At 57.2% G+C, this 59,731-nt stretch overlaps 5 protein-coding genes across 16 annotated transcripts; 2 read left to right on the top strand and 3 right to left on the bottom strand.

The window, feature by feature from the left end:
- Positions 1-14,166: 14,166 nt before the first annotated feature.
- On the bottom strand, positions 14,167-21,823 carry STXBP2 (syntaxin binding protein 2). 3 transcript variants are annotated; one of them, XM_028528584.2, is made up of 19 exons: positions 21,721-21,823; positions 20,418-20,467; positions 20,084-20,165; positions 19,682-19,758; positions 19,446-19,524; positions 19,256-19,359; positions 18,837-18,985; positions 18,551-18,635; positions 18,328-18,458; positions 18,131-18,238; positions 17,772-17,829; positions 17,587-17,652; positions 17,419-17,499; positions 17,105-17,243; positions 16,605-16,714; positions 15,727-15,822; positions 14,877-14,962; positions 14,605-14,762; positions 14,167-14,319 (listed from the first exon to the last, which is right to left on the bottom strand). In XM_028528584.2, the coding sequence occupies exons 1-19, from the start codon at positions 21,755-21,757 to the stop codon at positions 14,234-14,236; spliced, it is 1,782 nt and encodes a 593-aa protein (XP_028384385.1). In that variant the 5' UTR covers positions 21,758-21,823; the 3' UTR covers positions 14,167-14,233. The 3 variants fall into 3 exon arrangements, with proteins under 3 accessions (XP_028384385.1, XP_035870116.1, XP_035870117.1); XM_036014223.1 differs by having other exon boundaries at positions 21,717-21,782; XM_036014224.1 differs by lacking the exon at positions 20,418-20,467 and having other exon boundaries at positions 21,721-21,805.
- Positions 21,824-24,943: 3,120 nt separating this feature from the next.
- On the top strand, positions 24,944-26,962 carry PCP2 (Purkinje cell protein 2). Its single transcript, XM_028528588.2, has 4 exons — positions 24,944-25,060; positions 25,601-25,715; positions 26,015-26,139; positions 26,766-26,962. Exons 1-4 carry the CDS (start codon positions 25,013-25,015, stop codon positions 26,883-26,885), a joined length of 408 nt encoding a protein of 135 aa, XP_028384389.1. The 5' UTR covers positions 24,944-25,012; the 3' UTR covers positions 26,886-26,962.
- On the bottom strand, positions 26,949-28,410 carry LOC114509960 (protein PET100 homolog, mitochondrial). The gene is made up of 4 exons (XM_028528590.2): positions 28,256-28,410; positions 27,557-27,643; positions 27,398-27,427; positions 26,949-27,090 (listed from the first exon to the last, which is right to left on the bottom strand). Exons 1-4 carry the CDS (start codon positions 28,280-28,282, stop codon positions 26,992-26,994), a joined length of 243 nt encoding a protein of 80 aa, XP_028384391.1. The 5' UTR covers positions 28,283-28,410; the 3' UTR covers positions 26,949-26,991.
- A 165-nt stretch (positions 28,411-28,575) lies between these two features.
- XAB2 (XPA binding protein 2) lies at positions 28,576-38,716 on the top strand. The gene is made up of 19 exons (XM_028528552.2): positions 28,576-28,626; positions 30,506-30,654; positions 30,942-31,065; positions 31,282-31,479; positions 32,189-32,323; positions 32,406-32,570; positions 34,617-34,761; positions 35,156-35,307; positions 35,403-35,522; positions 35,606-35,737; positions 35,824-35,955; positions 36,051-36,164; positions 36,948-37,110; positions 37,186-37,376; positions 37,518-37,640; positions 37,737-37,908; positions 38,156-38,285; positions 38,402-38,511; positions 38,601-38,716. The coding sequence occupies exons 1-19, from the start codon at positions 28,576-28,578 to the stop codon at positions 38,660-38,662; spliced, it is 2,568 nt and encodes an 855-aa protein (XP_028384353.1). The 3' UTR covers positions 38,663-38,716.
- Positions 38,717-39,948: 1,232 nt separating this feature from the next.
- On the bottom strand, positions 39,949-54,119 carry CAMSAP3 (calmodulin regulated spectrin associated protein family member 3). Of its 10 annotated transcripts, none has more exons than XM_036014215.1 (19): positions 53,861-54,119; positions 48,558-48,811; positions 48,073-48,210; positions 47,883-47,978; positions 47,680-47,712; positions 46,764-46,811; positions 46,373-46,511; positions 45,686-45,825; positions 45,508-45,601; positions 45,356-45,428; positions 45,156-45,229; positions 44,791-44,860; positions 43,232-44,672; positions 42,043-42,182; positions 41,692-41,963; positions 41,267-41,366; positions 40,781-40,893; positions 40,587-40,705; positions 39,949-40,502 (listed from the first exon to the last, which is right to left on the bottom strand). In XM_036014215.1, exons 1-19 carry the CDS (start codon positions 54,006-54,008, stop codon positions 40,197-40,199), a joined length of 3,798 nt encoding a protein of 1,265 aa, XP_035870108.1. In that variant the 5' UTR covers positions 54,009-54,119; the 3' UTR covers positions 39,949-40,196. The 10 variants fall into 10 exon arrangements, with proteins under 10 accessions (XP_035870108.1, XP_035870110.1, XP_035870109.1 ...); XM_036014217.1 differs by having other exon boundaries at positions 45,374-45,428; positions 53,861-54,118; XM_036014216.1 differs by having other exon boundaries at positions 48,073-48,195; positions 53,861-54,118.
- Positions 54,120-59,731: the final 5,612 nt, after the last annotated feature.

Raw genomic sequence — 59,731 nt, 5'->3', positions numbered from 1 at the left:
TGCTGGAAGCTCCGCCTGCAGGGGTGGAAACTGACCTTGGGGCGCGTGGCCTCGGACAACGTTCTCAGCAGGCCCTTCGAAGACTCTTTTCCGTCCACAACCCCGGCAGCCTGCGCCTGGTGGTTCCTTCGACAGGCGCGCGGGGGTCTGGGCTGAGAGGTGACCCAGGGATCCACACGGACCCTGGGGCCGCAGGAGCCCTGGGGCGTCTGTGCGGTGGAGGCGGGGACCTCTGTCTCCTCCAGAGCGGGAGGAAGCCTCGCTGTAGGATGTGAGGGAGGACGACCTAGCAGCTTCTTGGGAAGCCCAAGGCCGAGAGTGACCGTCCAGGTAGCCTCAGAGGTAGCACTCACTTCCCTTCCTGCAGAAGGCCCTGAGCCTCGGATATCGGATATCGGATATCGAAGTCGCGACTGGCAATTGAGGCCCCATTCTCAGAGCTAAACACCGGAGGAGGGGGGATGGGGCAGAAGAAAGTATCAGTGGTGACCCCCACCCCACCCCCGGCTCACGCCTCCCTCCAGAGTTGAAGCGCCCTCTTTTGGGGAAACAGGTTCAGTCCCCTGCGCGGCACGAAACTCAGCGCAATGCCCAGATCCTCTTCGTCACCTCCTCGGGGATTTTTCTCCAGTCCCACCCCTCCGAGGCCTGGACACGTCCCCTCAGGCACCTCATGTGCGGCAGGGGGCCGTACAGGACAGCGCCGTGCTCTTGTCCAATCCGTACCAGCGTGCAGGCAATGAGAAGGTGGTCTCCGCACGGCTGTCCCAGAGCCACAAGTGGAGTCACACGTGCAGCCCGTGGCCTTGAGCCCTGGCAGAGGGCGCTTGGACCCCAAGCCGGAGGCCTCCAAGAGGTGGAGGTCTAGCAGGCTGGACACTCCCACACCAGGGAATGGGAGCCAGATGTGTGGGCTGTGGAGAGGCTAGGGCCAAGACACCAGTTTCCTTCTTAAGAAAAGGGGGGTCCCACCACTGGGGCAGGGGGCAGGCTGGGAATGTGGACCAAAACGGTGGGGAAGAAGAGACAGAGATGCCATGGTCTTTGAGAAATAGAGGCAGGACAGGGGGAAGGGCTTACACGGCACTGGGAACAGTACTGAGCTCATGAAGAAGGACCTCTGTACCTACCTGGGGGGGCAGGTAACCAGGTCCCCCCAGGAGGTGACAGTCTCGCAGTCCAGATCAGTGTTTCGTTTTTTAAATTTTTTTTAATTGTTCAATTACAGTTGCCCCCATTTGCCCCCTAGATCAGTGTTTCTTATCACCTCAAGGACTGCAGGAGGAAGAAAGGGAGGTCAGTGAGACTGAGATTCCCCTCCCCCATGCGCCGGGCCCTGGGGGCTCGGAGACAAAAAACACTCCCCTGCAGAAGGCCCAGGTGGTCCAGGCCCTGGTGGAGAGGCCAGGTGATGGGGAACTCACCTGGAGTCCTTCTTGAGGTGGGTGTTTTAGAGGAAGGGGGGTTTGAGCTGAGGGGAAAGGTGGAACTGGCCAGGGTGGAGCTTGGGGTGGGTTTAGTGTTGTGGTTTGTTCAAAGGCTGGGTTTACTTGGGGTTGGGGTTGAGGTTTGAACTTTACATTGCATTTGGTTTAGGCTCGAGGTTGAGGTGTATTTGGGATCAGGGTTACGGTTGGGTTGGGTTAGGGTTGAGCATTGGTTTCGGGTTGGGGTGAGGCTGGCTTGATCTTCACTCCAGGTCCAAAGCAGAGAGGCTCCTGAGGCCTCTGCTGGGATTGGATGTCAAAGCCTTTACTTAGGGCTGCTAACATCCTGGATTTTCTCATTAACTCAGAGTGACTTGCCACATGCCAGCAGTTCTGGGAGGAGGAGAGGGAGGAGGGAGAGAGGTTTCAGCCTGCAGGGTCTGGATGAGGGAACCATGAGACCCACAGCTGGATCAGCCCCTGCCCATCCTGGGGAGGGCTGGGCCCATAGGCATGTGGGACCTGGACCCCTGGGCCCCTGTGGGGGACAGGGCTGCAGGGTCTGTGTTGCTCCCAGTTCCCCTGCTGGTGCTCTGGGCAGAAGCAGGAATAGCAGCCATCTCTTATCCTTTTGACAGACTCAGCAGGTCAAATCTTGGACAGGAATGTCACGCTGCCGCCATCTCTCTCTGTAAAGCCTCCAGGTATGGGGCTTCCTCTCTTGGGTAATATACCTCCCTGGGTCCCCAGCCCTCCCTGCTCACATCCGGGGCCAAGAGGAAGCCCCTGGGGCAGACCACAGAGGCCCAGGGTGGAAGCTCTGCACCCCCCTTGCCACAGCCTCCCCTTCAAGAACTGTCCCTTCCCACATCTGGTTGGGGCTTGTCCAGTATGTAGTTAGTGCCTGGAGCAGGACTCCAGAAGCTAGAGTCTGAGGGACAGGTAGAGAAACTGGTGAGCATATAGGGGCAGGGTTGCAAACGTGACCACAGCATTGGGCTGGGTGTGTGTGGCACGCGGTGTCCTCACCCAAAGGTCTCTCAGCCGCAGAAAGGACAAACACAGCCTGTCTTGTTCCTCAGTGGAATGAGCTGCAGCGCCACCTGCTTTCATGTGACCCACAAGCTAAGGAAGGTTTTTACTGTTTTGGTTTGTTTCCAATGTAAATGGATGTTTTAATTGTGGTAAAAGACATGTCCTGGCCAGGTGTCTTGGCTGGTTGGAGCATCGTCCCGTGCACCAAAAAGTTGGGGGTTCAATTCCTGGTTGGAGGGCATCTGGTAGGCAACTGATTGATGTTTCTCTCTCTCTTGATCTTGCTCTCTCCCCCTTCCTCTCTCTCAAATCAATAAACCTATCCCCAGGTGAGGAATAAAAAAATTGTGGCAAAAGACACATAATATTTACCATTTTAATCATTTTTATGTGTCCAGTCAATGGCATTAAGTACATTACAACGTTGTGCAACCATCACCCCTCTTTATTTCTAGAATTTTCTCATTTTCCCCGAAATGGAACTGTTCCCATTAAACACTAACTCCCCACCCCCGCCCTGGCCCCTGCCACCTACCATTCTGCTTTCTGCCTCTATGAATTTGTCCATTCATACCTCAAATCAGTGAAATCACACAATATTTGTCCTTTTGCGTCTGGCCTATTTCACTCAGCCTAATGTTTTTAAGATCCATCCATGGTGTGGCAAGTACCAGGACTTCATTTCCATTTCATGTCACATTTTGGTTAGCCATGTACGTGCTGATGGATGGTCTGGTTGTGTCCACTCTCAGCTATTACGAATAGTGCTGCTACGAACATTGGTATACAGATGTCTTTCGGTGTCCCTGCTCTTGGTTCTCTTGGGCACGTGCTGAGGAGTGGAATTGTTGGAATCCATGCAATTTTATGTTGAACTTTTTCAGGAACTGCTGAACAGCTTTTATATTTTTCAATCATTGAAAAAATATTTAATACTTAGTGATAGATGGAAAGCATATGATATCCATATCCTAGTCTTCAGAAGTGAAGTTTTTGGAGGACACAGCCATGCCCAGTCTTTAATATATCATCTGTGGCCGCTTCAGCATGTCAATGGCAGAGTTGAGTAGCTATGACAGAAACCATATGGCCACAGAACCAAACACATTTACTCTCTGCTTCTTTACATAAAGAAACATATGCCCCACCCTGGTCTGCAGCAGTGAGTGAGAGAGAGCAGCACGGGGACTGCAGCTCTGGGCGCCAACCCAGATGGCTCTCGACAACACAATGGAGGGCAGAACACCCAGGCACGAAAGAGAGAACACACCTCACAAATGCACTTGTAATATGTGCTCACTTTTCTGTATGTGAAACCAGAAAAGTCAGCATTCATGCTGTCACTACCAGACCCAATATGCAGAGACAAGGATCGAATCTGAAAGGGTGCTTTATTCAGATGGCCGGCAATCTGAGAAGACGGCGGGTTTGCACCCTCACAGACTGCCTTCCCTTCGCTTTCAAGCCAGCCTTCTTATGAGGGGGCAAAAGTGCAGGTGAAGGATTTGGAATTCAGGCAAGAGGTGAGTCAGATGAAAGCTTCAGTCCGGCATCTTCCCTGACATGTTTTCACCCAGTCACTGGTCATTTTCTTCATTTGTGTCCTGTGCCCTGAGTGGTGGATGGTCTCTCCCTGGAATACAGTGGCTGGGATCCCACTTTGATGGCTTTTGGTCTCTTCTGGAGCACAAAAGTCAATCGCTTGTGGTCTCCTGGAGTCAGGGGTGAGGGAAGCCATACCTGCAGCTCCTGAAACAATGGCTTTTCACATGTGTTAACTACTAGGCTTATTAAATTTACCTAAAACTAAAATTTTCCCCCTCTTCAGTCCCCCATCAATGGTAGTCCATGCCCATGGGGCAATGTAGAAAGAAAGCATATGGTCTCGGAGAAGAAGGATGTCAAACACCCAAAAGAGATTTTACAGTCGCTGGAGGCAGTGGATCTCCTAAACCAGGTCACCACAACCACTGCCCAGGACAGTGGAGGCGTGGTTCCCAAACTGAGCCAGGGAAACCAAACTGCGGGTACCTGAGGGCCACCACTCCTCAGGGCTTTGATTCCCCACCTGCACGTGTCAGAATTTAAACCCCATTACTCAGAGTGAGATGAGGAACACCTGTGAGTGGGGTTCTCTGAACTGACCCCGATTCTATGGGAAAGATCCACACCTGTGGTATGGTGTCACCCCCCCCCCCCCCCCCAGGCTCTGGTGTACCCCATCCTCAAACGCCTTCGTGGAGGGGCCCATTCTGGAAAGAATTTTTTTTTTTGCTTTAATGGACCTCATTAGACCACATTCAAAGGGCCCTCATTTACAAAGGACCATTCAGAAGATTATCCAAGCCTGTCGGAATGTGCCGGTAAACAGTCCTGAGAAAGAATGTGCTTCGACGGGAAAGGGAGTGCAACACAGCCAACTGCGGACTGGCGAGCTGACTTTACACAGATGCCTAAGCCAGAGAGAACTTTACGTTTTTATTAGTTTTTGTAAACACTTTTTCTGGATGGGTAGAAATATAACCATGCTAGAACTGAGAAGGCAACTGAGGCAGCAAAACTTCTACTCAAAGAAATAATCCCTAGGTTTGGGCTTCCTTGCGGCATTCAAGCAACAATGGATTGTCACTCACTTCAGAAATCTCCCAGAAGACAGGAGGGGCACCAGAGAATCAGTGGAGACTGCCTGAACCTGGGAGACTGCCATCTCCTGGGAAGATCCAGAAAATTACCCGCACAGTAAAGAAGACCCTGGCAAAATGTGCCAGGGAGCACACTTGAAACGGGACCAGCTGCTTCCTGTTGCCTTGCTCTGGATGCAGGCAGCACTCTGGAGTTGAGCTTAAGTTAAGCCCTTTTGAAACAGTTTGTAGGAGACCCATTCAAGTTTCTGTTTTAGGGACACACCCTTTATATTTAGAACACAAATCAAAAGGCAAACAGTATGTACGACATCTTGGGCAAACACTGGCAGTTTTGCACAAGTGTGTTCATCTACTCATGTGATGAGTCCTCACACCTGTTTCTGCAGGGAGACGGAGTCTCAGGAAAGACCTGGAGGACTTGAGGTTCTGACCAGCAGTGAGCTGAGCAATGGCCCGGTCCCTATGACATCCCGCTGACAATGCACTCTTCCCCGAAGCTCATGGGAATCAAGCCTTGGGTCCAGCACATGCAGGTAAAGCAGGTACCGCCTGGGGAAGACTTGGATCTTGCTGCTGCTGCTGCTGCTGCTGCTGCTGCTGCTGCTGCTGCACTGTGAGGGAAAGCTGCGCCTGCACTCTCGAAAGTGGTTTTAAATTCCTCTTTCGAAAAGAGACAGAGCCTCCCAAAGCTAAGTGACGGTGTCACTTTTTATTATTATTTTTGATGGCTGCTGTACTTTGTGCCCATACTTGGACTGAGAATGCCTTTGTCTGCATCTCCTGGACAGTGGAGCTTCCTCGGCAAACTTGTCCTGCTCCTGGGTAGCCACCCAGAGCCCCGCTCAGGGTCCCACCACGGGGATCCTCTAGTCTCTCCAACTCCCTACACTCCCTCTGCACTACCAGGCAGGCCCCTCACCACACACTCAACCGTTTGTCTGCACAGTAGGGCTCACTTTGAAAGCCCATCTGCAGCACCGTCTCTTGAAATATGAAGCAGCCTCCAGCATCACTTGTCCTACAGCACCATCCGCTGGACCCTATGGGGGGCCCCTCTGAAGACAGCAGTCCTTCTCCCTCGCAGGAAGGCTTGCCTCCATACTGGAGCCCTTTCTTCCTTTAATAGAGAGCTGGAACCTCTGGACCTGAGGATAGGTAAGATGACTTCCTCTTGACAGCTAGAAGAAAATGGAGAAGATTAGACCTCTATCCCTTTACCTTTACACGATTACAAAAGTCCAGAGTCTTGAAGGGGGGGATTGTTACTGTAGGCAGCTGCTGGTGGGAGCACAGGCTGGCTGGCCACTTCAGGAGCAGGCCACGCAGGGGCTGTGCAGAGAACGTGGGTGTGCCTGGCTGCAGGAGTGCCCCGCAGACTCCAATAAGCTACCCCAGCTGTGGGAGCACTGTGTCCCATGTCAGGAGACAAGCTGAGGGCCGAGGCACCTCCAAGCTTCCTGACGGCCCCCCTCCCACTGCCATGGACAGTCAGGGAGCACCGGGGAGTCCTTCCCATTGGCCAAGATGGTGCAGTTGGAGGTTCTTACACCAAGGAAGCCAGAAGCTAGAAAAATGAATGGACAGAGCCTGGGCATGCCGAAAGCTAAAAAGATGACAGATGAGGCCCAGGTGTGCTGAAAGCTAGAAGGATGAATGGATAGGGCCCAAGTACGCCAAAAGCTAGAGAGATGAATAGACAGGATCCAAAGGCGCCAAAAGCTAGCCAGATAATTGAATGGAAGAAAAAGCCCTCCCCTTTTTATTGCTGTAAGAACCACAGACTTGAGCAAGAAGAGGGGATGGTCTTTGAGACAGGAGTGTGCCATCCTCCCAGATCATGGCAACTGAATAGCCTCTTCCCCTTCCTACCAGCACCTGCCTCATGACTTTAGCTCTCATTGGGGCAGGTGCTGCACCTGCATGTTGTTACAAAATGGGGGCCGGTGTGACTATTGGTGACTACCTCACAAGGGGAGAAAAAAGATGAGTACTTTTCCTCCAGCTTTTTTTTCAATTGACATTCACTGTTACCCTGTATTAGCCTCAGGTGTGAACAGAGCGGTCCCCCAGTAAGTCCAGGCCCCACCTGGTCCTGTTACAGAACAAACAAGGGGGGCCTGGGACAATATAAAGAAGCCCCCAGGTCCATTATGTCCGCCACCAGAGGAAAGACATCTCTCAATGCCAGAGATTTGTGAAAAGGAAAGGAAACGTTTATTTAATGCTATACAAACTTAAAGTAGGGACCTAATGTCTTCACCAAAAATCCTAAAGTCCCTTAAAGCACCCACAAACAGACACAGTCCTTCCTTCCTTCCCCCTTTGCCCAGTCCAGAGTACCATATCTCCTAAAGCTGCGGGGGTCCCTACTCTGGCAAAGGCACGTGGTCCTCTCTCCCCGGACCACGGGAGTCCCCACTCTGCCAGAGACGCGTGGTTCTCCCTCAGGGCCGCGAGTCTTCACTCTACTAAAGCTGTGTGGTTCTCTCTTGCAGGGCTGCGCATGGTTCTCCCCCCTCAAATGGCTACCGCGTCTCAGTTTAAATCCCACCGCCAATCTTCCTCTGAAGCCCCATTTCCGGCTCCTCTCACAATTGGCTACAGCTGCCAGATTCTGGGCAGGTGTGGCCCTGTGGTATGGAGCCAATTATCTCCAGGCTCTTCTGGATCTTATTACAGATCCCTATTTGAGGCTCCCCTCTTGGCTGCACCCTGTTACAGTCCTGGGCCTGTGATGCTGCAGAGGCGAGTCCCTGGTGGGGACTCCTTCGCAACGATGCCAAGAGGGTTCTTGGCTTCATGCAATAAAGAATTCAAGAATGAGCCTTGGAGTGAAGTGAAAAGCTGGTTTTATGGAGGAGAGAGGAAAAGCAAGAAGAGCCACCCCACAGACAGCAGCAGAGACGAGAGGTGTCTGCAGAGGTGGGGCTTCTATGTGTTCGCAGTTTCTACGGAAAAATTATGGTGTGGGGGCTAGAAAGTGGGGGCAACGCTGGGATTAATTTTAGTCTCTACGAGACATATCCTGTGGTCTGCTTCTCCTTGGTGGTATGAGTGCGCGTCTGTGGTCTGGGCAAGCTATCAACAGTAACGTCGTCCACGGCCGATGGCCCAGCATCCAGGTCTGGCGGCACTCGGCAGGCTCCGAGTCTGAAACGGCTCCACCTCGGTCTGCTGGTTCAGTCTCTGCACTCCCCTCCCCATGTTGCATCGTCACCATGTCCTCTGACACGGCCCCTGGACTGTGCCTTAGGTCCCCATTGCTGTTCTGTCACTGCCCATCTGTGCTGCCAGCCCAGTCCCCCAGCCCCTGTCTCTGGCAGCTCTCAGTTTGTTCTCTGTGTGTTCAAGTCTGTTTCTGTTTGTTCATTCATTTTGTCCTTCAGATTCCACATGTAAGTGAAATGACAGGACATCTGTTTCTGTCTCACTGACTATTTCACCTAGCATAACGCCCTCTAGGTCCATCCATGTTGTCATGAACGGCAAGACTGCATTCTTTTTAACAGCCGATTTCCCAGTTTGGTCGACGTAGACTAACATGTGGCATCATGTAGGTTGAAGGAGGACAATGTGATGATGTGACCCATGTACAGACTGTGGAAGGACCGCCATACGAGGTCAGCAAAGCCTCCAGCACCTCCCAGAGCTGCCCATTCTTTTCTGTGGTGAGAGCATGGAGGTTCTGCTCCCCCAGAGCCTTCCCAGCACATTCACCATGACCTCGTGCTGTGTGCACACCTTGCTCACTTGGGAACTCAGAGGTGTCTCCCCGCTCCCCCAGCCTGGCCCCGGTAACTGCCAATCTCCTTTTTGTTTCTATGAGCTCCGCTTTTTTGGGGTCCACATAAAAATCTTAAAAAACCAAATCCATAGAAACAGAGCACAGATTGATGGTTGCCAGGGGCTGGGTGGGCGGGGGCGGCTCTCCAAAGGCACGAACTTCCCACTGCAAGGTGAACGAGTGGGGGGGTGTCTAGTGCACACACAGCAACCACAGTTAACAATTCTGCACTGCGTGTTTGAAAGTTGCTAAGAGTGGGTTTTAAAAGTTCCCACCACACATTAGAAAATGTGCCTGTATGCTGACCGGCCTTACCGCGGTGGCCACTTCACAATGTGAACAGGTACCAAACCACTGTGCTGCACACCTCAAAGGGAGGCTCACACCAAGTTGCCTGTGGGGTGCACCTCAGCCAAGCTGGAGGGCGAAGGTGGGCCCCTCACAGCAGTGGGGTCGCACAGCACGTGTCTCTCTCTGTGTTACTTCGTCAAGCCAGTGCTTCGTGGGAGTCTGGGTAGACTGTACAGAAGGGGCCCTGCACAGTAAATGCTTCAGAAAAGTTGCCTTTTTTAATCATCATTTTTGCAATGATGCCTTTTCGCAATGCGCTTGGCAGGAGCTGTCGGTTAACTTGTGCTTTAAGGTTTTGAGCAACTTTACAAAAAAACAAAAACAAAAACGGAAGCTTGCCCTGCTTCCTGGATGTCTGGGTTCCCCTGGCACTCGGGCCTCACCCACCCCCTTCACTTTTCTCACTTCCGCGAGCTTTCCTTGGTTCATTAAGTCACAGCCACTTCCTTTTCCTGCCCCAGGACCAGGAAGCCCCTTCCCCCACAGACCTCAGCAAATCTTACTCTGCTCCCTGCTGCCCCTCCTTCCCTGCTGGGTCCCTCCTGGTGTCCCCATCCCATCACCTGGCCCAGCGAGCAGCTCCATTGCACCCAGGACCCTCATGTTTTTCAACATGACCAAGTTCAAGACCACAGACTTTTTCAGTTGAACAAGTTCAAGACCACAGACTTTTTCCTTCCTGTGGTTTAGATGAGATATTCTAAAAGAAGTTCCTGCATAGCACAGGTGGCAAACTCCTGCCCTGGAATGTGTCCCAACCTCAAGAACGTGGGTGTTCACTTCACCCAACAAGCCCCATGGACCCCAACGCACGTGGACGTCAGCCTGGGCGCCTTTCTCCTCACTCGTGGGAACCACAGTCCAGCTCAGGGCTGTCCCCACTACAGTGCAAGTAATCACAATGGTATTATGTCAAGACTGTATTGTTATGATCTGTTCAATGAACTCCAATTCAAAAGAACCTATGCCCCCCCTATGTTCACAGCAGCGTTATTTACAATATCCAAGTGTGGGAAGCAGCCTCAGTGCCCATCAGTAAATGAGTGAATCAAAAAACTGTGGTACATTTGCACATGGAATACTACACAGAAGAAAGAAAGGAGCTCCCACCCTTTGCGACAGCATGGGTGGAGCTGGGGAGCATTATGCTGAGTGAAATAAGCCAGTCAGTGAGGGACAAATCCCATATGATCTCACCTATAAGTGGAACCTAAAGAACAAAACAAACACATGAGCAAAATAGAACCAAAGGCAAGGAAATAAGGAACAGACTGACAGCAACCAGGGCAGAGGAGAGGTGGACAAAGGTGGAAGGAAGGGGGACTAGTCAAGGAGCAGGTATGAATGACCCATGGGCATGGACAATGGTGTGGGGACTGACTGTGGGAGTGGGGGTGGGGCTGGGTGCAGGAGAGCAAAGGGAGAAAGATTGGGACAACTGTAATAGGACAACAATAAAATATTTAATTAAAAAATAAAAGTATACTACTATAATCTATATTATTATTATAGCTAGCGGTTCCTGGGTACTTCCTATGTGCTGGTAATGTGCCCACTGGAGACATGAGACTTGTCCCCACCCCAGGCCTCCCTAATGAGGTCACTCTGCTTCCTGGGGATCTTGAAGTAAGAAAATGTACGAGGCTGTTACTTTCCATGCAACCTACTAGTTGCTGAGGGGCAGTTCTTTCAAGAAGGTCCTCAATTAATTCCAGCAGAAGGACTGTAAGGTTGGAATCATCTTCAAGAGGTAATGGGTCTACCCTGGCCAGGCAGTTTAGTTGGTTAGAGAGCATCATCCCAATACACCAAGGTTGCAGGTTTGATCCCCAGTTGGGGCACATACAGGAATTAACCAATGAATGCATAAATAAGTGGAACAACATATCGATGTCTCTCTCTCAAAATAATAAAAAATATTTCAAAAAGAGATAATGGACCCAAGCAGTGAGGTCTGCTAGTTGCACTGTTTTGTGGAGGGTGGTGGGGACTAGAGGACCCCTCTGTTGGCTGGGATAGAGTTCTCAGAAACCAGTCAAATCCAGGTGGGGACCATTCCCCAGGATGGGCAGAGAACCCCCAAGAAAACACACCAAGCCGAGATAAATGCCCCTGAGGAAATAAAGCAGAGGCCTCTCGGAGGTGGTGATGTAGGTGTTAGATGGGAAGGAGGGAGGGTGCAGAAATGTGGGGGGCAGCCCTGCAGGCAAGGGGGAGGACACGGACAGGGCCCTGTGGCAGGAAGGGCCCAGTGCTGCCAGAGCAGCTGTGGGGAATGAATGGGCTTCCCAGGGTCCAGACAGAGGGAGGCTGGATTTCATTCTCATAGGAGGGCTTTGAGGACTCTGGGCCGAGCATGTGGAGGGCTTGGCATGATACTGGGACACTGTTGGGCCGGATACTGCTGACTGCTGTGGTCCATGAATATTCATAGCATCAGAATATCTTCAATAAGACCTAACCTTTTTTAAAAAAGATATTATTTTTAGAGAGAGGGGAAGGGAGGGAGAGAAACATCAATGTCTGGTTGCCTCTTGCACACCCTGTACTGGGGACCTGGCCCACAGCTGAGGTGTGTGCCTGACTGGGAAGGGAACTGGCGACCCTTTGGTTTCCAGGCCTGCTTGCAATCCACTGAGCCACACCAGCCAGAGTAAGGCCTAAACTTTTTTTTTTTAGTTGACTCTGGAGAGGAAGGGAGAAACATCCCTTTGTTGTGTACCCAGAGGAGGGATGGAACCCACAATCTTGGCCCACAGAAGGACGCCATAATCAGATGAGTACCCAGCCAGGACCCTGACCTTCTCCCCTGACCTTTCTAATTTGCAGTCCCCTGAGCTCCAGTTACAAATGCAAAAGGACAAAGAAACCAAGAAATTGAGCCACAGGGCCCCCTGGTGTTCATGGTATCTGCCTACACAGGCAGGTCCTAGAGGAAAACAGCCCCTGCCCAGAAGGGCGAGTTTACAGATTTTTTAACAACCTCTTCCCCATGGCCCTAGCTGCTCTGGCTCAATGGATTGAGAGCTGGCCTGAGAACCAAAATGGTTCAATTTTCAAGCAGGGCACATGCCCGGGTTGCAGGCCGGGTGCCCACTGGGGGTGAGGAAGAGGCAGCCACACATTGATTCCCCCCCGATTTCTCCCTCCTTTCCCCTCTCTAAAAATAAATAAAATCTTTAAAAAATAAAACCATCTCCCCCACAATCTCTCGTTAAATCACTTCCGTGAGAGAACCTCACAGGGAACCACACACACAGGGCAAGCAGTTTCAGGGCTTTGCACAGACCCACCATGTAACTTCCTACACCCACCTTTGTGGCCTGGTGGGAGTGTCAGGTAAATCCTAGAACTGTTGCATCAGTTTTGTGTCTCTCCGAGCCCCCGCCCACACACACTGTACATGCAGTTCTTCTAGGAAGCGTGTCCTTAGAGTTCCCTGAATTCTTAAAATAGTTGACCTGAAAATCAGAGGCAAGACCTCAGCACGCAGGGAAGGCGGGTCTCATCTGGCCTGTCTCAGCCCATGCCCTCCTGGTCCCAGCCTTGTATGGATGGGATACATTCCCAGAGGTGATGGAGTGCAATGAAAATCAGCAGCACTCCACTGGGGAGGGGGTGCTCTACCTACCTAACCCACCCACCCACACACCGAGGGCACTGTCCCACACAGGCATTCTCCCGGCCACCTGCCAGGCCCCTGAGTGGCTCTCAGATCTCTTCTTCCCTTAATACCTTCCCTCTGGCTTCATTCCACTCTCCTGTGTTTGCCTCCACTGGGCCCTCTCCTCTTCTCCAATTCTTCATTCGCAGCTCCAACTTCACCTCCTCCAGGAAGGCTTCCTGACTGCCCCCAGACTAGGCTGACTAGGGTGTCCTCTGGCCTCCCCCACACCCCCCTGCTTCAATGCTCTGCCTGGCTGTGCATCTGTGCCCCAGAGACCACCATGTCCGTCTCACTGCTATTGGGTTCACAGGTCATTTCAGGTGAGTGAGCTGCTTTGTCTTCCCCCAAATATTATACGTTGAAGCCCTAACCTCCAGTACCTCAGGATATGACTGTGTTTAAAGAAAGGGCCTTTGAAAAGACACTTAAATTAACATGAGGCCATTAGGGTGGGCCCTAATCCAACGTGGCTGGTGTCCTTTTAAGAGATGAAGATGCAGACTTGCACAGAAGGGAGACCGTGAACACAGGGAGGAGACAGCGGTCTACCAGCCAAGGAGAGAGGCCTCAGAAGCCAACCCTGCTGACACCTCGGTCTTGGACTTCCAGCTTTCCGTTGTCTGGAATGGGGCACTTTGTCATGGTGGCCACGGAAACCTGATGCCCCTGGCAGAGGCTCTGAGAAGTCCCGCAGCAGGGGCCCCAGAACAGCCTGGGGATGAGGGAGAGAGTAAGCAGGCAGAGCTCTGACCTGCTGGGGTGGGAATCAGGCATGACCTGCCATGTGCTGGTCCTCACACAGACACAGGGTCTGACCCCAGGAGCTGGTGATGCCCCCGGCCTGTGTGGCCGTGGGGTTGTTCCCTGTGGCTTGGGAAGGAGCACACAGGGCCCATTCTATTTGTCAATGACGCTACTAACAATCCCATCGGAGCTGCCAAGGTAACTCTGGTGACAGTGCAGGCAGCAGCTGTCCCCATCAGTTTTCTGCCACTGTCTCATTTCCTCTACAAGCAGCAGCCTTTGCTGGACCCAGTTTTGGAAGGGGAACCCAGCAAGCTGGCCAAGACCTAACAGCTAGTCAATCCTGGAGCCAACATTCAAACCAGAGCCCAAGCCCTTAATCTCCACATGGATTTCGGATGTCCTCAAGCAAGACATCATGGCGAGATGGGGCCAGGGGCCCAGGTCAGGGGATGGGGCTGAGAGAGGCTGGCCCCTGACAGCTCCTGGGAAAGAAGCAAGGTGGGCACTGGCTCTAGACTGAAAAGAGGCATTTATTTTTCTGGAAAGGGAGGGGTGCAGGTCAAGTGGGTACGGAGGGTCAAGGCAAAGAAATGTCCTCTAACTTCTGATCCAGCGTCTTGAGGTCATCGAGGAAACGGGTTGGAGTGAGGATATGTGAGGAGCCTGGGCAAGAGGGGAGGGGGCAGACAGTGGGTCACAGCTCAGCCCCCGACACCCCTAGCCAGTGTCCTGGGAGGCAGGCCTTGACTGCAAGCACTCTACAGAAACACAGGAACCCAGGCCCCAGGTGACCCCTTCTCCAGGAAACCCAGGTGTGCAGCCACCCCCCTCATCTTGGATGGCCAGCCCTGAGAGGCCCCGGGCTGTTGGGCTCATCCTTCAGAAGCACCTAGGGGTCCAGGCCCTGAGGGGTCGCCCATGCCCAGGGACCCCAGTCCTGGTACTCACCAATGAGCACCTCCCACTTGCCGTCCGTGGCCCTGGTCACCTCATAGGCGGCCCTCATCTCGGACATGGCCACACCACCCATGACGTAGACGATGAGCCTCGGCCCCGCCCTCACCTCCACTCCGGCCTTGTTCTTGTGCCAGTGGCCAAAGCGGGCACTGTGCGGGTGGAAGCAGGGGGCGGGGGGGGCAGAGGTCAGTCTGAACAGGAGACCCCCCCACCCCTCACCGAACAGCCCTGGGAACCAGTAGAGGGTGTCCCTGGGCCTTTACCTGACTGCAGCCTGGGAACTCTGCATGGGGGCAGGGTCAGACACAAAGGGCCACATCTTTCGGTCCAGCCGGTCCTCCACGGCGTCCTGGGGGCCAGACAGGGAGGCTTAGGAGGGAAGCTCCAGGCAACAGGGCCCGGGCTCTGGAACCCCCTCACTGGGTGTCTCAGGAGCCAAGATCTGAGAAGACAGGAGCCACCATCTGCACCTGCATCCCCTGGGAGACTCAGGAGTTGGGACCCTCAGCCTCTTGAGGACTCAGCAGTATGGGCTCCCAGCCCCTTGGGATCCAACAGTCCAGGACCCCAGCCACTCAGGGACCCGGGAATCCAAGCATCCAGGGTCCACGGGATGGAGGAGCCACGGTCACTGGGCCCCCAAGTGGGTGGAAGTACCAGAACTCCACAGGGACAGCAGGTGGGAAACCAGGAAGCTGGGTAACCCCCCACCCATTCCTCTTTGTTTCTACTGCTCTTGGTGCCTAGGATGGGCAGGGGCTGGTGTTGGGAAGACAAAGGGGGATGAAGGGGGCTTTCCCAGGGACAGGGGAAGAGACCAGGGGGATGGAGAAGGACAGGGGAGTGGACAGGTGGATGGAGAGAAAATGAAACCCTTCATGAGGGACCCCGCTGCTGCCCCAATTCCTTGGGTGCAGGTTTGGGGTGCCCCCCAGCGGAACAGACTGGATGCTGGGGAATGCCTGTAATGAGGGATTTCCCATTAAGCCCCAAAGCTTAGCCCTGTGAGCATGAAGGGAGCTGGGCTGACACCTGGATCAAGGCAGGACTTGGCGGGCACGAGAGGTCGGTTCCCAGGCCTACCCTCCCGGTGCCCACTCCTGCTTGTGGTACCTCCATCACATCCTTGATGACTGGGGTCCAGCGTGACAGCTGATAGGTGGGCTCCAGGCGCTCCCTCCGTTCCAGCCGGCTGGAGGTCCCAGGGCCCTACGGGCGGAATGCAGCAGGCCAGTGGGGGTACTGGGGAGGAGGAGGCAGGTAACAGACAGGACTAGGGGCTCCTGTTGTTTGGGGGGGTGTTGCAGAAAAATATAGAGAAATGGGACAGAGAATTACAGAGAGAGAGAAAGAGACAGAGAAGAGAGAATGAAGGATAGAGAGAGGGAGGAAAAAACAGGCAGTGAGACAAAGAGGGGGGCAGAGAAAGAGGACAAAAAGAGAAAAATGGGGACAGAGATTGGTGGACACAGAGAAAGGGGTGGGGGAGAGGTGGGAGATGGAGACAGGGGACCATGAGAGAGATGGGAGGCATGAGAGGCTCAGCCCAGGGACGGAGCCTGGCAGAGGTGGCCATGCAAGGGAGGTGGTACAGGCAGGGCCAGAGCTACCAGACAAGGAGGGAAGGCCAGCAGAGCCTGCAGCGTGTGTGCCGGGGCACGGCAGCCCTCTGAGACGTCCAGCAGCCCAGGGTCGCCCAACACTGGCAACACTACCGTCCCATCCCTTACCTCCACCCCCGGGACTCAGACCCCAGACCCACACTGCACTGCCACCAGACTCTGGCACCACCTTGGATCCCTGCTTCTCATGTGATCCAGAGTTGGGGACAGCCCTGGTGCTCCCCGGTCCCTAGGCCAATCATTGCACAGCACTCTCCATCCCCCAAAAGCACACCATGCCCTGTGGACCCCAGCCCTGTGATGTATCCTCCACCCTGGGGTCCAGGTCCCGCCCCGATGCCCTGCCCTCAGACTCTGGCCCCAACCTACCCCAGGGCTGATGACAGTGGCTCCCAGCTGCTCCAGATTCCGGATCAGGCTGCTGTGGGCCTGCACGTTGGCGTGCTGGATCAGCTTGGCCAGGTTCTCCTCACTCACACCTGGTGCGGGGGAGGGCTCACATGGGTGGGATTCTCCTGGGGAGTGGGCTCTGGGAGGGCAGGGGGACAGGAGGGGCACATGAGACCTCTAAGGGGTGGTGTGAGGGGGAGTCCTGATGTCAGAGTTCTGGGTGGGCATGGAGTCCAGAGGGGGTAGACTGGGCTCCTGTGGAATTAGTCAGGAGACCAAGTTTGGAGAAGTCATAGATTTGGGGAGTTCTCCCTGTTAATGGAACTCTCACGTCAATGAGAGGTTCCCCATCAATGGAGAAGGCATCCCAGGATCCAAAAGCGAATCTCAAGAACAGGGGAACTGTGGGGTTGAGGGAATCCCAGGACCCTTGAAGGCCCTGGTGAGTCAGGGTCTCCCAAGGCCGCCCCCGCCCCCACCGTTCCGAAGAAGAATGTAGAGCAACAAGACTCGGATCTTGTCGTAGGCGGGCACTGCGGCGTCCAGCAGCACGGGCACAATCAGCTTCATGGCGTCCTTTATCTTCTCACCCTCTGCGTCAGAGCCCATGGCCAAATCCTAGGGGGATTGGAGGGCAGCTGTCCTGGCAGCCACTGGTGGGGATGGGAGTGGCTGGAACATCCCCAGGGTCCTCAGTAAGGCCTTTGAGGCTCACTTCATCCTAGTCTTCGAAGGTTCCACTCGCCCCCCCCAGCCCTGCCCCTCACTCAGCCCCACCCAGAGCCACACCCACCTGCTCCACACTGCACAGCTTCTCCACGGAGCCCTTGAAGCGCTTCATGCAGTCGTCGGCCAAGTGCAGGTGTGTGGAGTACTACAGGGTGGGTGGCAGTCAGGGAGGACTGAGACTGAGTCAGGGGGAGACAGGGTGGCGGGAAGCAGGTTCCTGGTCCATGCTCACCTTGTTCAGCTCCTTCTGGTATTGCGGCATCTTTTTCAGGATGTGGGACAGGTCTTTGATGTTGGCCTAGGAACAGGACAGCGGGGGCTTCCTACCACAGGGTTGGGATCCAGACTGAGGCCCCTCCCCCGCTCTGGTGGCGGCTTTCCGCCCAAGCTGCCCACCCCAATGCTGGCCGGCCCTACCTTCTCAGTGGTCAGTCTCTTGCTCTCACAGAATGTCTTCAGAAGCTCTGTGACCTTCCTGGCCATGAGGGTGGGCAGGGGTGAGGTTGGGGGCTGATACCAAGACAGTAGTTTGAGGGCAGCATGGGGGTCGCATGGCTGGGAGGAGCGGGAGCCAGGGGACGCCACCTGCAAGCCCACACTGGGGACGCACTGGGGAGTTGGCTGAGGGGCATGGCTTGTAGAGAGAGCATGCTCACTGAAGGTGGAAGGCCTGGGACCAGGCCCCCAGTGGGGGAGGGGTGGGGATGTGGGGAGGGAGAATCTAGCTGGGGATGACACGGCAGAAGGCCCACAGCCCAGCACCCTCATGCACGCACTTGGACACGTCCGCAATGTGCATGTGCCGCAGCTCCACCCATAGGTCGTCGTCCTCGTCCAGCAGCACAGCCTTCTCACAGGCCTCGCTCAGCCCTGCAGTCTCGTACCTGCAGGGGTAGGGAGACACAGAGCACTACCTGAGGACAGGGACCCAGGTCGACTGTGATGGGGGAAGGGGTTTCAGGAGTCCACCTACCTGTACGTGTCCTGCTCGATGTCCAGCAGGTCATAGGCCATGGCCTGGAACGTGAGCTCATGCAGCAGTGGGGACACGAGATCGGCCGCCCGGTCCATGATCAGCAGCTGTGATCGGGTTTTCTCAGGGCCCTGGGGGTGGCGGGGGATGGGCAGAGATTAGGGTGTTAACCCAGATCCTCTTGGCTAGGGCCTCGCCCCACCTCCCCAGCATGCCCCCTCACCTCGCCCAGACTGGGAGTGTCTGCCTTAAAGGCATTCAGCTTGGCCAGGACTGCGTGAGCCAGCTGGGCCGTATCCTCTGGGCCCCTGGGGGGTGGGATGGGCAAATGTGGGGCCTTAGGGCATGGGGTCATGGAGAGCCAAGCACAGACTGGGGTCAAAGATAGGGTGAGGGACAGGGTCAGGTAGCAGGGTGAGGACTGAGGTGGGATTAAAGAGGTGAAAGGTGGAATGCAGGTTGGGGTCCCACTGGGCAAGGCAGGGGGCAGCATCAGGGGCAGGTCCCACTTGTGGTAGCGGATGGCCGGGTACTCCTGCAGTGTGGCGCAAAGTGTGGCAATCTGCTGGGCCAGCGCCTCGAGCTGCCTTGTCCGCTCACTGGCCCGGAAGGGGCAGTAGAGGTTGTAGGTGCTGTGGGGGGCATCCAAGGAGAACACCTGCAAGGACACAAGGCCTGGGGGTAGGTGGAGAAACACCCCAGCCCCTCCGCCTTGGGCAAGACAACTGAGGCTGCCCTGCGCTGCCCCTGCCTCGCCCAGTGGGACCCAGCTCCAGGTGTCCGGTGGTAGGAGCTCATTTCTTCCACACTGGCTCCTTTCTTTTCTGACTCGCTATCCCCTTTACCTGTCTCAGGGGCTGTTTCTGAGGGAAGCTAAGTCATCTGCTCACAGATCCCACACCCTGCTCAGAATGAGGCCTGGTTGTACCTGGGCCTCATAGGGGAGAAAGGCAAGGTGGATCTCTTTCAGCGTCTTCACCACTTTTGCCAGACGGGAGCGGCCCAGCTCACCGAACAGAGGCTCAGGGCAGGCTGGGTGGGCAAGAGGGGACATTAGGCCAGAAACCACCCCCCCACAGACCCAAACCCTACGCTCTCCTCAGGTTACCCTCACTTACTGTCTGTGAAGAAGACGTGTGCTGCTTTGTAGGTGAAGGTCGGGGTCCCGCGGAAGTCTGCGATCAGGGCCTGCACTGACTGGGGAATGTAGACCACACTCCAGGCCTGGCCCTGTACCCTCTGACCCATCCACCCCCTGCCCCAGCCCCCAGCTGCCACCAGTGCCCCCATGCATGTGCAGATATGCAGAAGCATGCACCCATGCATGCTCACACACACTTGCTCACATAAGCACCTTCTCCGTGGGGCTCAACAAATAAATGGCCTCCAGGCTGGGGATGGGTTCTCGCCGCTTGTTGATGTCTTCAACAACTAGGAGGGACAGAGGAAGGGACACATAAAGGGGGCACTGGGACTGGTGCACATGGTGAGTGGCAGATGTTAGCAGTGTTCTGCACATTCGGGGTCACAATTCACACCCCAGGGGCCTCCCACAGAAAGCTGTACATTCTGGGGGCCCCACACTGAGCTCACCCTCAGTTCTACATAGGCTCCCACACACAGGGGTTGAACAGCTGGGGAGACCGACTCCTCAGGGGCCACAACTGCAAGTCCTGTGGGAGAGGGGGCTCCGCCCATCCTGCATTTCCACACTCAGGCCACATCTGGGGAGCACCGGGTGGGGGTGTCCACTTACTGGTGATGCCCTCTTCCAGGATGTCTGACATCTTGCAGCAGGATGACAAAATGCGCATGCTTGGGTGGTCCATGATGAGCACCTGTCCAGATGAATGGACGGATGGACCAACAGACAGACAAGTGAGCAGAAGAGGCTGAAGCCCCCCCACCCAGAAGTGGGGCTGGAGTGGTGGGCAGGGCTGTCAGCTTCAAGAGCTGGCTGAATGAGGGGACCCAGGACCCCACCCCATCCCACCCCAGACCCACCCAGCTTCCTCAGGGAGTTTGGGATGTGGTCCCACATTCAGGGGACCCCCCTTCCGTCTGGACAGAGCACTCTGCCTCGCCCCTACCTTCCACTCCCCGTCCTTTTTGACGCTTCGGATGACACCGCTCAGAATTTCTGCAGGGGAGGGTGGGCTCAGGACACTGGGTTCTCTGGCCCCACCACACTCCAAAACCTTATGAATCCCAGGCTGGACTTCCATCTTAACTACTGTTTACCACCCGCCCCCATTCTGTGACGTAGCTGTTGGTGTCGCCCCCAACTTATAGACAGGGAAACTGAGGTTCAAAGAGGGCAGGTAACTAGACTGAGAGGCCTGAGGGCCCAAGTGGCCCGGAGCCTGATACATGAGTAGCTGCTAAATAAATATACTTTAAATAAACAATAATTAAAAAGTCAGGTTTTCCTGCCTCCAGAGCTGGACCCTTGGCTTCCCCACAGACTGCCTCGAGTTCTCCTGGGGTGGAGGTTTTGGCCAAAACCCTCACTCCCCCTCCATCAGTTTCCACTGGACTAGAGTGCAGGACCCCCTGGATCCCCGCTTTGAAATGTGCCTAGCTGAGGTTGTTTTCCGTCACCCAACCTTCAGCCTCAGTTTCCTCCTCTGTAAAATGGAATCAGTGGCTTTCCCGACTGCAGGTTAACGACTCTGTGATAGGCTCCTTTTTTCGTTAGGGTGCAGGGGATATGAGTCACACTCTTCCCTGCCTAGCAGAGGGGACAGAAGGGAAGGGATGGCCCCACCCTGCCAGAGTGTCAACAGGGTTATCAGGACTGCCAGGGCGGAAGGAGCAGCTGAGGCCGGAACCACCCGGGGTTCGGAAGGAGGCGATCTCCACCCCTCCCCCAAGAACCCAGCCCACACGACCTAGACGCCTGGGTCCTCACGTTCCAAGGGCTTCAAAAAGGGAGGCGTCCCCCACCCTGGGCCTGAACAGAGGGTCTGGACACACCCCCTGAAGGTTCACACCATCTGGGGTGCGCTGATCAGAGCATCCAGCCCAGCCCCAGTCCGCCGTATTGGGCACCAAGAATCCAGCCCCCCGGACTTCGCGAGGCTCAGAGATCCGGGAATCTGGGCGTCCGGCTGTGCCTTCCCCTCATCGGCCTTAGGGGGCTCAGGAATCCGGGCCCCGACACCTGCCTACGCCACCCTTTGCGTCGCCGGAGTCCAACTTCCCAATTTCGTTCAGCTCCGGCTGGGGAGAGCCGGGACGGCGAGCTGGAACCAACTTCCTGCCCGCTCCCTCGAGGGCCAGCTGCTAGACGCCCAGCCCGGCCCCAGCTCCCCGCCGCCAGGGTCCCAGACTCCGTGCGCCCTGGGCCCCAACCCCCAGGAGACGCGAGGCCCGGCCCGGGGCGTCACTCACTTTCCCCCACCACCGCCTTCAGGCCCGAGGGCGCCATCTTCCCCAACGGCGTAGCCGCTGCTTCCGGGTCTGTGCAAGGTGGGGGCGTGGCCCCGAGCGTCACCCACGTGGACCCCGCCCCGCAGGACCTGGCCCAGCCCCTGCACACCTGGCCCCACCAGGTTCTCGGAACGTGGGACCCTCGAAGAGTGGAGGAGTGGATTTGCCGGAATAGGCCGGCACCAAGTTTCGGGAGGGGCCCACCTCGACGACACACAAACGCGAGCTCGGACGCGGGTCCCCTGCTTTCGTGCAGCGAGAAAGGGGGACCGCGGGGCAGTAATAACCTCTTCATCTTCTCTGGGCACATCCACGAGCTTCTCCGAGGTTGAGGGGTGCTGTGTGCCCACACGGGGCAGCAGAGTTACAAATCCATGACGCACTTACCTTCTGTGCCCGATTTTAGCAGCAGCAGCAAGTTCTGCAACATTTGGTAGGAGTTGGCCTGGAGGGAGGGTTGGAGAGAAGCCAGCACCTGCTGTATACTCCGTCCTCCCAGAGACCCTGAGAGGGAGTACAGTGTAGCAGTGACACCGGCTCACGGCTGCCTGGTGAGTAGGCTTACTCAGATTCGAATCAAGAGTTTGTTCCAGGAGAAATGCTCCTCACAGCCTTATGCTCACTGGTTGCATGCAAACACGCACAGGCGACAATCACATTTGTAGTCTGAACACACGTGGATTGAATGGCATGCTCGACCACTGGGACACTCACATGCACCTCAATTCACACTCAACTTGAAACCTTAGGGCCTGCTCCTGCTGTGTGCCAGCAAAAGGCTGACACCCCATCTCAGACAGGGCGCAGTCCAGCAGCACCCAATGAGAATGAGGTCTCAGATTCAAAGTGTGATGCACATTTGTGAGGGCAGAGTCCTGAAGTGGGCCTTCATTCAGTGACTATTAAAGAGTAGACCATGCACCAGGACCTTTGCCCTTTACATGGGACAAGATGGGACAGACAACAGAAGTTCTGCCACATGCGACTTACAGTTAAGTTTAGGAGGGAACAGAAAATCATAATCATTTCTGTCCCACAGGAAATAGTGCTATGGTAGTAAGTGCCATGTCGGAGTGCTTTATTGGGAGTGGTACCCCTGTCTGAGGGGGTGGCCCTCAGACATAATGGTGAGTGACACCAAGCAGGAGCCATGCAGTGATCCAGGCAGAGGAGAGCAGGGGGTGGGGGGAAGGGAGAGTGGACAGGAGGTGAGACCGGAAGAACTGCAGCTCCCTGTGTCAAGGACAAGGCAGGACCAACCCAGCCCGACTTACCTAGGACTGAGAGGTTCCTGGGGCGCAGGGCCTTGCTACCACAGGAGCAGTCCCAGGTAGAGTGGGAGGGTTCCTCACCTTTCTTTCTCTTTCTTTTCCTTTCCTTTCCCTTCCTTCCCTTCTTCACTCTTTTGTCTCTTTCTCCTTCCTTTCTTGTTTTTCTTTTCTTCCTCTTTCCTTCCTTCCCTCCCTGTCTCTCCTTTCCTTCCTTTTCTTTAACAGCTTTATTGATATATAATTCACATATTAGTACAATCCATCCACCGAGAGTGTACAATAGCTTTTAGCATACTTAGAGTTGTGTGACCATCATCAGTCCATTCCAGACCATTCCCATTATCCCCAAGTTGTTTGAATTTTCTCCAAAGGACAATGAAGACCAAGGGAGAGTTCTCAGCAGGGAAAGGAGGGGATCACTGCAGCTCCCAGGGTGGGGGAGGTTAAACTTCAGGCGCCAAGTGCGGAGCTGGGAGACCACAAGGAAGCTGGGGTCACCACTAGCCCCACAGCCTGTCTCCTGCCACCCCACACATACTCAGTGAACAGGCTTTTCAACTGCTATGGGCTGAATGGGCTCCTGTCCACCCCCTGCCCAAATAAAGTAGGTGGGAACCCTGACCTCCAGGACCTCAGAATGTGACCTTATTTGGAAATTGGGTCAGAGTCTTTGCAGATGAGGTTAGGGGAGGCCATACTGCAGGAGGGTGGGTCCCTAATGCAATATGATTGGTGCCCATGTCTTATGACAGCCATGTGGAGCCATGTGAAGACAAGGACACATGAGGAATGCCATGTGGTGACAGAGCCTGAGACTGAAGTGCTGTAGCTACAAGCCAAGGCACACCAAGGTCTGCCAGCAAACCCTCAGGAGCCATGAGGGGCAAGGGAGCACCCTCCCCTGCATGTCTCAGGAGCACAGCCCTGCTGGCACGCTTTCAGACGTCTGTCCTCCAAAACTGTGTGACAATAAATGCCTGTCCTCAGATGCCCCATTTGTGACACATTAAGGCAGCCCCAGGAAACTAATACAGCTGTGGTAGAGCAGGACATCCTGTTGGCATCAAGGACTTGGAGCCATGGACAGGAAGGGGCTGCCTGGGAAGGGGGACCAAGCTTCGCATTCTGTCAGGGGTGGTGACAGTGTGGCCTGTTTATTCCAGGAAGAAACTTTAATTAGTTTCCAAAAAGGCATCTCGGGGAGGGGAGGGGATGGGGTGTGGGTGGGACCCTCCAGCGACATCCACTCCCAGAACTCAGAGGGAAGCCATAGCTGCTGGGGTGCGGGAGAGCAGCGGGTTTTCCTACTGCCCCCCTTCCCCGGAATGTAGCCTCCAGCCCCCAGGCAGGGCTGGGGTACAACTCAGAGACAGCTGAACTTGGCATCGGTGTTGGGGAGGCAGGAGATCCTGGACCTTGCTTTGGGGCCTATGGGAGGCAACCAGACACAGGGACAGTGAAGAGGGGCAGACCTCGCCAAGAGACAGAGATGGAGCCAGGCTGCTGGTGGGTCCTCTGGGGTCTTCAGGTCCAACTGCCCTCCAGTCGGTCGGGCAGGTGAGACACTTGCACTGCTTCCTGCGTCTGGGCGGCAGGCCCCTCCGAGCTGCCCGGTTGGCCTGTCCTTTCCCAGTAGAACCCAGAAAGCCCCCATCCCACTGTGGGGACACAGCTCTGGCTGGTTGCTATGCCCCACCTGAGAGTCCTTGGGGCACAGTGAGTCCTGCTGGGTCAGCAAGGTCCCAGCTCAGGCCGCCCTGCTTCCTGCCCCCACAGCAGCCCCAGCATTTCGCAGCAAATACGATTATCTGGATCATCTTTATGGGGCTTAAGCTTAGGTGGGAGCAGATGCGGTATGAAGAGGGGATTTGGGGCTGTGTATCCACTGTCCCCACGTCTGTCTTTTAAAAAGCCTTGCCTGGCACAGGCCTGGGCCAGAGGCTAGCAGAGAAGTGGATTGGGCTCAGGAAGCAGGAACAAAGATGGACCAGGAAGAGGGGGTAGACAGGGGCTCAGCTCCCTGCATCAAGGTAAGCAGATCCCACCCCCACATGCCCCCAACTCCTCAAGAGCAATGAATGACAAGACTAGCTAGTTTGTAGGGCACCTCATTAGCAATTGGGTCTCCTGGGACTGCTGACCCAGTTTGCTGCCCAAGAAAGTGCTGGTGGGCATGAGGGTCTGAATGCCCAGCCCAGCCCCAGGGCAGAGGTCGGTGCTTTCAGTGATGGTCCTGGTGAGCTGGGGGGATGCTGGGATCTGGGGACAGCCCCTGGGATGTCTACCTGGCTGGTGCCCTGTAGTCAGGCCCCAATCTAGGACGACAGGCTGCCAGCAGCCTCTCCCTTGAGGCAGTACCACGTGCAGTGGCACCACTGGCCGGGTCCTGGGGGCTCTGGTTGGTAAGGAGACTTGTGTCTCATTTGCAGCAGCTCTGCAGAGCAGTGCATCAGCAGGGACCATGGTGAGAGCCAAGGAGGAGGGGAGGAAAGACTCCAGAGTCAGGGTGGGAGCTGGTGAGGGGTCCCCCAACTGAGGGGCCAGCTGGACCAGGTATGTCTGTCTCCCAGGCAGGCTCCCCAGACCAAGAAGGCTTCTTCAACCTGCTGAGCCATGTGCAGGGCGACCGAATGGAGGAGCAGCGCTGCCCACTGCAGGCAGGGCCTGACACCGCCTCCAAGAGTGGTGAGTGGATGGTGGAGTGTGTAGGGCCGGTGTGTTGTCTGGGTGCATAAATGGGGCAGGGCGTAGGGGTACGGGACAAGTGACCATCTGGGAGGGCCTGTAGGCAAGAGTCTGTCTGAGAGTGAGAGACAACTGGTGACACAGATGCTAGTGGGTCTAGGGGCAAGGGACAGAGGGGAGAGATGAGTGAGCTTCCTGGAGAACGTGAGTGGGGAAGGGGTGGGCTGGGGGCTCCAGCTGGGCTGTGTTCCCTGGAACCTGCATGTATGTCCATCCCCACCTGCTTCTGCACCACGCAGAGAGTGGTCCTGTGCCGGAGATGGACAGTCTTATGGACATGCTGGCCAACACCCAGGGTCATCGCATGGATGACCAACGTGTGACAGTCAGCAACCTGCCTGGCTTCCAGCCTGTGGGCCCCAAGGTAGGTGATGCTCTGCTGGAGCTGAGGGAGACCAGCCATGATGAGCCCCCTGGCCCTGCATCCCACCCCCATCTCTGTCCCTCATGTGCCTCCTGGGGATGAGTGCCTGGTAGGAGTGCTTGCCCTGTGTCCCTCCCAGTCACAAGGCCCTATCCAATCCAAGACCCAACTCAGACAGGAGAATGAAGGCCCAGACAAGGCCAAGAGGGCCCCAAGGTCATGCAGAGGGCACATTAATGTCAGAGCTGTGGCTGGAAGTCCTGGCTCCCGCCCCCAGAACTGAGGATTTAAGGAAGAGTTGAGAGAAGGAACACCCTCTTGGGAAGACAAACCTTGGGGGGGTGGGCACATGAGCTCATACACTCACATGTGTCTGTGTCACATGTGATCAAACACAGCTTGGGTTCTAATCAAGACCCCAGTGGGACCCCCAAGACCCCCATCTCACATTCAAATATCACCATAAGTGTTGAGAACTCAGGTACCTAGAAGCTCGGGAGGGGTGGGGGCAGATGGTGGGAGGCAGGACAACGGTTCCCACCTGCACCCTCCTTCCAACATTTGTGTCACCTTGGGCCAGCACTGCCTTTGGTTCCTCCCTCTGGCTGACCCCTCTTCATCCACAGGACGGAGCGCAGAAACGAGCTGGGACCCTCAGCCCCCAACCCCTCCTCACCCCTCAGGACCCATCTGCTCTCAGCTTCCGTCGGAACAGCAGCCCCCAGCCCCAGACACAAGCCCCCTGAAGGCTGGGGCCCTCTTGTGCCCTACTTGTGCCCTCCCCAAAGCAAACAATAAAAACACTTCCATGGGAAACAAAGAACCGAGTGTATGTTGTTTCATGGGTGGCACTCAGGCACTTGAGGATTTCGAGCTCTGCTGAGCATCTCGCAGGAGCTTCTCCTCCCGCTGCTTCCGTAGCCTCTCTTTGAACTCCTCTAGCCGTTGGCGCTGGTGGTGGGGAAGGAGCGGGGCATACCTCAGAGCCTAGACCCCTCTCCCACCATCCTGCCTCCTATTTCCCCAGGCCACAACTTCAGAATTTAGTGTCTACACTGGGAGCCCTGTGCCAGTTACAAGCAGGGTCCAAGTGGCATCGGCTTGATCATTTGGGGAGAGGACAAGGAGGAAACCACATGTGCCTTTGCCCTCAGATCCCTGCTCATGACAGAGGGCAGTATTTCCATTCAAACCTGTCATGGTCACAGGGACCTAGGCCCCTCTGTCCCTCTGGTGGGAGAAAGAGTAGGTTACTCACCTGGTCTTCCTCAGGTGGCCACAGCTCCCTCTGTAGGGATAAAGTCACAGACAAGCCAGGAGTCACCTACGCAGGTCAGCTCATGGAAGGCAGGCATCAGTGCCCTGTGCTCTCCCCCACCCTCTGCAGTGAATCCATGAAAACCCTCCCGGTGCCCACCTTTCGCTGTATAACGGCGTCCTCAAACCACTCAGCCTGATTGGCAATCCAGAACATAGCCACAGGGAAGGTGAGGTAGAGCGTCATCTAGGAGGCGGGAAGGGGACAAGCGGAGGCTGCTTAGAGCCTGGAGCAGAGGGTGCTCTTGCACAGCCCGGGAGCGCCTCCACAGGACCCTCCAAGAAGCCCAGGATTAGGGGAGTCCGGCCCTCATCATCCAAGAGACCTTATTTCTGGAGCTCCCTCCGCGTCTGGGGGACTCCCTCTCAAACGACACACACGCATGCGCACGCACCCTGGCCCCAGGACAAGAGCTCCCACACAATCACAGGCATCTCTGAGATCTCACTGCCCTGGCCCCAAAGTCAGATCCAGGGGGCACTCCAAACCCCTCATTTTTCAGAGTCTACTCTCCTAGGCTAGGAGTCCTATTGTGACACACACATACCCATTCTAAACCCAACAGCACCCCCCCCCCAGAGTCTGGAACCTTCCTTCTTAGAGCCCCCCCTCAAACCACCCATCCCAGAGGCCCTTCCTCATACCAGCCCTACCAAGGCCCCCCTCCCCCGGCACCCCTTTTTCGGGGCGTCCAACCCTAAAGGGCCTTCTCAAATCTCAGGATCTTCCTCCCTATTCAGAGCCTCCTCCTCAGATCCAGGGACAAGGCCCTGCCCACCAGCTCGGGTGCCCACTGACCCGAAACACCTCTAACTTCACCCCCATCTCGCTTCTCCCGGGCTACACAGCCGCTTCTGTCCAAAAGCCAACCCTCCAAAATGACAGCAGCTCATTGGGAATCCAGGGACTCGACCACTGAAGCTCATTGGCCGAGAAGCCCTGGATGACATCATCTTCGGGCTCCTACTCTCTGCTTCAGGTCGCTGGTCAAGGATAGGCGGGGCCTGCACTCTCGGGACGGGGTCAGCCAATAGAAAGTGAGTCTTGCCCAGGGGGCGGGCCTTTAGGAGGATCTGTCATCATAACGCGACTTTTGCCGTAGCTGGAGAACCAGGAAAATGGTGGTCATGGCGCGACTTTCGCGGCAGGAGCGGCCGGATCTGGTCTTTGTGAGTCCCGTGTGGGGCTGGGGATGGCCCACGTGGGGACACAGGGCCTGGGTGTTTTAGGGTGTTGGGGCCTGGCCTCTCTCCGGGGATCCAAGCCCAAATTTCTGACCATAGAGTAGTAAACTCTTTGAAATACCCTGTCGGGTTTCAGGCGAGACAAACAGTAAGAAATTTTAAAGCACCTACTCAGATCACTCGAGATCCCTAGGTAGCTGGGTGTTCCTTTTTTTCTTCCTTAAGTCATACTGTCTTTTTCGGTTTTAAACCATTCCCTAACCACACCGCGGCTCTTTGGCACTCAAAAGCTTGTTTTTTCTACCTAGGGGTCAGTATCTGTTTTGTTCTTACATATATATTGTTATTCGAAATTCCACACATAGGTGAGATACCTCACTATTTGTCTTTCTTTCTCTGATTTATTCACTTAGCAAGATACCCTCTGGGTCCTCCCATATTGTGGCAAATGTCAAGATTTCATTCCCTTTTATTGCTGAATAATATTCAGCTGTATATACATGTACCACATCTTCTTTATACAGTCACCTAGGATTGATACCTAGGTTGTTTCTATGTCGTGGCTGTTGTAAATAATGCTGCTGCAAACAGGTGCATACATGTGTTCAAACTTGTGTTTTTGTATTCAGATAAATACTCAGAGGTGGTCGTAAGGTAGTTCTATTTTTAATTTTCTGAGGAACCTCCACACTGTTTTGCATATTGGCTGTACCACTTCACAGTCCCACCAAGGGTGTCCAATGGTTTCCTTTTCTCCCCATCCTCACCAGCACTTGTTGCTTGTTGACGTTTTTTGTTTGTTTGTTTGTTTGTTTTAAAGATTTTATTTATTTATTTGTAGGGAGGGAAGGGGGGGACAGAGAGAGAGAGGGAGAGAGGGAGAGAGACATCAATGTGCGGTTGCTGGGGGTTATGGCCCGCAACCCAGGAATGTACCCTGGCTGGGAATCGAACCTGGGACACTTTGGTTCCCAGCCCGCGCTCAATCCACTGAGCTACACCAGCCAGGGCTTGTTGACGTTTTGATGACGGTCATTCTGACAGGTGTGAGGCGATACCTCACTGTGGTTTGTTTTTTTGTTTTTTTTTTAAGATTTTATTTATTTATTTTTAGGGAGGGAAGGAAGGAGGGGGAGAGAGAGAGAGACAGACAGACAGACAGAGAGAGACAGACAGAGAGAGAGAGACAGACATCAATGTGCGGTTGCTGGGGGTTATGGCCTGCAACCCAGGAATGTACCCTGGCTGGGAATCGAACCTGGGACACTTTGGTTCTCAGCCCGTGCTCAATCCACTGAGCTACGCCAGCCAGGGCTTGCGATACCTCACTGTGGTTTTGATTTCCCTAGGGTTAGTGATGTCGGGCATCTTTTCACGTCTGTTGACGATCTGTATGTCCTCTTTGAAGAAATGTCTGTTCGGGTTCTCTGCACGTTTTTAATTGGATTGTTTGGGTTGTTTGGTGTTAATTTGTATGAGTTCCTCATATATATTGGATATTAAGGCATTATTGGGTATATCATTTGCAGATACCTTCTCCCATTCAGTAGGTTGTCTTTTTTTTTTTTTAAGAGTTTATTTCTTGATTTTAGACAGAGGGGTAGGGAGGGAGAAAAAGGAGAGAAACATCAATGTGTGGTTGCCTCTCGCACGGCCCCCACTGGGGACCTGGTCTGCAACCCAGGCACGTGCCCTGACTGGGAATCAAATTGGTGACCATTTGGTTTGCAGGCCAGTGCTCCGTCCACTGAGCCACACCAGCCAGGGCACTGGGGTCTGGGTAAGGGCTGGGAGGTCTAGTGGTGGGGGGGGCGCTGTGCTCAGGCTCTGAGGGCAGATGTCCTCCCCATCACCTGCCTGGCAGGATGAAGAAGACCTCCCCTATGAGGAGGAAATTATGCGGAACCAGTTCTCCGTCAAGTGCTGGCTCCGCTACATCGAGTTCAAACAGGGCGCCCCGAAGCCCAGGCTCAATCAGCTGTACGAGCGAGCCCTGAAGCTGCTGCCCTGCAGGTGGGGACTGCCTTAGCTACCCTTTGTGCTCCAGCCCCAGCACTGCCTGTCCAGTCATAACGGACCTGGCCAGCAGGTCTCAGGGGGTTGCTGTGTGTTCCATCACTGAGTGTACATCCTATGAAGGATCAGCACAGCCTCCCTGACATCCTGGTCCATGCCCCCATTGCTGATGCTTGTCACCCCTCCCAGGCCCCTTCTCCCAGTTGCCTCATAGGGCAGGGGGAAGGATTCTAGGGTCCATAGAGCTGACCCATCCATGTCTGCCCCCTTCCCCCATGCCCCAGCTACAAGCTCTGGTACCGCTATCTGAAGGCGCGCCGGGCACAGGTGAAGCATCGCTGTGTCACCGACCCTGCCTACGAAGACGTCAACAACTGCCACGAGAGGGCCTTTGTGTTCATGCACAAGGTGGGGTGTGGGTGGCCGGCCTGGGCCGAGTGGGGCTGTGGGGGAAGCAGAGGAGTCGGAGTCCTGTGGTCTCTGTGCACTTGAGGTCGAGCTGACTCAGTCCCGGGGAATGGGGTTCTGGGTCCCACTGACATTGGCTTGGCCATAGGACATATGGTGTCTTCCTGCTGTGCTTGGTGCCAGCAGCACAGACCTCGCCTCTCTTTGTGCCTGCAGATGCCACGCCTGTGGCTGGACTACTGCCAGTTCTTGATGGACCAGGGCCGCGTCACTCATACCCGCCGCACCTTTGACCGTGCCCTCCGGGCACTGCCCATCACTCAGCACTCTCGTATTTGGCCCCTGTACCTGCGCTTCCTGCGCTCGCACCCGCTGCCTGAGACGGCTGTGCGGGGCTACCGGCGCTTCCTCAAGGTGAGCCCGTGGTGGGGCTGAGGTGGTTGGGGCAGGCGAGTGGGCCAGCTCCCTGGGTCAGGAGTCCCCCGCTGGCTCACTGGGACACTAGTCCCATGCAGGGTGTCACCGAGCACATGGGATATGGGGAAAAGGCTCCTTGAGGCAGGCAGGCTTTGGGCTGCAGTTTGTTTATTCTTTAAATGGTTCGGGGCACCGTAACCGAGACAGCCCCTGCCTGCATGTGGGTAGACAAATGCACTCGAGCTAACCGTGTCGTAAACCAGAACACAACTGTCTCTGTGAGGGAAGCATAGCCCCAGGAATGTATACCGGGCAGGGCTATATACCAGGTAGGGTGGAAGGTCAAGGGGTAAACAGGGTAGGGTCCTCCCATGCTTTTCTCAGACTTGTCCTTTGGACATCCATTGTGAAGCCCTCAGTGCAGCTCTGTGTGGGGAGCAGTCTTGTGATGAAGTCAGGGCCTGCCCCATGTAGGTGGCCACTGGTGTCTAAGCCGGGCCAGCCAGGGCTGAGGCTGGACCACTAGGACCAAGAATGCCCATGTGGCTGAGGCTGGACCAGGGGCATCTAGGCTAGATGGGTGGAGCTGAGGCTGACTCTGGGCCAGGACAGTGGCAGATGGCTGAGAACCAGTGGGGGGGTGGGGGTGGGCACAACAGTGTGGCCCTACAGCCCCACTGACTGCGGTGTGGGGGTCGGTACACAGCTGAGCCCTGAGAGCGCAGAGGAGTACATCGAGTACCTCAAGTCCAGTGACCGGCTGGATGAGGCCGCACAGCGCCTGGCCACTGTGGTGAATGATGAGCGCTTCGTGTCCAAGGCTGGCAAGTCCAACTATCAGGTGGGCCTCTGGGGAGACGGGGGCCGGTGGAAGGGCCCATCCCTTTGTAAGCCAAGGCTGAGATTCCTTCCTGGGCCTGCAGCTGTGGCACGAGCTCTGTGACCTCATCTCCCAGAACCCGGACAAGGTGCAGTCGCTCAACGTGGACGCCATCATCCGAGGGGGCCTCACCCGCTTCACTGACCAGCTGGGCAAGCTCTGGTGCTCGCTGGCCGACTACTACATTCGCAGTGGCCACTTTGAAAAGGTGCGCTGGCACACTGAGTATGGGGTAGGGTCTCCTGCCAGTGCATGGTGCTCAGGACATGTGGGCACATTAGGGAGTAGGAAACACTAGCAGACGTGCCGGTGTGCACACACGTTTGGCTCACGCACACGTCCACCTTGCTGAGCGCCTACCTAGGGTCAGCCAGACCTCGGGTCTCCATGGCTGTGAGACCCTGGACCCTGTAAGCCTGGGTGTCTTTGTTTGAAAAATTGAAAGTGACAATCCTACCTTCACTTGTAGAGAGTCAGGTGCTGAGTGAGTGCCCAACTCAAGGATCACTCCCAAGGTGTTAGTGTTGTTAACCTGAAGATAAAAGGCCGGAGTGAGCGGCAGCGAGCAGATGTCTCAGGTCCAAAAGCACAGCTGTTCTGAAAGCTCTGACTCAGTCAAGAGCCCGAGCAGTGCTCTGGCTGGGCATGAAGGCGAGGGGCCTTCATGAGCAAAGAAGAGGGACAGCTGCGTCGGTAGAAGGAAGAATATCCACAGGTGTGGACAAGCCAGCACAGTGACGCTAGTTCTAAAGAACGTTCTTAATTTTTAGTCTGGTAGTCATCACACCTGCTCTCCTGTCTTTGCAGGCAGTGGTTTAGGAAGCACGTTGCTTCAGGCCCAGTGTGCAGGTCGTTCTGCCCAGTTTAACCTTCCAAAGGTTTGAGGAGTGAGGCGTTCCGGGCAGCCCCTCTGGGGTGGCAGCTCCAACGCCGGTTTACAGTGGCTCCATTTGTTTTACTTTTGACATTTCTCCCCTTTTAACCCAGATCTTCCCTTGAAAGCATTGCTGATCAATTTCTGGAAAGCAGTACTGATCAGTTATTAAAGGCATCGTTGGTCCTCCAGGTCGGGCAGGCTCATTTTTAGTATGTCCGGCCGCTATCAGCCCCGGTCACAGGGCAGGCTCCTTGCTGGTGTGCCATATCCCATGTAGGTGGGAAAGGGGTTTTCTGGGAGCCTTAGATTACACTTTGGAGCAGCAGGAAGTCAGGACAGAGGAAGGCTCCACCATCACACTCCTCTACAGGCACACAACTTTTCTGCTTTCTTGAGGCTGATCTCTAAGAAGTCTCACGGGCCTCAGTGGTCATTTCAGAATGTTGAGCAACTATGATCGGAGTGTGTCTTTAAAACACTGAGCTCTGCAAAACAGAGTTTCTAACAGCAAGAATTCCTATAATAAGTCAAGTGTTAAGTTCAAATCGAAGACTAGATGTGAACAAGGAAGTGGTACCTGAGGGAAGTCCCCTGAGATAGTGGAGAACCATGAGGTGTCCACTGTATTTAATCATTTGCCTCATACTCGGATTTTATCCACTTCTATCTCTGTTTCACCAGAGGTGTTTTATCCAGCAGGAGGTATTGACAACAGAGCAAACCGTATGTTGCTCAGTTAGGGTACAGTGAAGCGAAATTTTGTTGTCTAATACAGTTCATGCAAGGGAACTTAAAGGGTTTTCCTGGCTGGCTGTCACTTTGGCGGTAGCTCCAGCAATTTTCTCCAGGGTATGTGATAAGTTTCCATCACATGCTTATTTGTTGTAGTAGCTGCCCGAGGCGGAAGTATTCTTCCAGATCGGGGCCACCCCTGGAGCCACGCTGCCCGACAGCGGGCACCCCTGACTGCGGCTGTGAGTTGTGGCCTGAGAAGTGGGTCCAGAGCTGGTGCTCAGTGTTGCGTTATCTCTCTGGAAGGAGCCTAGGGAAACAGTAACTGTTGTAGTGAGCACTCCGCCTCACATGTTAGTTGTGACATAGGAGGGACTAAAGTAAGGAGAAAAGAAAAAATGGAGGTGTAGAAATCAGTTTACCGAGGAGCAGCCCAGGTCCCCAGCAGGGTGGGGAAGGGCTCCAGGCAGGCTCTGCCGAACGAGGCTGCTCAGAGCCTGATGGTGCCGAGTGGGCCCCAGGGGAGGCCCTGCAGGGCCCCGTCATGGGATGGGTGCCAAGGGCTGTGCTGCTGGGTTCTCTGTGCATTTGGAGGAGACACGTGTCTCTTCCCTGCCAGCACTTTGTCCTTCCCCAAACCTGCAGGCTCGGGATGTGTATGAGGAGGCCATCCGGACCGTGATGACCGTGCGGGACTTCACCCAGGTGTTCGACAGCTACGCCCAGTTTGAGGAGAGCATGATTGCAGCTCAGATGGAGACTGCCTCTGAGCTGGGGCGGGAGGAGGATGGTGAGCGGCTGGTGCTAGGGTAGTCCTCTGTGGATGGCTGTGGAGGGGTGTACTTGGGCCTGTCTGTCCAGCAGGGAGGGATGCTGGGCAGACAGTGTAGGGGGCTCTCTCCAAGTAGCCCCGACTGAGCATACATCTCAGGCTCCAGCTGGACACAGTCTGGGGGGATGGCAGTGGTTAGCAGGGAAGGAGGGCCAGGGGGAATGTTGGGGGCTGGAGGTAAGTCTGGGGTCAGGTTGGCCTTGGGGCAGCTCAGGCTGGAGCCGGCAAGAGGGAGTGCAGGGTGGACAGTGGGGTGGGTCTGGAAGGCCAGAGCTCTTGGCCCAGGGCTGGGAGGTGGGAGGGGCTGTGCACTGAGGCCTTCTTGCTGTCCTGGTCCCTCTGTGGGCCCTAGACGATGTGGACCTGGAGCTGCGGCTGGCCCGCTTTGAGCAGCTCATCGGCCGGCGGCCCCTGCTGCTCAACAGTGTCCTGCTGCGCCAGAACCCGCACCACGTGCATGAGTGGCACAAGCGTGTGGCCCTGCACCAGGGCCGCCCCCGGGAGGTGAGTGACGCCCGCCCCTCATAGCCTGCCCCACCCTCACCTGCCAGGCCCCAGCTGAACAGGCGATACCTCCCCCCCCCACCCCACACACACAGATCATCAACACATACACGGAGGCCGTGCAGACGGTGGACCCCTTCAAGGCCACGGGCAAACCCCACACGCTGTGGGTAGCGTTTGCGAAGTTCTATGAGGAAAACGGGCAGCTGGATGATGTGAGTGCAGATTGCCCTTGTCCAGAGGACCCAGGTTCGGGTGGGCAGGCAAGGTCTCAGCGTGGCCTCTGACCCTCCCGCAGGCCCGAGTCATCCTGGAGAAGGCCACCAGAGTGAGCTTCAAGCAGGTAGACGACCTGGCCAGCGTGTGGTGCGAGTGTGGTGAGCTGGAGCTCCGGCACGAGAATTACGACCAGGCCTTGCGGCTGCTACGGGTACTTACCACTGGGGCTGTGGGGCAGGGCTGCCACTGTGGGGTGGGGACACACCCTCCCAGCCCCGCCTCTGCATGTTCCTGCAGAAGGCAACAGCGCTGCCTGCCCGCCGGGCTGAATACTTCGATGGCTCGGAGCCTGTGCAGAACCGTGTGTACAAGTCCCTGAAGGTGTGGTCCATGCTTGCCGACCTAGAGGAGAGCCTTGGCACCTTCCAGGTGAGCTTCCAGGACACAGTGGGACCTGGGAAAGGGGCGGGGCCACCATCTCAGCCCGGGATGCGCTCCGACCTGCCACTGCCCTCACCCTGCAGTCCACCAAGGCTGTGTATGACCGCATTCTGGACCTACGCATTGCCACACCCCAGATTGTCATCAATTACGCCATGTTCCTGGAGGAGCACAAGTACTTCGAGGAGAGCTTCAAGGTGAGGAGGCCAGTTGGGGGCCCAGGTGGTGGTGTCCCCACCTTAGTGCTTTGGGTGCAATGTCAGCCTACCCAGGCTGCGGTGACAAAGGACTGTGGGCTCACCCAGCAGCAGTGCACTGCCTTGAGGCTCTGGAGGCTGGAGGCCATGAGGTCCAGGCGTCAGCAGGGCTGGTTCCTCCTGAGGCCTCTCTCTGTGACCTTGTCCTCAGCTGTTCGTCTGTCTGTGCCTGTTTTTGATGTCTCTCCACGTGTCCAGATCTCCGCTTACAAGGATACCCATTGTGTTAGAGTAGGGTCCACTGTAATGACCTCGTTTTAACCTAGTTACTTCTGTAAATACTGTATCCAAATATAGTCCCATTCTAAGATGCTGGGGTTAGGGCTTTGGCACAAACTCCAGGGGACACAGGTCAGCCCATCCCAGGCGCCGAGTCCTGCGTTTGTGTGTGTAAGAGGCAGGGGAGGTGTTGGTGTGTGGGCTGCTCAGCTGACAGGTCACCGGTGCGTGGGGTGTTTTGCACACAGGCACTGCGTGTGCAAGGACAGGGAGGTCATGAGTGTGTGTGCATATTGGCCCTGCCTGGAGGACAGGCCCTGACCTTGGGCTTCTGCAGGTCATGGGGGGAGACGGGCAGCACACAGGCCCGCCTGGCTGAGCTGTGACCACAGGCAGGCGGACAGGGAGGCGGCCCCTCACCGCACTGGAGGAGGCATGGGCAGCGTCCTGGTGGACAGAAGAGGGGGCTCACCTTGCAAGCTCACATGTGACCCCCCTCCGCAGGCGTATGAGCGTGGCATCTCACTGTTCAAGTGGCCCAACGTGTCCGATATCTGGAGCACCTACCTGACCAAGTTCATTGCCCGCTATGGGGGCCGCAAGCTGGAGCGGGCTCGGGACCTCTTTGAGCAGGCACTGGACGGCTGCCCCCCGAGATACGCGAAGAGTAAGGGGGGCCAGGCAGCTCGGGGTGGGGCTGGGGGCTGGGCCATAGCCCTCTGACCCCCATGTCCTGCCACAGCCCTGTACCTGCTGTATGCACAGCTGGAGGAGGAGTGGGGCCTGGCTCGGCATGCCATGGCTGTGTATGAGCGTGCCACCCAAGCTGTGGAGCCTGCCCAGCAGTACGACATGTTCAACATCTACATCAAGCGGGCCGCGGAGATCTACGGAGTCACCCACACCCGTGGCATCTACCAGAAGGCCATTGAGGTACCTGCTGTGGGGGGTGGGGCAGGGCCTGCAGGTCCCTTAGGAGGTGGGTGGGCTGACAGGGAGTATTCTGGAAGCTTGGGGACCAGCTGGTGTGTAAGGATCCCCTGTGGCAGCCCCCATCCCCCGCCCCCCACCCAGGTGCTGTCGGATGAGCACGCCCGGGAGATGTGCCTGCGGTTTGCGGACATGGAGTGCAAGCTGGGAGAGATTGACCGCGCCCGGGCCATCTACAGCTTCTGCTCCCAGATCTGTGACCCCCGGGTAGGCACGGGTTTAGGGCAGGTGGGCCAGCGTGGGGAGGCTGCAGCTGAGCAGGTCAGTTTCTACCTCAGCTTCCCCCCCCCCCCGCCCCCACAGACAACCGGGGCCTTCTGGCAAACATGGAAGGACTTCGAGGTGCGGCACGGCAATGAGGACACCATCCGGGAGATGCTGCGCATTCGCCGCAGCGTGCAGGCTACGTACAACACGCAGGTCAACTTCATGGCCTCCCAGATGCTCAAGGTGTCAGGCAGCGCCGCGGGCACTGGTGAGCAGCTGCGGCTACCCCTGTCCCAGCCGGGTCCACCCTAAAGCAGCACAGTCCCCCACCCACGGGTCCTGCCTCCACCCAGGCTTGATCTCCTGGGTCTGGGAGCATCAAATTCAATTCTGCCTCCCTGCCTGAGAAACATCTTGAGGGCTGCAGCCTCAAGAACAGGTGGGGATCATCCAGCATCTGTTTTGAGTGTGGAGAGGGCGAGTCCACTTTGTGTGACCCACGACTTCCCCACCAGTGTCTGACCTGGCCCCTGGGCAGAGCGGCATGGATGACATGAAGCTGCTTGAGCAGCGGGCCGAGCAGCTGGCGGCTGAGGCTGAGCACGACCAGCCCACACGGGCCCAGAACAAGATCCTGTTCGTGAGGTGAGGACAAGGGGTTAGGGGTGGGAGCAAGCTGGTCCCTCCTCAGCACAGTGGTCACTGGGGAGGCTGGAGAGGTGGCCGGGCCTAGCTGAACACTGAGGCCCCGCCCGCCCCAGGAGCGACGCATCCCGGGAGGAACTGGCCGAGTTGGCCCAGCAAGCCAACCCGGAGGAGATCGAGCTGGGCGAGGACGAGGATGACGACGAGATGGACCTGGAGCCCAACGGTGAGGGGCAGGCCGCCCAGCAGGGTGGGGGTGAGGGCAGGGGCCCTTTAGGGAGAGCTGCAAAGTGACCGTGTCACCCCCTCCCCCAGAGGTGCGGCTGGAGCAGCAGAGCGTACCGGCTGCTGTATTTGGGAGTCTGAAGGAAGACTGACGCCCCGCCCCATCCCCATGACACCCCAACCCTGCAATGAAGCCTGTGATTGTATGGCATGGTCTGAGCCTCCTTCCTGCCGCCCAGGTGCCTTCGGGGACTGCCAGCTCATTCTCCCCCTGGCCCTTGGCCCAGTCCCCTCCACCCCCAGATTGGCTGGTGTAGGAGGTGGTGCAGCTGGGCATGGGGCCAGGCTACACACCCATCCTCACCCTGCAGAGCCAGTTCTGTGTTTGGAGGCTGCCCAAGGCTTTCCTGATCCCTGGGGTTTTGGCAGGAGGGGGTGGGTACCAATCCCCAGCTGCCCAGGTCTCACCAGCTCCTGCCCCCAAGGCCTGTCTGCACCCTGAGTCGGCGGGTGGATTCCCAGCCTTCCTCAGGGGGACTCATCACAGGCTTGGAAGGTGGGCAGTTCTGAGGCTTAGCGAGCCAGGTGCCTCTGTCCGGAACAGAGTTTGGGAGCCAGACCTCACCGTGGGTCACACCAGGGTGGGGCCCTTAGTTTTAAGCTCTGGGAAGCCATTAGTGGGTTCTAAGCCTTTAAGGGATTTTAAGCATTTGGAAATATAATCAGATTTGTGTCCCGAATAAGCCAGGCGTGCTGCTGTGGGGAACTGGCTTGTGATAGCAGACGTCTGGAAATGTGGGGAGGCCCAGGCTGTTGGTTTGGATGGGGGTGGTCATGGCGGTAGAGAGAGGCTCTGGAGGCAGAAGAGGGCTTCAGAAGGTGACATGTGCTGTAGTGGGTGGCACTGAGGGCGCTGGCCCTCACCTGGCATGTCAGAGCTGCAGGGAGACCAGGAGCTCAGCCTGGCTCAGGCATACAGTGTAGAGCCACCTCTGAAACATCCAGTGGCCATGCCAGGAGGCAGCGGGACCCTCAGATGAGGAGCTCAGGAGAGAACTCGGGGCTCCCTGGCTCGGGGGCAGTGACCGAGTCCAGAGGGGCAGGCAGGCGGCTGGAGGACGGTCAAGTGTAGCAGTTGGCCACGACCAAGCTGTAGGCGAGACAAATAGTTAACGGCCACACTGAGCAGAGATGGGGAAGGCCACAGGCAGAGGGCTGGGCAGAGACCTCCTGTGTCCAAGAGCCAGTGAAGGGGCTGTGAAATGGTTCTGAGGATGGGGTGGGAGCATTGGCAGGGGAGTCACGACCTTGGCTGGAGCTGCATCGGGGCCAGTAAGGGGGCCGGAGGGACGAGCAGCTTCAGAGCGGACACTGAAAGACCCTCAGGCAGACAGTGCCAGGCGCCCCAGCCAGCCTCACACCAGTTCCCGCACTCCAGGGCTCTTTTGGTCATTTTATTCAAGAAGGGAGGGAGGACAGACAGGGGGCCGAGCTGAGCCCTGAGTCCCTGAACCTCCCAGCTCAGCCCCCACAGCAGGATCAGACAAAAGTTAGAGGGTGGGGACTGCAGCCCCCCCCACCCCACCCCAGACAAGGTTGGGGACAGACAGGACCCAGGAATACCCACTGGATGTCCTTTAGGTTGTCCTCTGAGAGGGTGATGGGCAAGCACCACCCGGGGCGGGGCTATTTGGGGGTGCTGCCCCCCTTCTTGGGGGTGGTGGGCTTCTTGCTCTGCCAGAGGTGTCCCTGGATGGTGAAGGCATCTACGCTCATGGACATGGTCTTGGCGGGGATCTGGGTGAAGCGCTTGCGGTCAGAGTTGTACTTGTAGATGCCCTCAACCATGGCGGGCGTGACTGTGCGGGGGCCATAACCCGCCAGCCGAGACAGCTCCTCCGTCTCCCCTGACAGCGTGTAGAGGGCCCGGAACTGGCAGCTCGAGTCCCGGAAGAGGATCAGGAAGTGGTTGGCCTTGCTCTTCTCAATTTCCTGGTGGGCAGGGGAGGCAGGCCGTCAGCCAGCCCAGTGAGGCCTCTGGCCCTCCTGCTGGCCCCCATCCCCGCCCAGACTGACCTCGAGAACACGGTTCTTCTGTGGCTCGTTCACCTTGCCCGCCAGGCAGCAGTGCGACAGGGCATTGTGGATGATGAACTTGTTAGATTTGGCGCTGGGCTCCTTGTACAGCCGGGGACCTAGGGGGCAAGGCCGTCAGCAGGGTTGGCTAGGCCCAGGTGGGGCCCCGCGCAGGCCACCTGCAGCCCACTCACCTGTGTACTCGGGCACTGAAGCAGGGGAGGAGGCGTTGCTGCCATTCTCCCAGTCACGCTCACGGCTACCAGGCAGGCGGCTGGGGGACATGAGGCCTGATGGGGATGGAGCCCTGCAGGGGAAGAGGGCGGGACAGAGATGCAGTTGTGGGGTAACACTGCCCTGTGTGCAATGGGACCGGGGAAGGGAGAGCCTGGAGCCCTCGGCAGAGTGGGAGGTGTGTGTGTGCATTGTGCATCATACACACGATCAAGTCTAGGCATTCCCCCCCCCACCCCCACCCCCACCCCCGCCGGCCTCAGGCATGCTGACCACTCCCTGCAGCTCATAGGCCCAGCGTAGGTCCTCTCCAGCAGAGAGACAGTCCCACCCATGCACACACCCTTCCAGCTCTGCAGCGGCAGATGAGCACACTTCTGCCGTGTCACCCGCAGCTCACACCCACACACAGACTTGGAGAGGCCACCTGCGCAGGCCCAACTCACCGAGACGTGGGCCTCTTCACGCCAAGGTGGTTGGGGGCCTCATTGGCCACGGTCGACAGTGAGAGGGTAGACTGGGAGTAGACCTTGCTGAGTCGAGAACCTGGGGGCAGACTGCAGTGAGTCAGAAACTGTCTGAAGCCCCACTGCCCCCCAAAATGCCCAGTGGAGCCTTGCCTGACAGGCCCTCCCCCTGTGCAGCCCCCAGCAGACCTCTCTCACCCCCAACATTCCCAAGGGCCTTCATCCATTAACCTTGGAGAGGACTCCAGGCCAGCTCTGCCTAACAGCCTTCGACCTCCTGCAGCCCCCACACCCCTCTGGAAGTGCCCCCAGCAGGCTGGGCATTCCCACCCCAGACCCTAATCACCCACAGGAGCTGGCCTTTGCCGCTGTAATATACTCGTCCCCACCCCACAGGGGCTCACCAAGCAGGCTACGGGCTGGACTTCGAGCCAGGGCTGAGTCATCACAGCAACCAGAGCGTGGCCTGGGGGCCCTCCGTCCACCCCGGCCAGGCCCTCCAGTCCCCAAGGCCCTTGGCCGCAGCACCTTGTCCAGGTCATCCATTAGCTTCAGCTGGGCCCGGCGCTCATACTCGAGCCGTGTGAACTCCCCCCGCCGAGGGCCCACCTCCTCTTCAGCTGGGGCCCTGGCAATGGGGGCCAGGGGGCCGGGGGCCAGCTCCTCTTGGGCCAGCCTGCAGGTGGAGGGAACGAAGCAGTCAGACAAGTCACAGGGTCCCTGGGGCTGGGGTCCCTGGGGCAGGACGGCCTCACCGTGCAGCCTCTTCCCTCCGCTGCTCTTTCTCCGCCTCCTGCCACTGTTTGCGCCGCTGCACCTCCTCTGCCCGCCGCTGCTGCCGCTCCAGCAAGCTGGCCCGCTTCTGGGCCATCTCGTCCTCGGGCTTGTCTTCATCCTGGGGACAGGCACTGAGTGCTGCTGGCTGCCTCTCCCCTCGCCCAGTGGTAGTCTGATCAGTCAACCAGACCACCAGCCAAGCCACTTACCTGACCCTTGGATTTTGTGATTGCCCTAAAGGCACTTAGTTGGCGCCCAGTTTGTGCAGAGCCCCATAAGCTGGGTGCCAGCACAGCGGGCTGGGCAGGCCTGGGCGCTGCTACCACAGGATGCTTAACACAGCGGGGACAGTCTGATAGCACCTCGACAGGCAGCTACCGGTCTGCACTGCAGGGAGGCACCAAGTGGGGCTCCAGGGAGGCAGCCCAGAGAATGAGGAAGAGGACTTAACTGGGGAGGGGTGAGAAGAGCAGTCCAAGCAGAGGTAACAGCAAGGACAAAGGCCCTGAAGCCAGAACAAGCCCTATGAGTGTGTGGCACAACAGGGAGGCGGCAGGTGGCCGGCACACCGTGGGGTGAGCTGGGGTGAGCCGAAGGAACGGTTCAGTTCTAAGGGCAAGGGGAGCTGTGGAGGGGTTTTAACAGGGCTGTGACAAAGACCAGTCTGCATTTTCCGAAAATCTGTCTAGCCCTCCAGTTGTAAACTGCCAGGGATTTGTAGGGGGTGCAGGAAGCCAGCACAGACCAGTCAGGATGTGACTGCAGGTGTCCAGGTGAGGAATGGTGGCCCAGGCTGGGGGTGCCACGAGGAAGGGGAACTGGCCAAGCCATCGGGAGGGAGACAGCAGCACGGGGAGGAGATGCCTGCCCTGTCTGTCCGTTTTGTCCCTCACCCACCCGTCTGTCCATCTGCTCACCTCCACCTGGCTGGTGGCACATCCACCCACCCCACCTGTCGTCCATCTGGCTATACACACACTGTCTGCCTGCTTGCTCCCACGTGCATACACAGCGCCCTTCCACCACCTTTGTCCACCCACCAGCTCCTTCTATCTGTCCATCCTGTGGAATGTCCTCTTCACCTGACCGCGTGTCCACCCACCCTTCTACCCACTCCCTGACCAGCCAGCCCTCCCTCCCTCTCCTCCACCAACTAAGGTGGCTCACCTTATAGAAGAAGCCCAACCCGGTGCGGGGAACTCCCTCTGAAGATACCTCTTCCTCTAAAGAATCGTCAGCACCAGGGGGGCTCCCGTCCCCCTCGTTCTCAGCCGAAGGCTCCTCCAGGCTGCCCAGTGGGATCTCGATGAGGCCTGGCCTGGCCATGGGCTCCTCGGGAGGTGGCCCCTCGGCCAGGAGGATGGAGGAGCGTGTCTGCACGGGCACTTGGCTCGGCGAGAACTTACGCAGGTGGGGCAGGCTATCTACATCGTGGGGAGGTGTGAGCACCCTTGTCAGGGGTGCCAGTCGCAGCTCCGCTGGCCGCGTGTGCTTTGGGCTGCGGGGTGTTGGGCTGGGACCCGGCCCGGGGCTGCGCCGGGCAGCTGGGGGTCGCCGTGCAGGACTGGTGGATGCAGCTTTGGGACTTGTGGAGGGGACGGGGATGACCCACGCAGCGGGAGGTGGGGTGGGTCCAGGTGCTTCAGGCGGGGCCAGGAGCCGCTGCTGCTGGTCTGTGAGCCGCTGCATGTCCCGCTGCAGTGAGCTGAGAGCAGCGCTCAGCTTGCTGACCGCCCGGTTGTAGTCCCCCAGGCCCTCAGGAGGCACCGGGCCCAACTCTGGTGAGAAGGTCACTGCCTTGGGCCTTGGGGATGGCTCGCCTTGGCCCTCGCCCGATGGCCGCTCCCCACCAGGGGCTGGCTCCGGGGCTGGCTCGGGCTCTGCCTCCGCCTCCCCTCCAGCCTCCCGTGGCTGCACCTGCAGGAAGGCGCTCTTGCCCAGTCGCTGCCGGTGCTTGGCAAAGATGGCCTCTATCCGCCGCTTCTGAGCCTCGATGGCCCGCCGCTTCTCTTCAAGCCGAGCTCCAAGCTCACTCATCTCTGAGCTCAGGGCCTCTGGTGCCGTTGGGGTAGACCCCGGGGACCCCACTCCAGCCTCTGCCTCGGCCTTCACCAGCTGCTTCTTGCGCTCAGCAAAGCTGGTCATCTTCACTTCAGAGTTGCTGGCTGCTGGTGAGGAAGCTACCACCTTTGGGGAGCCGTCAGATGGGGCTGGCAGTTTCAGTACCTCCCCTGCCAGGCAGGGAGACAGTTTCAAGGGGCCCTCAAGGTGAGGCAAGTAGACAGGTGCTCTGTCGGGTGGGTAGGAGGAGGCCAGCGGGGGTTTGGAGGGCCCCTCAGGTGAGTGGAGGTAGAAGCTGCCATCGGCAGCCCCATCTGGGAGCAGCCGGGGCTCGGCACTGTGGATGATCTGCAGGGCCTCCTCGATGGTAGGCAGGTCGCCAGGCTCTGGTGGTTGGTGGGCGGGGGTCAGGGCCGGGATGGGGCGCGGGGGGCCCAGGCTGTCCGAGCTGACAGAGCGGAGTAAGACAGGGTCTCCCATGACGACATCCACGTCGCTGTCCAGGCCAAAGGGGGTGCTGAATGACACAGCCTGGGAAAGGGGGCGGCTGGGCGGCCAGAGGGAGGCGTCAGCCCCAGGTCAAGCCCTGGCCCTGGCCCGGCCCCAGCCCCAGCCTCAGCCTGGCCCCACCCTCTCCACTCCCCAGGCCCCAGAGATACCCTCACCTGAGCTGCCGGTTCCAGGCCTTGCTGAGGGCCTCCATATGGGACATGGATGGGGAGGACTTCAGTGAGCCTGGGAGGGGTGGTGAAGGGTCACTCAGTAGTCACTAAGGGGGACACTGGGGACCCTGGGTGGGGTTAGCCTGGGCAGGTCACTGGGTGAGTCATGGATGGGTCCGCATGTGGATGGACAGCTGGGGGCCACTCAGTGATATTGGGAGTCCTGTTGAGCCACTGAGGAGGTCAGTGTGGGGTCCGTGAGTGTCACCATGTGCCAGAGGTACCCATGGAGGGGTCAAGAGGTGACAACATGAAGTCATCTGGGGCTTTGGGGGTGGTTTCCAGGTCCAAGCCATACCCACCCTCACCTGTGGATCCTCGGAGTGGGGACTGGGGGCCGCCAGGTGACAGGAGTGGGTGGCGGAAGTTGAAGACAGGAGAACTGCAAGAGACACCTGTGAGCCAGGGGACCCCCCCCCCCACCTCTCCCACAGTAGGGCACAAGCACCCCTGAGCCCCGGCCAGTGACCAGCCAGGAGAAGGGGACCGTCACAGCCAGGACACTCACCCAGTGGGGAGAGCATACCTACTGCCACTGCTGTTCTGAGGTGTGGAGGCCTCCGTGGCCTGGGGGGAGGCAGCTGCAGCGGAGAAAAGAGGGTCAGGCAGGGCATGGCCTCCCGCCCCCTGCCTCCTCACCTGGACGGAACCAGGCCTCACCGTGGCCGTCGGGCAGGCCCTTGCCCTGCACGAAGTCGGGTTTCAGCACCTCGAAGCACACGAACATCTCAGCCAGCAGCACCACCAGGTTGGTCTGGAGGCAGAAGGAGGGCTCAGTCCATGGGACCCACAGTCCTGGATGCCCACACTGGCCCACCAGACGCCGAGGCGGCCTCACCTTCAGGGGCGGCGGCACATAAAGCAGGTCCTCGAGGGACAGCGGGCAGCCGCGAGGAAGGCGGGAGGCGCAGAAATCCTGCACCAGTTGCAGGTTGTACAGGCTGTCGGCCACAGACATGGGGTCCTTGAGGCACACCTCTGCGGGGACAGAGGCCGGTCTGGGGGTGGGCAGGGGCCCTGGATGAAGGAGCCCTGCTGTGGACCCAGGGCCAGGCGCCCTCTGCGAGGTAGGCCCCGGAACGGGCTGCTCCTCGGGTCCCTGCATCTGCTGCTGCCAATGCCTAGGGCACTTGTCCCCAAGGAACTCGACACACAAAGCTTTTCCTGGTTCCCCTGTGACCTGGGCACCCAACACTGGGGCTGGTCTTCTGGATGAACTTACTGTCTTTCTGCCCAAACTAGGATATGAGGTCTGTATTGTTCTCACTGGATCCCTGGCCTCTAAAATGGGGCCTGGCATACAATTCACACTAGAAGCATTTGCTGCAGGAATGAATCTTATGAAGCGCAGAGAGGTTTAGACGCTTACGTGAAGTCACACAGCTATCTAGGGGAACAGAGAGGTTCAAACCCAGGCTTGCTGTTTCTGAAAGCTGCACTCACAATGACAATGGCACTGGCCTGGGAACAGTCTTAGGACACTGGGCTCCTGAGGGCAGGGTCTGGCCCAGGCCCGGTCACTCACCCTCAAGTCGCAACAGCTGGGGACAGTAGCAGTGGATTGTGGCAGCCAGTGCAGCCCCATTGGCCAGGTCCTGGAGGCCAGTCACATTGGGAAAGCAGGGGGCACATCTGGCCACAGTACGGTCCTTACGGTATCGGATCTGTAGGTGGGAGCCAGGTCAGGTCAGAGGTCAGGCTGGCCCCCAGGTCAATGGTCATGCAGGTTGGGCAGGGAGGCCTGGGGTTTCCGCCACGAGGGGGCATGAAGCCGGGGGTCCCAGAGCCAGAGTGAGGGCCAGCCCAGAGTCGGGGAAGGGCAGCAGCAAGGCAGAGGAGGTGTCTCTGAGCAGCCAGGCTAGCGGTGGGGGTCTGGGGCAGGGGCTCCTGGGACCCTGGGGTGGGGGATACGTTACCATGGGGGGTTTGCTCCCCGACTCCTTCAAACAGAAGGCAATTGCGTGCTGGGGGGAGAGGAGCAGCCATCAGCAGGACGGGAGAGATGCTGACTCGCTGGGCAACCGAGCACACCTCCGGGGTGGGAAGGAAAGCCCTGAGCCCTGTCATGAGCCCATGGCTGTCCAGCGCCCTGCCTGTACTCTGGCCGGCTTTGGGGATCCCAGCTCCTCCCAGCCTGGAGGGACCCCACAGAGCAGCCTCCATGCAGGGAATCCTTCCCTCACAGAAGACCCAGGCCCCAGCTCAGGAGGGGGTGCAGAGGAAGCAGGCAGGCAGAAGAGGAGGAACCCCCAACCCAGGCCCCAGGAGTGAGAAAAGGCGGAGGACCCCATCCAGTCTCCTCCCTCCACATGCAGCTGTCCCATTCCCCTTGTCGTGCTTCTGGGAGGGGCACTCCCCACCCCCCAAAGCTGGGTTCTCTCCTTAGGGAAGCTGGAGTCTCGGGAAGGATCATCCACATTCTTTTGGGTTTGAGGGCCTTCCTCTTGGCAAGGAGGGGTCTTCTCCATGTGCCTGGCCATTCAGGGCAGGGCCACGTGTCTGCTGGGCTGGGGTCCTCCCTTCTGAAACTCCTGGGGACTCCCCATCTGGGCTCATGGATGAGCTAAGGGAGTTCTACACTCCTGATTATGGAAGGGGAGGTTCACTCTGTCAGGTAATTGATGTGGGGGGGGGGGGGTCTGCCCTGTCAATGAACACCGGAGATATCCCCCCTTCTCTTGGTTCATGGGGGACTTCTGTCTGTCCCCCAGGGCTGGGGGGTCACACCTCCTTTGCTCACAGCTGGGGGGAGGTAGGAGAAGGAGTAGACAGGCAGACAAACACAGAGTGACAAACAGGGCAGGCAGACGGGGCAGAGACGGCCCCACTTACAGGAACCAGCTTCCAGTACCAGCGGGTGGGGCACTGATGCCAGAGAGGCAGAGAGATGAGGGGTAGGCACGGAGGAGGGGCGGGGTGGGGGGAGAGAGAGAGTCACCTCCAACAGCCTCAGTGCACAAAGGGCCATGAGGTCCGCCCGCCCCACCCACCCAGCCTCTGACTGTCCTTTCGTCCACTGCTCGCCTTTGTCTCACCGAGGGCTGTGCTGGAGCCGCCCCATCTGCGAGGGCTGCGGGAGATGCTCTTTGGGCTGCTTCCTGCTCTGTCTTCTCTTGCAGCCGCCGAATCGTCTGGGGGAACCAGGAGAGCAGCGCTGTGGTCACTGGGCGATCCTGTCCCTGAGCCCACCCTGGCCCCAGCCCACCCTGGCCTAACCCCACCTACCGTGTCCACCCAGAAAAGGAGCTTGTGCTCCAAGCTGGCCAGGGCCAAAGGACTGGGCGGCGTCTTTGTCCATTCTAAGGCGAAGGCCACCATGAGGGCATCGATGACCGCTAGGTGGGCTCCCTGTGGGCACAAGGACTGAAGGGTGAGATCAGAACGGAATCAAGGGGAAGAATCTGGAAGTGGGAGGGGCTTGAAGGTCGGGGCCTCAGGAAAGCAACCAAGACAGGGGTTCTGGCAGAGCTACTTCCTGGTGGGCTCAGCTTTGAGGTCACACACTAGGTCTTAGGATCTGGTGGGCCATATAGGCCAGTTCTCAAAGGCCACAGCAGTATCTTTTGGAAAGGGGCCACGCCTGGTGGGAGAAGTACTGATAGGAGGAACGAGGCCTGTTGGGAGGAGCTAGCCTGGGTGGGAGGAGCCAGGCCTGTTGGGTGGGGCCCCAGAAAGTAGCCAAGTGCAGCGGTCCAGTGTTCAGGGCCTACCATGAGGATAGGCTGGTGTCGCAGGTCAGCCTCCTGCACAGGGCGTTCCGGCAGTGTGGGCACCGTGCCCCTCCGTGCCAGCAGGGCCAGCAGTGCAGAGGGGCTGGGGGGCGTCTCGAGCTGCGGCAGCGTCTGCCGCCAGGCCCGGCAGTACAGCTCCGCTGAGAGCAGCAACCGTGTCACCGGGGGCTTCACGTGCTCCTGCGCATACTGGTCGGTGTAGAAGGGCTCCCATAGCTCCGAGGGCACATGCTCTGTGCGGGTGAGGGGAGTGAGGGAAGGTCAGGGCCTCCGGGAACCAACCAACCACACCCACACCATCACACAGCTCCAGTTAAGGGGGGGCTCTGGGCCAGGGAGGATGGCACTGGGAGAGAAGACACAAGTGTGGGGGAGTTTGCCAGAGGAAGGGCTGATGGTGTTCAGATGCACGTGAAGATCAGATGGTGGAAGAGTGCACAAGTGCGTGTGGGGAGAAGGCGGGAGGTCTTGTTGGGGGGTGAGGGGAGGGGAAAGAGGACCATTACAATGCTACATGGCTTAATCACCCACACCAGTTCCCCACAACACCCCATTAGGCTCATTTACACCTTAATGCAACCCTGGGGAGCACCTGCCTCAGGCCACACAGTGAAGCAATGATGGAGCTGGCCTTCACATCCAGACCTTTAACAGACTCTATACCTTCTCAGCTGGCAGGGCACCCAATGGGAGAAGTGGACACACTGCAGACACTTGGCGGGGGCGGGGGGGGGGCGGGAGATGAACTGGGTGACTGAAGGGAGGATGTGGAGGGAGGTGCCAGGGGCCTCATGGTGGAGTGGGGGAGGGAAAAGGGGGTGGTAACTGGGGTTGGGGGGCTCAAGAGGCTCAGTATGAGGGTCTGGGGCTTAGGAGAGCAGTGGGGTCCTGTTGCAGATGCAGCCTTGGACACCGTGAATGGGACTGAAGACTAGGAAGAGGCTTGAGGAAGCCACACAAGGGGCAGGGCTCAAGCAGGACCCAAGGGTGGGGAGGAGAGAGATCAGAATAAGCTGCCAGAAAAATCCAGGAAGGCCAAGGAAGAGGTAACAAGGAAGAGGTAACTGAGGCCAATGTGGGGGTTCCAACCCTCATGGGGTTCTTCCCGGGAGGCCCCACTCATTCCAATCAGAGAAGCTGTTTTGTGTACTGGGGTTCCCCATGTGTTTCAAAGAGTGAGGGCAGGATTCTATCACTTAGAACATTTGAATGCGACCAGACCTTCCTCAGTGCCTCTTGTCACAGCCACACTCCCAGATATCTCCCACCCACAAGGACCCAAGCATCCTTGACTTCAGTCCCTCCCTGGCTGGGCTCTCTCCCCACCCCCTAAAATCACACTTGACCTTCCCACTAAACGCCCCACCCCTGTGGAGAGTTGTGCCTGCTCTCTGCCCCTCCCAGCTCAGCTCCTTGAAAGAAGAGTTCTCCAGGCTTCACTTCCTTCCAGCCTACCCAACCCCAACCTCCCCAGCCTGGCTCCTGCCCTTCCAGGTCCCTGCCTTCTCAAGGCCACAGTGGCCACCCAATGCACAATCGAGGCCTGTGTCTTACTTGGGCTCTCTGCCCAGGACCTCATCCTTCTGGAAGTCGTCCTCCCCTCAGCGTCTCCCAGGTTCCCATCACTCAAACCAGGCCCCTCCACACCTGCCCCCTCAAGGCAGAGCTCCTGGCAGCTGTCTCGATGACCTTGTAAATGGACATGTCCACCCCCCACACATATATGATGGCTTCCACTGCCATCTGAGCACATGCTGTGGCCTTGGTGACTCCCATAATCCTTAGCATCTCGCTCCAAACCTGCTCCTTCTCTCTGTTCCCATCACAGTGAAAAATCACCATCTCTCCTTCACTCTCCTCCAACATGCAGTCAACTTCAACCTCCTGGCATCTTTCAAAGCCAAACACTCCTCCCTGTCTCTCCAGCTCCTACTCATTCCCACCGGTGCAAACGGAACATGTTTCTTTTCTGCAGGACTTGTCAGGGCCTTCAAAATGAAACTGAGGTGAGATGTTGCCACCGATGGCTAATGTTTACCAAGCACTTCCTCTATCCCAGCGCGTCTCCACCTCTGCTCTGTTGGCACTTGGGGCTGGATAATTCTTTGTGTTCGCCTGGGGGGTGGGGCAGGCTGTCCAGGTTGTAAAGTGTTGAGCAGAAGCCCTGGTCTCTAGTCACTGGATGGTCTCTAGCACCTTCCTCCCAAGCAGCCAGCAGTGCCTGCAGACAGTGCCAGTGTCCCCTGAGAGCCGAGACCCACCAGCACTCTGTGCCATACACTGTTTGTGATGCGCTGACTGCAGTGCAGGGCTCGCCCTGGGAAACACAGTGCAAGCCACACACGTGCTCTTAGATGTTCCAGGAGCCACATGGGAAAAGTAGAAACAAGCAATTTTCATTTAGTAATCTTTTCAACCTAATGTACAATTGACCCATGAACACGGATTTGAACTGGATGGGCCCGTGCATATGTGGATTTTTCCCAATAAATCCTGTAAAAGCATCTTCTCCTCCTTATGATTTTCTGAATACCATTTTCTTTTCTATAGCTCACTTTACTACAAGAACACAGCATGTAATATGTAGAACATACAAAAACATGTGTAAGTCCACTATTGTTATTGGTAAGGTCAACAGCAAGCTATTCGTAGTTAAGTTCTGGGGGAGTCAGAAGTCACACACAGGTTTTCAACTGTGCAGGGAGGGTGGGTGGCGGGGCAGTCAGCGCCCTAGCCCCTGTGTTGTTCAAGGGTCCCCCGGACACCTGACATAGTATCATTTCAACATGTAACCGATATAAACACATTATTACCGAGGTATTTCTCGTTCTTTTCCCATCCCAGGTCTATAGAAGCCACTGCGCTTCTCATCCTGCTTACAGCGCCTGCAGGTCCGGCGGCCCTGGTTCAGCAGCCCGAAGCAACACTGGCAGTTACTGCTGCAACAGTCACCGTCGCATACTCGGTTACTTAGTCCCTGCAGCACTGACATCCTATGTGCGTGGTGCAGATGAGAAAACCAAGGCCCAGACCCCAGCCAGGGCTCACCAAAGCTCACACAGCTAGTAAGTGACAGAGCTGACGCGGACCCCATCTCCCTGTGCACCGTGCTGGCTCTCTGAAGGCCTAAGGGACTGTGTGTGCTGTTTCCCAAACTTGCTTAACAGTGGCACCCTTCCATCTCATCTCTGAGCTGGAGTTCTGTGGAGCCCGCTGCCTGCCGTGCTGCCTGGCCTCCTCGCATCTGGGCCTTGCCATCACCAGAACTATCCCTTCCCCAGCCACGATCCCCCTGCATGTCTGATCTCATCGTGCCAGTCCCCAAATACTTTCCATGACCCCTAGTGCCCTCGGGCCCTCACCCATGGCCTGAGAGGCCCTCCTCAGTCTCAAGCACCTCCTTCATCCCAGCCTCCCTTGGTTACCAGCAGGACCCCCACTTCCTTCTCTTTGTTGGTCCATACCCCATGCCTTACTCAGTGCATGTGATCCCCTCCCCCTGGCAAACTCCTCTGCATACTTCAAGGTTCAAGCCCTCCTTCTAGGGTGCCTTCCCTTTTCCTCCCCTTCCTGGGAGATCTCAGGAACATACTCCCTGCTGGAGCTCTGCTGCACATCCCTTTAAGGATGACTCAAGGCGGGGATGGTCTAGTCTCATGTCCCATAGCCCACTCTCCCTCATCCAACCCCCAATCCAGCTGGAGCACCCAGCACTGGCCTGGCACCCAAAGGCATCAGTAAAGAGTCCCAGAGTTCATTAACCAAGCAGAGTTCTGTCCTCTCTCAGGGCCTGGTATCCCACTTTCCTCAGCCCCCTCTGTTTAGAGAAGGTGGGTGGGGAATGTCATTGAAATTGACCTTCAGGGAGGGTGTCGTACAGCACGGGAGGCTAGGTCTAAGAGTCAGTGCGTCTCCTCAGAGAACTTCACTTTCCTTTCTGTGAAATGGGATAGTAATTTCTGCTGTCCCCTGGCCAGGGTATGATGAATAATATTCACATTATTAATAAAATCAGCAGCACACCAATGCCAGCAGCAGTAATAGCAAGCATCTATGTAGTATGTCCTGTGTGCCAGGCATGGTGCGGAGAATTCTGTAGCAGCGCTCTTCTCCCAGCCGCCTGGTGAAGAAGGTACCAACTGGGATTCCAGTCACTTGTGCACTGTCCCAGCCCACTTGCAAATGGACGAATAGGTGAAGGAATGCCTTCTTTCACCGAGGGGGAAATGTGAGCTCAGAGAACTGAGACTGCCCACAGTCTGGTGGAGCTAGGACTCAAACCCAGCTCTGATTCCCGGAGGTGAGCCCTGTGGGGCCTCCAAACCCGGGGTGTGAGGGGCTGAGGCTACCTGAGCCTCTCCCCAGTAACCGCCTTTCCTGCTCAAGCAGATTCTTGGGGGCAAACAGGCCCTGTGTGCAAGGGTGCAGGGAGAGAGACTGCAAGAGAGACAGGCTCGGGCGGCTCCGGGAGAGGGACTGCTGCTATCACAGAGACCCACGCCCAGAACAGGTTCATCTGGGAAGGCCACTGAGGGAGGATGGGCTGTGCCCAGCTAGTGCCAGGACCAGTGGGTGGGCAGGGCGTCCCCCAGGAAGGCCCAGTCCTTAATTAACCCCAGCTTCCCCATGGCCGGGCTCCGGCTCTGGCGTGTGGCCCTGACTGAGCCTGCCCAGGGCCTCCAATCCTGGGGACCCACCCACATCCTCCCTTCTCCGGTGGCCCGACCTCTTCACACAAGTGGGCCTGCGCCTGGGCCCCTGCCACGGGCGATCTTGGACAAGCTATTTTCCTTTCCACTGTGCTCGCCTGCCTCCTAGGCAAAGCGAGGCAATAAGTCACAGCTGCCAACCCTGGCCAGGGACGTGGAGGCAAAGAGAGGGTCTCCGGGGCTCCCTGCGTCGCCCGCAGCGCAGGCGGGGCCGACGCGGGGTGCGCGTCCGGGCCTCCGGGTGTGGGTCCTGGGTGTGAGTTGGGAGTCCTCGAGCGCGTGATGCGAGTGTGTAAAGGGGAGGAGAGCGTGCAAAGCAGGGCCGGCACTGGAGACCCCAGGCGGCCTATAGGCACCTCCCCGCTCACCTGGGGCCCGCGACGCCAGGGTCCTGGCGCGGAGCTGGGCCGCTGGCCCCACCCCCCACCACGCTCCGGCAGCCCGGCGACCAAAGTCCAACGCCCGGGCCGAGCCGCAAACCCAGAGCCCCGGAACCCCGGCGGCCCGCGCTATTGTTCCCACGACCTCGACCTCCCAGGCCCGCCCCCCGCACCTGTCGCCCCCAGAGGGTACCTGCGCCCCCGAACGCGGCCCGCAGCACCCACGCCAGGCTGGCCGCCGCCTTAGCCCGCGAGAAATCGTACTGGTCCAGCGACTTGATCTCGGGGACCAGAAAGGTCCTCCGCAGCGGCCCGGGCCCGGGGGGCGCCGCCTCCACCATGGCGCTGCCGGGGCTGCTGGCGCCGGCTCCGTGCTCGCTCCGGCTGGGCTGCGCTGCGCTGCGCTCGCACCCGGGCCGCCGCCGAGCCAGGTGCGGCCGCTAGCGTTCGCGACGCTGCGTCGGCCCCGCCCCGGGGCGGAGTCCAGGTGCGCCCCGCCCCCAGACCGGTGCCCGCGCCTCGCCAGGGCCTTCGCCGCAGGGTGGGGCGGGGAGGCTGAGGAGTGAGTGTGCGCGTGCACGTGTGTGCGCGTGTGTCCAGTGAACGTACTGGAGAGGACGAGGGACCCTCTGTTTCCGAATGTGCGTGCTGGCCCGAGTGTGTACCCTTACATGCGAGTGTGAACATGTGTGTGGGCGCACCTGTTTCTGATAGCGTGTTGTGAGCGTACAAGAATATGTGTATTCATATCTTCACATGTCACTGACTGTGTGTAGGTGCCGAACAAGTGTGTGTGAGGATGTCTGCGAGTGCGCACATGTATGCGGGGTTCCACGTTTTCCACATCATGCGTGTAAGAGGGCCTGCATTGTGTAGGTGTCTGTCCAGAGGGTGTGGGAGTGGTGAGTGTGTGTGTGTCTGCCTCTCGTCAGTGGCTGTGTGAGTGTGTGTATTTGTGAACACACAAATGTACTTGTGTTCTGTGCCGGGGTGTGGTGAAGGCCAGAGGAGGAGTGTATGGCAGACGCTGAAAGTGTGTACTTTTGACTGTTTGTGTCTGTGTGTGTTCGCACGGCTGTTACCAGGTGTAACTGTGAAAGTCCACACGTGTATCTCTGGTTTCAACAGAATTTGCTAGGGGCTCCAACAGTGTGTAGTGGGGGTATTTGTGCTTGAGTGCATTTGTGTGTGAGGGTCTCAGGGTGGTTAGTGCGTGTGGGGGTGCTTTTGGAACGCATCTTCATGCATCATGAGTGTAGTTATGGGTGAGTCTGTGGTGTCAGTTATGACAGGATGTGTAAGCTGTGGAAGTGGGTGTAATTGTGTAAGAAGGTCCATTTCTGGATATACTTGTGAGAGTGCAAGTATGCATATTTATTAAGAACTGCATATTTGTGTAAGCACATTTGTGTGTGATACAAGTCTGATTGTGTCTGTCAGTGTGGAGGCGTGCGAATATAGTTGTGCACACATGCAAGTGTGTGCACATTACTGGATGTATTTGTAAGTGTCTGAGCCCCTATTTGTGGATATCTGTCTAATACCTGCTTGTGTTCTGTTGTGCTTTTGTGGTGAAGCACCTGCTGTGTGTCTGCTGCTGTGTGTCTGCTACTGTGTATGACAGTGAATGCGCAGTGTTTGTGTGTTAGGTCTCTTCGGGCCTGTCTCAGTGTGCATATCCAGCTATGGTTGTGTGTGTATATAAGTACACATGTGTTTGGGTTTGTTTCTGAGTGTGTTTGTATGTGGGGAGCTGGTGTTGGCATCTGTTTGAATTTGTGGATGTTACATGGGTCTGAGTGTGAGTGTGACAAGCTGCACACATGTGTGCCAGTTTTCTGAATGGAAATTGAGTGGCTGGACATATCTCTCTACATGTGAGTGCTTTGTGGGTGTCTGGGTGTGCCTGGTTGTGGTACACAATGGCGGTGGTGTGTAGGCATGCATGTGTAAGTTGTGCTTGAAATGGGCTGTAGGTGTAAGGTGGGCATTGTGGGCATCCAGCAGTGTTAGTGCATCACATGTAAGTGAGACTGGGTGGGTGAACTCTGCGTCAGGGATGTGAGCACGAGGCTGTGCATCTGAAGCTGCAGAGGGATTTCCGTCAGCATGGAACAGTGTGCATTTCCTTGACTACGTGAAATTCTGTGAGATGAGGAAGCACGATGGCCAGTCAGCGTCCTGAGGTCCTGCCCTGTGCCCGCCTCAGATCATGGTCCCTGAGTGCCACCCTTTGCAGGAAGTTCCAAGGCCCTTTCACATGCATTGCACAGGTATGGCTGAGGCTGGGTCTCGTGCTCCAGAGTGTGTGACCAGGCAGGGCTGGGTGTGCCCAAGGGAGGGGACTTGGGGTGTGGGCCCTCCTGTCTGGATGTGCCTGTGCAGGAGTGGGTGTGGGTGCACAAAGACACCTGTGTGTATGCATCTGAGCTCACGTGAGGATGTGTGTGATACACGTGCCCTGGCTCTTGTCCCAGCCCCCTGGAAGACCTGGACAAATCCTCTCCCCACTGGGCCTCAGGGTCCTCGTCTGTGGCACCACTGGGGGTCTGAGCTCCAGGCATGGGGAGGTATCCTGGCACTGGCAGTATGCCTGCTTCCATGCCTTACTCCTCCTGTGAGTGTGGCATGACCAGCCAGCTCACATGCATGTTTGCTTTACCTAGGAAGGTTCTTATGACCTCTGTGTACCCAAAGGCCAAACACAGGTAACGGCAGTGCCCACCGCTCACCAGCATACACTCCCGGGGGTGCATAGCGCACACTCAGACACAGGTGCTAGCCCAGGACAGGCCCATGGGCCCTCAGTGCTCTGGGCTGGGAGGCCCTGGGGTCGGCAGCAGGAGTTGAGCCTGTATGATCTCTGCCAGTGCCGGAGGTCTCACAGGCCCATCCTCCACACTGGGCCAACTGGAACTCCTGGCTGGGCTGGACCTCCCCACCCACACAGGGCGGCTGGAATCAGGTCCCACCCGCCCTTGAGGGCCTGTTCCTTGGGCCCAGGCAGGTGTAGTCACACTGGCTCCTCTGAGTGCAGCCCCGGGCCCATCCCAATTCCTTACCTCCCGCCCCCTTCCTAACCCGGGCTGCCTCTGACTGTCATGCCTCCCAACTCTCTAGGCCCTGGTGATCTGGCTGGGGATGGGGGAGGCGGATGACTTAGAGTGTCTGTAGGTCGAGGCTTCAGGAATGGACTTGGGAGAGTGTACGAACACCTCCCAAATCTCCTGCACAATTCTCTCTGCATGTACTTCTGGAATCATACTAACAGGTAATGATTTTTAAGAGTTTTTTATGTCCAGCACAATCTCATTAAATCCTCGCAACATCCCTTCCCAAGGAGAAGGGAAGGAGGCTCTGAGCCCAAGCCCCTGGGTCAGGAGTCCTCGGCTGAGGCACTATGCTGCCCTTCGGGCTTGAACCGGTGCCTGCTCCAAACACCCTTGCCTCTCAGATGGGGCTGGGTGAGGCTTGTGGCCCGGGGATCTCCCAGCAGAGGAGGCTGGAGTCCCCTCTCTGTCCCTCCAGCCCACAGTGAGCTGCAGGGATGGGGTTCAGGTGTGGCCACTGGTTTTGCCCTCCCCACCCACACAGGGTCCCGTGGTGGCCTCTCTGAAGTTTGGCCCAGCTGGTGTGGCTTAGTTGGTCGCACCATAGACGGAAGGGTCACAGGTTCGATTTCCGGTTGGAGCACACGCCTGGGTTGTGGGTTCCTTCCCCTCTTGGGGACCATGCACGGGGCTGCTGATCGATGTTCCTCTCCCTCTCCATTTTTCCTTCCTTCCCTTTTCTCTAAAGTCAGTGAGCTTGTCCTCAGGTAAGAATTAAGAGAAAAACAAACAAACAAACAAACAAACAGAAATTTAAAGTTGTGAAATTAATCATTCTTAGAGGCTGCTCTTCGTGTCAGTAATGTCCCCATCCAAAAGTTAGTTTAAAAAGAAAAAGAAAAAGAGGTGGTCTATTACCAGACCCCCAAGGGTCTCTGGGAGACATTTCTGAAATATCAAACAATTAAACAAACGATCAGTCCTGTGCACCCTCGGGGCTGCTTGTCCCAGTCCTTATGACACCTGCATTGAACTAACACGTCAGAAGAGACCGTTTCAGCGGGGGCCCGGCGCCGGGACAGCAAGCAAACTGCTGGGGAGCGGGGCGGGCAGGCGGGTGGGGACTGCCTGGGCCGAGGTGGACGCAAGAGAGGGGAAAAGGGCAGGCGAAGGGCCGGCACCGCAGGCGGGCCCGGCGCGGGCGAGTTCCCGTAGCTGGGAGGCGGTGCCGCGCGCGGAGGAGGGCGGTGGAAGGTTTTGGAGGGCTTCTCCAGTTTTCCCCAGCGAAGGGACCGCTTTCTTTATTCCGGCCCATTGAGTGCAATAATCGTCAGTTCCTAGGCGCAGCATCGGAGGGAAAAGGATGTGCACAGCGACCTGACCCGACGGGGGTCAGCTGCCGGCGCTCCCCACGGCCACGGCTAAGGCTCGGGGAGGGGCCGGGGGGCGGCCGCCACAGAACGGATACAGCGTGGGCGTATTGCCCCACGAACGAAAACACATACTCCCGCTTCCAGGCGGATAGAAAGACTCGTCGAATTCATTAACAAATGAAGGACAAACCTGACCTGCAGAATTCCAAATAAGTTGCGTCAATACTCCGCCTTCGAGAAAGGGTGGGGCTTCAGGTAGTGATTTCCTTCCAAAAGGCACAGTTTGGAAAGGCGGAGAAAGAGTCCCTTTTCTGTGGACAAACCTGAAACACTCGTTGTGTCCCCTGGCTCGTTGGCCAAGGTCAGCGCCCACAGCCATTATGAGGTTGACAGTATACACCGTTGATAATGATGTCATGAACACAGCACGTTACCTCTGGGAACATCCTCCCCCCAAACCCATAACCCTAACGGCAGTGGTGGGGGAAACCAGAGAAAGCCCCCCAGGGTACCTGACGGCTGTGCCTCCTGCCATCAAAGACAGGCAGTGGAAGAGACGCCACAGCCAAGGGAATGTGACAACTAAATGTAGTGTGGGATCCTGGACCAGAAAAAAAGATGTTTGGAGAAAACTGGAGAAATCTGAATAAAGCATGGGCTTTAGTCGATACTAATGTATTGGTATTGGTTCATAAATTGTAACAAATGTCCCATACTAGCAAAGATGTTACAAATGGGGGAGAGAGAGAGAGAGAGAGTGTGTGTGTGTGTGTGTTGGGGGAGAGAGTACATGGAGACTGTCTGTACTATCAATTTTTTAAAAAAGATTTTGCTTATTGCCCTGGCTGGTGTGGCTCAGTGGATTGAGAGCTGGCCTGTGAACCAAAGGGTCGCCAGTTCGATTCCTAGTAAGGGCACATGCCTGGGTTGCAGGGCAGGCCCCCAGTTGGGGGCCCATGAGAGGCAACCAGTTGATATTTCTCTCCCTCTCTCTTGTGAGAGAGAAATATTGATGGCTTACCTTTTGCATGGGGCCCCCCCAGGGACCAAACCCGCATCCCAGGCACGTGCCCTGAGCAGGAGTCAAACCAGGGAACATTTGCTTTGTAGGACAATGCCCAACCAAATGAGTCAGGGCCTATCTGCTCAATTTTTCTATAAATTTAAAACTATTCTATAAAGTCTACTGATTTTAAAATAGATTTAAAAAACGTGCAAAACATGAACCCACCAGTCATGAAATGCCTGTGCTAAGATATTATATAGTTTCTGAACACAATATTTTCTCTGCTCTCTCATCTGGACAGGCGGTTGGTTCCCCAGGGGCAGGGGCCAGCAGCGGTCAGGGGAAGACTTGGAGTGCATGTCTCCTGAGCAGGGCTCCCACTCAGCTCTCTGGACATCAGGGGCCAGGCAGTTCTTCGCCACGGACCAGCCTGTGCATTGCAGGGGGTTGAGCAGCATCCCTGACCTAAACCCACTAGATGCCAGCAGCACCCCTGCTTCAACTTTGACAACCAAATATGTCTGCAGCCGTCGCCAGTAGTCCCCCCCTGCACCGAGTCTCTCTCCTGTTGAAAAGCATGTGCACATGCAGGGGATGCAATCAACTGTGTGAAGCTGCTACATAAAGAGCTGTGT

This window comes from Phyllostomus discolor, chromosome 13, assembly GCF_004126475.2.
Source record: "Phyllostomus discolor isolate MPI-MPIP mPhyDis1 chromosome 13, mPhyDis1.pri.v3, whole genome shotgun sequence".
NCBI classification, from domain to species: Eukaryota; Metazoa; Chordata; class Mammalia; order Chiroptera; family Phyllostomidae; genus Phyllostomus; species Phyllostomus discolor.
Note: the sequence above shows the minus strand (reverse complement) of the source record. Positions and strands in the feature narration are given on the sequence as shown.

Coding starts and splice junctions, on each gene's coding strand:
- STXBP2 (XM_028528584.2), bottom strand. CDS start 21,757: ATGGCGCCCTCGGGCCTGAAGGCGGTGGTGGGGGAAA. Junction 18,239..18,327: donor ATCGAGCAGGACACGTACAG/GTAGGTGGACTC, acceptor CTACCCCTGCAG/GTACGAGACTGCAGGGCTGA. Junction 14,763..14,876: donor AGTTCCCAGGCTGCAGTCAG/GTAAAGGCCCAG, acceptor CCACCCGCACAG/TGCCCGCTTTGGCCACTGGC.
- PCP2 (XM_028528588.2), top strand. CDS start 25,013: ATGGACCAGGAAGAGGGGGTAGACAGGGGCTCAGCTCCCTGCATCAAG. Junction 25,061..25,600: donor GCTCAGCTCCCTGCATCAAG/GTAAGCAGATCC, acceptor TCTGTCTCCCAG/GCAGGCTCCCCAGACCAAGA. Junction 26,140..26,765: donor TCCAGCCTGTGGGCCCCAAG/GTAGGTGATGCT, acceptor CTTCATCCACAG/GACGGAGCGCAGAAACGAGC.
- LOC114509960 (XM_028528590.2), bottom strand. CDS start 28,282: ATGGGGGTGAAGTTAGAGGTGTTTCGG. Junction 27,644..28,255: donor TGAAGTTAGAGGTGTTTCGG/GTCAGTGGGCAC, acceptor CCCGCCTCCTAG/ATGACGCTCTACCTCACCTT. Junction 27,428..27,556: donor ACGCCGTTATACAGCGAAAG/GTGGGCACCGGG, acceptor TTATCCCTACAG/AGGGAGCTGTGGCCACCTGA.
- XAB2 (XM_028528552.2), top strand. CDS start 28,576: ATGGTGGTCATGGCGCGACTTTCGCGGCAGGAGCGGCCGGATCTGGTC. Junction 31,066..31,281: donor CCTTTGTGTTCATGCACAAG/GTGGGGTGTGGG, acceptor TTGTGCCTGCAG/ATGCCACGCCTGTGGCTGGA. Junction 38,286..38,401: donor AACAAGATCCTGTTCGTGAG/GTGAGGACAAGG, acceptor CGCCCGCCCCAG/GAGCGACGCATCCCGGGAGG.
- CAMSAP3 (XM_036014215.1), bottom strand. CDS start 54,008: ATGGTGGAGGCGGCGCCCCCCGGGCCCGGGCCGCTGCGGAGGACCTTT. Junction 45,826..46,372: donor CCAGCTGTTGCGACTTGAGG/GTGAGTGACCGG, acceptor CTGTCCCCGCAG/AGGTGTGCCTCAAGGACCCC. Junction 45,602..45,685: donor ATGTGCCGCCGCCCCTGAAG/GTGAGGCCGCCT, acceptor TTCTGCCTCCAG/ACCAACCTGGTGGTGCTGCT.